The following is a 71,791-nucleotide window of genomic DNA, read 5'->3' as shown; positions in this document are numbered from 1 at the left end:
AGTGGTCTTAGTCGAAAGAAGAGGGTGTGAAATATGAGGAGAGGAAGGAAGGAAGAAGGATGGACGGACTAGGCAGTCCACGGGTCTGAAGCCAAACAATAACTTCATGTTTATTGGGAACCTGCTATTAATCCTTCAGTTAACACAGTGTCCAGTTCTGTGCTCAGAGAGCTAGGGAGGGGACCACAAAAGTGATTAGGGCCAGGTGCAGTGGCTCATACCGGTAATCCCAGCACCTTGGGAGGCTGAGGCAGGAAAATCACTTGAGCCCAGGAGTTTGAGACCAGGCTGGGCAACATAGCAAGATCCCCATGTCTACCAAAAGAAAAAAAACTAGAAATATTAGCCACTCAGGAAGTTGAGCTACAGGACCACTTAAGCTCAGGAATTTGAGGTTGCAGTGAGCTATGATGACACCACTACACTCTAGCCTGGGTGACAGAGTAAGACACGTCTCTCAAAAAAAAAAAGTGAGTAAGACATGGTCTCTGTCATTAGTATACTTTCCACCTCATTAGAGAGACAACAATAACATATTAAGCAGCTGGGAAAAAAAACACATAGTGTAATGCAAGATTGGAAAGTAACAAGAAAAAAAAAAGTATATGATATGTGAAAAGAGAGAAATTAATGAATGTCGGTGCAGTCAAGGAAGGCTCCTGGGAAAAGGTGCCAATTAGCCTGGGTTTTAAACTACAGCTATGATTTAGATTACTGCATTCAAAAACAGGAACAGAGGCCGGGAGCGGTGGCTCACGCCTGTAATCCTAGCTCTCTGGGAGGCCAAGGCGGGCGGATTGTTTGAGCTAAGGAGTTCGAAACCAGCCTGAGCAAGAGCGAGACCCCATCTCTACTAAAAATAGAAAGAAATTAATTGGACAACTAAAAATACATAGAAAAAATTAGCCGAGCATGGTGGCGCATGCCTGTAGTCCCAGCTACTCGGGAGGCTGATTTGAGGTTGCTGTGAGCTAGGATGACGCCACGGTACTCTAGCCCGGGCAACACAGTGAGACTCTGTCTCAAAAAAAAAAAAAAAAAAGGAACAGAGAGACAGTGAGCAAAGGGATCCAGGGCAGTGAGTCCTGCACACTTTGGGTGGGATGGGTGGAGCAGAGGGGACACGAAGCTGGCCCCAGTGGGGAGGAGGCGGCGGGTCCTGGAGGGCATCTGAGTCAGGTGCTCAAGAGCTCAGGTTCAGCTGAGTAGGAGAAAGGGAGGAATTGCAGGATTTTGAGAAGCTGAAAGCCAGAAAAAGGGTGTTATTTGGGGAAGACTGATTGCAGTCATGGGTTTGGGGGACAGGGGTGCCGACTGGGGTAGGGAGAAGCAGCCAGGAGAAATCCACAGAAGTGCGGCTGGGGGGAGAGTGGAAGAGGACAGGGCCTTCAGGGCTGTCAAGAGGATGGAGAGGAGAGGACAGAGATGGGAAACCACAAAGAAAAATTAATCAATCTCTTCTCATCGTATCTGACCCAGAGAACATGCTGAGGGTGTAAAATGGAGCGATTGAGTTTCCGGGCTCTGCCATTTACTGCCTCCATGGCCTTGGGTAAGTCACCGCGTCTCGGTCTCTGTTTCCCTATATGCAAAATTAGAATCTTTCCTTCAAAAGGATGCCTGAGAAAGCAAACAAAATGCTTGCAAAATGTAAAGTATTAGGCAGATATTTGCTGTTATTATATATAAGAATTCCCGGGCTCTGCTACAAGATAGGGTTGCTCTCAGATGAGGTAAGCCTTTCTGCCCTTATCTAAAATGGTCTCAAATTGCCATTGTTTCGAGCCTCTCTTACAGCTTTAAAACCGTCCTGCACTCTCAGGGTATTATCTTGTGGCTGCTGCTAACCTTGGTGGGTTTCCTTCTTCCTCTGACTTGTGTGCTGCTGCCATGGGGTTGTAAACCACACAACCAGGTTCGTTAGGACTGAATGTAAAATAAGAATAAATGTACTGAATGTTTGGGACTGACTTCTGGGCTCTCAGATGTGCTCCAGGCCGTGGAGATCGTTGGGTGAGTGATGGCTGAGCAGGTGACGCGTCTCAGACATCGATGCTACTGGAACTCTTGCCACTCGTGGTGGAGACTGACCACAGCACGCGAGACTCAGCGTATTGAAATTCAATGAAATAAACACTTCACTTAAAATTTGAATTTTTGTAAAAAGACTGTATGATTGGGTGAACTGTGACATATTCGACAAAAGCGACAGGGAGGATCAGAGCACCAAGGGTCGAGTCCTGGGCAAAGCCAGACGTAGCGGGGCAGGAGACGGAAAATGTGAAATGTGCTCCTGACCTGCAGGAACTTGCCGTCCTGTTGGAGACGCTAAACGTGCACATTATGCACGATCGAAGAGTGACGCGTGCCTGTAAAAATGACCGTGTAATAATCTGGGCTCTCGCCGCCGTAAGTGCGGGGGCGGTCAGGAAGAGCGAGGTGTCCTGAGATGGAGCAGCTACCGGAGGCTTCCCGGGAAGCAGAGAAGCCCAGCCTGGGATGGTGGCCCTGGGGCTCTGGGCTGGCCTCTGTGCATCTGGGGAGCCCGTTAGCCCAGCGACATACGTGCAGAAATGTGGCGGCCTCATCAACCCCATGGAAGGGCTCCCCTCCCTACCCCAGCGGCCTGCGCCATCGCCCCAGCATTGCCCCCCATTCTTCTTCCCCCAGCTCCTGCGCACTAATCCGGCCTCTGACACATGGGCTGCCCCTCCCTGCCTTCCTCTCCTGCTGTCAGACTGTCTGGAAGCCTCACAGGGCCACCCTCATTGACCTTTCCTTCCTCACGACTCTAGTAACTTAGTTTTATTGACCATGTGTTTGGAACTTTAGATATATATCTTTGTATTGTCATTCCCCATTTATATGTTTGGCCTTGTGTATCATCTGCCTTAACAGATTGTTTTGAGATCACACAGTGGACATCAGGCAGCAGCACAGAGTTAGCCGTGGTGTCACGATGCCCCGTGAGCTCAGCGGCCACGTCGCATGCCCTCTCCACGCCTAGGGAATGGCAGGCATCTTCTGCATCTCTCTCTGCCTGGGAGAGCAATTTTGTTCAACAACAGAGACTGGGAGAGCTCATTTCTGGGACGTCTTAAGAAGATATTTACCCGTTTCATTTTTTTAAGAAACACACTGGAGCAAAGCCAACTCTTCTCTTTTCTTGATGAAGGACAAGTTGCTTTTGTTAAAAATAACATCTCAAAATGTCTTAGATGGACATTAATGCTGATGACAGACTCAACCTCGGCAAACTGCAGACAAATGGGGAATTATTGGCTCAGGAAGAGAACTCGCGCAGAGAGCTTTAAATCCCTGGCTGCCTCTGGGTCTTCGCTCCATTAGCGGAGTGGGTAATGCTGTTAGTCCCTCTTCTAGCTGTGGATTTTTGCCTCACATTTCAGAGCGCCTGCAGAATGAGAGGGGGAGGATGATGGAGGGGGCAGGAGGAAGAAGAGGAAGAGGAGCAGGAGGGGGAGGAGGAGAGGAGAATGAACTGGTTTTCTTTTTCTAAGTGACATGCCTGTGGCCCAGCCTGGATGATTTCCGTGATATTATTTTTTTGAAACAGCCATTTTTAGAGTCTGACGTGGTTTCAAGTCAGATCAGCTCTATTGTCTCTGATGATGGTGGAGAAAGGAGCTGGAAGCGTTCGCGTCCCTGGGGAGTGTTTAGGTTTCCTCCTAATGGCACCAGTCATGGTTTGGCCTGTCGTAGCATTTGCTGGGAGAGGGACGGAGACGCAGCCATTGGAATTTCTGGGTCACGTCTCTTTTGCACACTGACCTTCACACTTTGCCTATTAGGAAAAAAAAAAAAAAGATGTCTCCGGAATCAGAACAAAAAGTCCTGCTTATGTGCTACTTATGAGTGTTTCACATCCCCGTAGTGAATGTCCGCAAGTGGCAAAGGGAAGACGCAATTCTGAGTTTCCTGTCTGCCTTCTGCAAACAGTCTGGAGACATTTCCATGTTGTGTAGATCAAGCTCAAATTGAACTCTGAGATAGGTGTTTTGTCCTTACGACGTGCCGCCTGTCCCCATGGTCAGCAGTGCCTTTCCAAGTGACCGCACTTCTCCGCACCAGATAGGCCTGGCCTCAGCCTCCTTCTGAGGAAACAGCTGGCTCACCTGGTGTTCCTCAGCTGGGCCCCAGGACCCCACGAGAAAGCCCCCTGCTCTCCACAGTCCCACCCTCAACCCCCAAACATCTGGACTTGGGGAGGACGATTGACTCCAATCTGTGCTGCCAGCTGGGAGGTGGCTGGTCTCTAAAGCTTTACCCACGTGGGGCAAAGTGATTAAAGTCCCCCTGTCCCGGGAATCTGCATCGGAGAACCAGGTGGAAGTCACATGGCTGGTGGATTGGCTGAGAGACCTGCAGACGGCACAGGAGCTGGGAGGGAGCTGCAGCGAGCAGAGGAGAGACACCCGGTGTGGGTAAGGGTGACAGCACTTTGCTGCTGCCAGGGACAGGAGGAGAGGACACGGAGGGCTGGCTCCTCATCAGGGGGTCCCCACACTCTGGCCACCTGGTCACTAGGGTGGCTGAGAATTGGAAGCTCCCTCCAGTCCCCGCACTAGGTGGGTTCTGCGCTCCGGGAGGCAGCGCCCAGAGGCTCTGGCTCGTCCCCGTGGCCAGCTGCCTGATGGCTCAGCTTTTCCTCGATTCCCACGGCCCAGACGAGATCCTGTCTTCCTCACTCCCATGCAGATCCTGAGGAGCAAGTCCTCGTCCCTTGAACCCAGAGTGAGTCTGACTCCCGTGGGGTGGCGGGCCATCCTGTCCCCCTCCCACCCGGAATCTCCGTGTTTGCTACACATGTTTTTGGTTTTAAGAAAAGAAGACACCAAGACGCTGTGGGATGAATAACGCATTTCAGTGATGCTGAGACTTGACAGTTATCTCACTTTAAAGAGCTCGGGGCTCCTCCTGCTGAGCTCAAGGCGACAGAGCTGCCTTAGCTTCTCCGGTGGAAACCAAGTGACCAAGAGCCGCACAGGGACCCCGGGGGATCCGAGGGCTAAAACAAGAAAGGCTGAGGGGGCCTGGAGGAGGAAAACAGGGAGGGGGACCAAAGAGAGAAGCGACTCCATGAAGCCCAGCCAGTGGTGGACTCCGAATGGCTTTGTGGGTGACGATGTTTGTCAACCTATTAATTCATTTTTTCAATCATTCAACAAGGATGATCGAGCACCTGTGATGTGCTAGGCACTATTCCTAATTCCTATTATGTACTGCATAAAGAATAAGGAATGTTGGATGAGGTTAATGCCTAGAGGAAGAGTAAAGTGTTGGTAGAGGCTGGGGAGACTGTGCACATGTTTGCAGTTTTAGGTAGCTGGTTATAAATAGAAACTCCAGTGATTTCATAAGATAATTACAGGAAGTAGCTCCCAAGACATTGTCTCTTTTTCTTCTTTTTTGCTTTCAGAATCAGGGCACTGACTGGGGGAGTGCTGGACTCTTGGGGACCCAATCAGGAATCAAAATGCAGAAAAAAGGGAGCACCCAGAGAGTTCTTACCATCCTAGAATAACCATCTATCGACCTTCGAAGAAGGTCCACGCAGTGTCGTCTCGGTGCTTTTGCCCTTCAGGTGGACCACGTCTGCCTTCCAGGTCTGGGTTCAGAAGCAGGTCGCGGAGGGTCTCCACTGACTTCACTGGGCCCTACCCTCTCCCCGTCACAGGTGACCTGGCCACATCCGTCACCGAGGCCTGCTGTTGGCCAGCTGTGCCCCCAGGTTTCCTGGGCTTTACCGGAAGAACAGTGACAGGTGTGAGGCAGGTGGTGGAGACCCCACAGTGGGAGAGGAGTCCGGCTGAGCAGGCGGGTGGGGCCCTCGGAGCCCCTGGCCTCAAGCCATTGACGCAGTGAAACTGACGGGCTGTCCACGCCAGTTCTGGGAAACCAAACCACTGGCTTGTCCGAGTTGCTTTCCGAATAAAGCCTCTGAGAAATAAATGACTCCATAGCGTAGGCAAATTAAAGATGTGAATATCATAGATGTCTGAGTTACAAAAATGTTCTGACTTTACCCACGATTGTTTTCATTTTTCCTGACATGGGCCATCTCCTGTTGATAGGGGTGTCATTCAGACTTGGCTTATGTCGGGGGATATTTAGGAATCATTCGTTGTTGAGCAGCCTGTCACTGCCTGGCAGGCAGGAGAGCAGAACAGTTGCAGAGGGTGGGGGGGCCTTCACCATGACAGGCCCCGCCCCAGTGGCCTCTTGTTCCCTAAATTCTCCCAGCTGGAAACTTGACCTCTAGAAACTCCGCCTTTGTAGGCTGGACAAAAGTGACGTCTGTCTCCACCCCTGCTTGTGTATGGCCAGTACCCACCTGGTGCCTGAGGAGTTTCTCCTTTCTGGGGACCCTCCAGAAGTGTCTGGCTACTGAACCGCTCAGATCTTCTTGCCGCAGGTTGAGGAAGTTTCCAGATCTTCCCACCCAAATGTCTTCCCTGTCACCTCTGGTAGGGGATGATGCAATGAGTAGCAAACAGCAGGGACTGACAGTGACCACGTGAGTGTCCACTTTTGAGCTCCTGTGGTGGGGACGACTCTGGATTCAGCCACCGTCTTGGTGGGGACACTTTAGACTCTGCCTTGGGGCTAGAAACGAAGATTGGATGCAAGCCTGGGACTCCGGGAGTGTGCCGACTGCAGAGCACTGACAAAGTTGAGCACACAGCGAGGGATGGCTGTGTGACATCTGGCGGCCTACAGTGGAAAACTGTCTCTCAGCTTAGCTCCAGAGAGCAACGGAGCCACCTGGGGCTTTCACGTGTCCAAGCAGCATTTAAGCTCTCAAGGCTTTTGGCCTTTCAGTCCCGCTTCCTCTAGGCTGGGGAAATCACACGAGCTGGAGGCAGAGGTGGGGGCTGTTACCCGGGCCGCCGCCACAGCAAGCAGGGCTCTGTAGTCCAGTGGCAGGACAGCCTAGTGGTTAGGCACACAGATGCTGGCTCCTAGCTGTGGGCAAGTCACTTTAACTCTCTGTGCCTCAGTTTCCTCCCGGGGATAATAACGTTGCCTATCTCCTAGGATTGTCACACAGACTGAGTTTCCCACAGAGGGATGTTAGAACAACGCCTGACACGAAGCAAGTATTTAATATGGAAAATAGCTAAAAACACTGGAGGCAAATAAGTAGGACATTTTCTATAAGGCTGTTGGGACTATAAGAATTCACGTTTCATTCTATCAAGTGCTCTGATTTTCCACCCACGGCAAGTGAAAGTGACACCCTGTACACAGACCGGCTGTGTATTGACTGCCACTGTCACCCAGAGACCACCGCCTGGAAAGTCTGATTACGGGTGGTCTGGAGAGTGATTTGCTCCCAGGGCTGAGTTTCTGAGTGTCTAGGACAAGTTGCCTTAGCAAGACCCCTTCAAGTGGCCACTGCTTTCTGTCTACCTGGCACATGCCTGTCTCATAATAGGAAATCACTAGATGTCCACTGAGTAAAGGGAGAGATGGAGTAGGTCTATTTTGAACTTGAGTGGAGTTTTGATTTCTTCAAGGCCTCTCTGTGGATGTGGGGTCCTTGCTAGTGTCCCTTTGGAGGTCATGCCTTCTCAAAAGAGGTCTATCCTCGCACTTCATAAGATTCAGTTAGTTACATGTATGGGCAAAATCTAGTTTTATTAACATAGTGTGTTAATCAAATTAGACTCAAAATACAGCTTCCAGGCAAATGACCCCAGTATCATTTAGGACAAGAATTGAGGAGTATGGTCTAATTACAGCAGCAGAGGAGGCTGAATGTAGCAGTGTGTCCAGGCAGCTGACCAAGCCACGCATGCACTAAACGTACACTCCCTGTATCCATCAGCTGAGCCCAAGCCCAGATACGGTTTCAGCCTGGCTGGCAGTGGCTTCCCCATGTCCTCTCAGCTGATCCTGGTGCGGAGCACATAGAGCTTGGAGGCTTATGCAAGATAAAAGAGCACTCAGGGGTTGCGGTGTATTTTATTACCACCCACGCACTTGCAAAGGTGCTGATTTTCTAGGACTAGGGGCCACATGGGGGCTCTTTCTGGAATGCAAAATTGGCATAGACACAAAATTAAAAGCAACTTATGTTCTGAGAATTGGTGCCCACAAAAAGCCTGTGCAGTACTGTTTACTACGACTAAAGTCAGTACAGGCGTAAAAAAGAGTTGACCAACTTCAATATTAATGTTTCATGCTCACAGAATTTCAGAGCTCTTCTACTTAGTCCATTTTTTAAATTAAAATATATTTGAGGGTACGGTGCAGTTTTGTTACATAGATATATCGAATAGTGGTGAGGTCTGGGCTTTTAGTGTACCCATCACCCAAAAAGTGTACATTGTACCCAGTAGGTAATTTTTCATCCCTCACCTTGCTCCTACCCTTTCACCTTTGGAGTCTTTAATGTCTGTTATTCCACTCTATATGACAATGCATATTTACATTTTATCTCCCACTTATAAGTGAGAACATGCAGCATTTGATTTTCCATTCCTGATTTACTTCACTTAGGATAATGGTCTCCAGTTTCATACAAATTGCTGCAAAAGACATGATTTCATTCTTTTTTACAGCTGAGTAGTATTCCATGGTATATACCATATTTTCTTTATCCATTCATCATTTGGTGGACACTTAGGTTGATTCCATAGGTTTGCTATTGTGAATTGTGCTGCAATCAATATACTAGTGCAGATATCTTTTTGATATAATGACTTCTTTTCCTTTGGGTAGATACCCAGTAGCGGGATTGTTGGACTGAATAGTAGATCTACTTTTAGTTCTTTGAGGAATCTCCGTACCGAGCTCCATGGAGGTTGTACTAGTTTACATTCCCACCAACGGTGTAAAAGCATTCCCTTTTCACCACATCCATGCTAACATCTATTATTTTTTGACTTTTCTTTTCTTTTCTTTTTTGAGACAGGTCTTGCTGTATTGACTGAGTTAGACTGCAGTGGTGTCATTAAAGCTCACTGCAGCCTCGAACTTCTGGGCTGGGCTCCAGCGATCCTTCTGCCTTAGCCTCCCAAATAGCTGGGACTACAGGCTCGTGTGCCACCACGTCCAGCTGATTTTTTTTCTTTTTCTTTCTTTCTTTTTTTTTTTTTTGTGGAGACAGGGTCTTGCTATGTTGCCCAGGCTGGTTGGCATTTTGATAATGACCATTCTGACTAGGGTAAGGTGGTATCTCATTGTGGTTTTAATTTGCATTTCTCTGATGATTAGTGACATTGAACATTTTTTCATATGTTTGTTGGCCGTTTTCATATCTTCTTTTTTTAAATTTCAGAATACTAGGTTATATGTTCTTTCGTAAAATGTCTGTTCATGTCATTTGCCACATTTTAATGAGGTTATTTGTTTTTTCCTTGCTGAGTTGAGTTCCTTATAGTCTCCTGATATTAATTCTTTGTTGGATACATAGTTTGTGAATATTTTCTCCCATTCTGTAGGTTTTCCATTTACTCTGTTGATTATTTCTTTTGCTATGCAGAAGCTTTTTAGTATGATTAAGTTCCATTTGTTTATTTTTGTTTTTGTTGCATTTGCTTTTGGGGTCTTAGTCATGAATTTTTTGCCTAGGGCAATATCTGGAAGAGTTTTTCCTAGGTTTTTTCTAGATTTTTACAGTTTCAAGTCCTACATTTAAGTTCTTAGTCCATCTTGAGTTAATTGTTATATATGGTGAGAGATAGGGATCCAGTTACATTCTTCTGCATATGGCTGCCCAATTTTTCCAGCACCATTTATTAAATAGGGTGTACTTTCTCCAGTGTAGGTTTTTGTCTGCTTTGTCAAAGATCAGTTGGTTATAGGTATATGGCTTTATTTCTGGGTTTAGTCCCTTCTTTTTGCAGATGAGAAAACTGAGGCTCTGAGGGAATTGAGTTCATCATCCAAGGTCACATAATTCATAGGAAAACCTTGATTAGAACACGAATTTTCTAACTTTAGTTCAATTCCTGGACTAAAATCTACTCTTTTTTGTTCCAAATATTACTAATGATACATTGTTCCCAAGATATTTATTTAGGTTTTTTATTTTGAAGTGACAGCCCGTTGGAATCTTTTTTCCCGAGGATTTTTTTTTTCAGAAGAAAATCCCAAAAGCCTATAGAATACCAACACCATCGACCCAATTGCTTAAGCCAAAAACTTCTGAGTTAGCCTTGATTCCTCCTCCTCCCTCCCCCATGAACATCTAATCTGTTACGATGTCTTGTTTGTTCTATTTTTAAAATACATTTCAAATTCGTCTCCCTCTGTGGAACTTCTGTTCCAACTGTTTCTTGCCCCTCTGCTGCAAAAGCCTCCCACCCATCCTCCACACTGAGCCCAAATGATCTTTCTTTAAATTTTAACCTTTTTATCTTGAAACCATTATAGATGCTAGAAAGTTGAAAAAAAAAATCCCAACAAAAAACAATGTACAGGGAGATCTCATGTACCCTTCACCCAGTTTTTCCTCAATGGCAATATGGTAGTGTCTTGCATGACTATATAACAACGTGGAAACCAGGACATGGACATGGTGCAATCCACAGGCTTCATCAAATTCCACGTGCTTGTGCATACGTATGTCTATGCAATTATATCACGTGGGTAGATCTGTGTAACCACCACCACAGTAAAGAAAACGATCTTTCCAAATTGCAAACCAGCCATGTTACTTCCTTGCTTAAATCTTTCAGTGCCTTCTCATCCTTCTTCGAAAGCACTCACGCTCCGGCCCGAGCAGCTTCTCAGCTTCCTCCCAGACCAGAGTGCTCTCTCCTGTTCACTGGCTGGGACCCCATAAGCCCTCCGAGCTTTAGATCCTGCTGTTTCTCTGTCTGGTAGGCTTTGTTCTTGGCTGGTCTCCTGGCTGGCTCATCTTATCCTCGGGTCCCAGTCCTCAGGCCACCTTGGCTGACCACATGCAGCCTGGGAAGCGGGTCCCCAGTGCCCAGTGAACACATTGAATGATGAAGGTCAGAGACCAACCTACGTCCTGATGCTCTTGTCAGCAAGGGCAACTTTGGGGCTGAATTTATTTAATAAGAAAAGTACTGCATATTTAGATATATAGAGAAAACCTCATATTTAAAAAAGAATACACTTGTTTCATATTTTTAAAAAGTATATACTTTATATACTATACTGAATATCAATAATACTTCAAGAATGCAAAGGCATAAACCTTTCTAATTTTTTCTTTTTTTAAAGTCTGCTTCCAGTACTTTTTGAGGTGCTGAAAGGAAAATTGTACTTGCTGTTCTTTATCAAATCACTTTTTTGGTAAATGTTGAAGATAGTTCTGTTTCCTTTTCTGTGTTCTATTTTGTATCCCTGAGAAGGATTTCAAACCCGCCTCTCTTTATATACTAAATGTCCCGAATAATGCGATGTTGCAGTGATGGCAAAAGTAGGTGCTTACACAACAGTTTGTCCCATGAGTATTTACTTATGTTTTCTCAACCACTTCCATGCAGGAGGACTTCGTGACTGGTGACAATTTTTAGGTTTAGTCCCAGATGGCCCCTTGGTTAAGCAGAGACACCGAAGATTTTGTGCCAGCTGGGCATGAACATGAGATGCCCCATATTTGTCTGATACTTTAGCAATTTTCCTCTTCATCACAACCCCTTGGGATGCATTTATACCAGTTTAAAAGAGGGAGGTCAATTTAAAAAAGAAAATGTAGGTACCACAGAAACTCTCATTTTCCTGTGTAGCCTGAATAGGCCCCTGGAGTTTGCTCTGTACCCCAGATGGCGGGGTGGGAGGGTCTTGGTTGCCTGGATTGGGTGGGGGGCTTTCTCTTTGCACTTTGAATTGAGGGTGTAGCTGAGGTGACATGGGCCACTGGAAACACCGGCCATTCTGTGAAGGGTCAGTGGCCACGCCGCATGGATGGGCACCTCCTGTGTGGGAACTGCCCTGGGCCAGAGTGAGAATTGGAAGGCGTTTGCCTTTCCGTGTCACACGCGGTTCCCTCTTGAATTCACACAGCTTTCTCCAGCCGCATCTCTCTGAGAAGCTGTGAGGAGGACGGGCTCTGTTAATTTGCTCCACATTTCCTCGGGCAACCTAGACTTTAGTGTTAATCTATTATTCCATTAAACACCCATTAATTGGCACCACTGTGGGTCAGGCATAGTGTTAGAGACTGGAGATACCAGGACGTGGAAATTTCGGCCATTTAGAAACCCCAGGCCCAGCAGGGAGTGCAGAGAGATGGATGGGCACCCAAAGGATGACATGAAGGCTGGCGTTCGTTATGTGTGTCATGCAACCAAGGCTCATAGATTTTGGTCCCAGTAAAGCCAGCTGAGAAGGGAATAGGGAAAGAGTCGTGATCCCTGAGGGGGCAGCTTCCTTGAGTTGTTCTTTGAGCAAAAATCAAAGCTGCGATTAACAGCTGCCGACAAGCTCTGGAGCAAACTGTCCCAGGAGGGCTGACATCTCCCCCGCTCCCCCACCCCCCGCAGCAGCAGCCGCCGGTGTGACCAGGAGGTAATGGGTGATTCCTCTCCCAAATCTCAGCCACCCTGCACTGGGTTTTTCTCTTGCACCTGCTGTCTCCTTGATTAAAGTACAGATGTGGCCACAAGGGCTGGAAGCTCAGGCAGTCCCCACGTGGGGCCCTAGCATTGCCCACCGTGGCCAGAGGACACCCTGGCAGAGGCCCCAGCGGAGGCTTCTCGTGCACCATCCTCTCCACTTGAACTTGTTCTACCTGATGAGGGAGCCTCTCTTTCCAATGTGAGGGTCATCCCTAGGTTTATTAGGATAAACTTCATACTTTGCTGATTTTTCTTTCCATTTAAAAACATTTTCTTAATTGGAATTTAAAAATTAGTAAAATAGAAACTATTTGTTCTCCCTTTACAGTGAAAGAAAACTGTTGGTAAAGAGCTTATGTTCCTTCCAGACACTGCAATCGCGCCTTCCTCACCCGGTCTGTGGTTCTCCCGAAGGTGAGAATCTCGTAACTGGAAGCAAATCTGCTCAGGGGCTGGAGCTGCCTCTTTTTCTCTGTTTCAGGTCACTGTGTGTTGCAGGTATATCCAGGGGCCGCTCAGGACTCAGGCGTATGTTTATTTTCCTTCAAGCATTTCAGGAGGATTGGAAGACACCTGGTGCCAAGGAAGAAATGAAAGTGTGGAGGGAGGTGGGGGGAAGGTTTCAGGTACTGCGTCTGCCCCAGGTGACCCTGGCCCTGTTTCTTGACTTCTCCAAGCGTCAGTTTCCTCATTTGCCAAATGGAGGTGATCAGAGTGCCCTTTTCACGGGGTGATTTGGACTACGCCTGCGTGGCACTTAGCCTGGAATCTGGCACAGGAAATCCCTTCAGAACCGTCAGCTACGATAATTATTACTCAACGTATTGATCTCAAATGTGACCAAAGCATAAACTGGAGGTGAAGACATGCTAAGACCTTATGTAATGCTTCCTATGATCACCTCTAAATCTAAAACAAGCAACAAGCATGGACCATGGAGAGGCCGCCAAAGCCGTTCCATGGCGGCTCGCAGAGCTCCGTGTTCTACTTATGCCTAGTCATTGGTGTCCCTCCCCATGAAATCATCTCCAAAGCTGGTGTGCAGCCTCCCAGCCAGGGGCTACCCACAGGTGGCAGCAGTTCCTGCAGATGGAGCGCCAGGTGGCTGGCTAAAGAGGAAGTACACGCACTGCATGGTAAACTGTTAGCCAGAGCCTGTGGATCCCCTCTGCACCTCGGGTTCCTTCCAATGCAGCTCCTCTTTATCTAGCCCTTGGGGACCCTCTGAAAGTAAATGCTGAGCAGAGCTGCTCCTTGTGTTCGTAGCGGTATGTGAGTCATATTCCTATCGTGAAGCAATCTGTACCATATAACCAAGAAAATTCAAAACGAAAGAGGCTTGAGGCAGACTGGAGACAGGCCTGGGGCTGGCCAGGGGGAGGGCAGGATGGGAGGGGCTGGGGGAGAAGGGAGGGGAGCAGGTGGCCTGGGCCTCCCGTAGCACGCAGACCCCCAGCCCTGCTCCAGCTGCGGGCACAGCCTCCCAGCAGCCTCGTGTTTCCTGTGCTGGGAGGACTGTCCCAGGGATGGCCAGCCTTAGGCATTCCCATGGGAACTTGCCCTGTTTTATTCGTCAGCTTTTCTCTGAGGTTGCAAAGAATGGAAACACCCTGCCATGCTCAGCCTCTGTTTCCTGTGTCCTCATTGCTAAATTATTTGTTTGCACATTTGAAGGGTCCAGAGGGGGCTAGGCACAGTGGTTTACGTCTGTAATCCTAGTACTTTGGGAGGCTGAGGTGGGAGGATCACTGGAGCCCAGGAGTTTGAGGTTGCATTGAACTATGATGAAACCACTGCACTCCAGCCTGGGTGACAGAGCAAGACACTGTCTCAAAATATATATATGTAGTGATAAATGAAGTGTCCAGAGGAACAAAGCTGAAGTCCCCATTTCTCTTTCCTGCCCACTGCTTGCTGCAGCTGGGGGCGTTAGGGTGGGAGGGCACACCCTGGCAGCTCAGTGGGAAAGCAGGCCAGGGAGCGATATGTGTGTTGTCATAATCTCGAAAATGTAGCCACCTTGCCCCATCTGTACCTTCAGGTTCCAAAGAACCAGGAACTCTTCCAAGTGCCACAAATAAAAAAAAGCCAACAGAGTGGAAAAACCTTCCCTGCTCTCGTGTAGCTTACATCCTGGTGGAAGATACCAACAATAAATATACGCTGTCAAATGACGGTGAGAGCTAGGAATGAAAAGAAAGCAGGGGAAGAGGTGAAGATTTGGAAGGGTTTCGGGTTGCAGCTTCAAGTAGGGTGGCCAGGCAAGGTCCCAGTGAACAGGTGCACTCATGCAAAGGACCCAGGGAGGCGAGGGGGCATGCCTGCATGTAGATAGGCAGGTGGTAGGGAGGCATACACTCGCAGCGACAGGGGACAGCTAGTGCAAAGGGGCCTAGCATTTTCAGGGAAAAGCCGAGAGGGCTCAGGTGGCTGGAGCAGAGTGAATGAGGACAGAGGAGGAGAGGATGAGGTTCGGGAGGTAAACTGGAGATGAACAGTGTAGGGACCTGCGGGATTTGGGCTTTTACCCTGGGTAAAATGGAAAGCCATCCGAGAGTTTTGACAGTGTTGTGATGTAAATTATGTTTAAAAGAATCACACTGGCTGGGGTACTGAGAATACCTCAGAGGGGCAAGAACAGAAAAAGGAAGACTAGGAAGGGATTACCTGGGGATGATGACTTGGACCAAGGATGGGGCAGGGGAGGGGGTGAAAATGGGATGTAAGGTATGAGAGAGGGGGAAGGTGCTATATTTCTGTGATGGTGAAAACTACAGGAAAAGCAGGTTTGGGGAGAAAACTAGGAGTTCAGCATGGTCGAGTCTGAGTAGAGTACTAGACCCCCACGTGGTGAGGTTGAGCAGACCGCACCTAGACAAGTCTGGAATTTGGGCAGATGCTGAGAGTGGCCAGTGTGGGATGCAGTTAAAGCCATTGACTACATGATCGTCTCCTCCCAATTTGAAATGTAACCGGGGGATCATGTTTTTAAAGGACAGAAAGAAAATACCAGAGTAAAAATGTACAGAACCTGAGGTCTAGGGGAGACTCCTGTATTAGGGCTGTTTGCTTGTTTGTTCACTTTTCCTTCCTGTTTTTGAATCCTTGCCCATTTTTCTATGCCTGTTGTCCCTCACTGTAGTGTTTAGAATTTTCTTCCTCCTGTTCCACTAGGAATTGGAGGGAAGAGGATTCAAAGACAGTCAGAATGAGCATGAAATTTTCACGAGCAAGCTGCTTTTCTTTGCATGGATTGTATGATATACACCGTCAGCCTGTATTTTCCTGGGGAAGTCCAAGAGGAAACAGAAAAATGGTGTCTGAGGCTTCTCTGATGTATCTTGACCTACCACATATTGAATTCAGATGACTCAGAAGTTCCTTTCTTGGACACTCGGATCAGGAGTTTGGGTTACTCTTGGGTTCCACAGCTGGCCTGTGGGCGGGCCCTGGTGGCCGGAGGACGAGGAGGGACGTGTGGCTGGAGAAACCGCAGCTGGACCAAAAGGCTTGGCTCAAGCCCTAGTCTTGCCACTCACTTGTGACATGACCTGGGACAACTCATTTAACATTTAATTTTTTTATTACTATGACATGAGGCTAGCAGGCCTGCATTATTCATGGACTCTGTCTTTATGAACTCACTTGCTTGCTAATATTTATTTGTAACCCCCAGATCAATACTCCAGGTGCTTTCGCAGTCACTCACGGGCAGGGGCAGAGTAGCAAAACCCTGGAGTTGCCCGTGTGTGTTCTCAGCTGGGCCAGGCTCTTTGAGAGCGGCGCTCTGCCGCCTGGTTCCTGCTCTCATAGTGTAGACAAGAGGGTTTTTGTTCACAGTATTTATTTAGTGCCATAAAGTTTGATTTTTTTTTGTTTGTTTTTTGTTTTTTTGGTGGTTTTACTGTTTAAAATGGGCCCCCAAGCATAGGGCTGAGGTGCTGTCTGGTGTCCCCAAGCACGAGAAGGCTGGGATGTGCCTTATCGAGAAAACACATGTCTTGGATAAGCTCTGTCCAGGCATCAGCTATAGTGCTGTTGGCTGTGAGTTCCATGTTAATGAATCAAAACTATGTATTAAAGAAAGTGTGTTTAAACAGAAACACACATAAAACAAGGTTAAGTGTTGATAGGTTGAAAAAAATACTGTGACCAGAGGCTCTCAGGAACCTAACCCAGAGGCAAGGGTTCAGGATGTGCTAATTCAGGGTTTGCAGCGACTTCACAGAGCATAACTACCACGAATCATGAAAATCAGCTGTACTTGTTCTACTCAGCTCAAAAGATTGTTGTAAAGGTCAAATGAGACAGTAAATGCAAAATTGCTTTCTAAACTAGAAGCACCAGGACGTGAGAGAAGCCACACTTGCGTGGCAGTCTGCAGCACACAGAGTACTTTGTCATCATCTCAGCTGATCTCCACCACGCCCCTGTGACACCGGGTTTGTTGTTGGTATTGTTCTTAAATATTTCAAATATAAGAAAATCAGAACCAAGGGAAGCGAAGGGCCAACTCAGCAGTGGGTAGTGAGTCTGCTCTGCATGAGGCTCTGTGCAGTTGCAATGAAATGACGAATGTTCTGGGCTCTTCCTGAACACCTGAGCTCAGCCCCATCTTCCCAAGGCATCCACCTGCCCGGAGGTTGGAGGATTCGAGATGGAAACAGGAGAGCGAAGAGGAAGCTTTCTGCTGAGTGGCGCCTGACCCCTCCTCTCCGGGCTTTGGCTGTGGGGAAGATATTCTAGGTAAGCGAAGGCCACATGGAAATCAGTTGATCCAGCCCTTGAACCAATCTGGGGACACGTGAGAGGCTGGCTTGCAAGCTGCCCCCACACTAGGCTGGGAGATGCCACAGTTGAGTCAGGCAGAGCCCCCAGTAGTCAGGTGGATGGAGGTCTCAGAAACAGTTTTACCCAGCTGCCTGAGGTCCTGAAGCGGCCTGGGCAGGGCCTGGAAGTAGCTGGGAGTCAGGCTGTGGGCCCTGCTTGAGGAGGGCCCCATCTCTGGATGCCAAAGGCCTGCATTAGGGCTGCTGAGTGACCACGACTAGGCCAAGCGGGAGTCTTGCCAGGCCTGTGAGGTTTCTGCCACCGGGTTGTGGGCTGAGGCTGAGTAGGCCGGAAACACTCTAGTAACAGTCTTCAGCCCTGAAGGCCCATTGGCCACAGTGCCCCAGGACAAAAGAGAGAGGCAGGGGAGGAGAAGGCTGCCTAAGAGACAGCATTTTTGTCAGAGATACTGAACACCATCTCAAAGGGCCTGTCTCAGTGCCTCTCAAAAGTTCATTCTCATGCAGGTCATCTGAGGATCTTACAAAATGTAAAGAACTTTATTTCTCACACAGGGTTGCAGCCTACAGGCTGGCCATCTCACGGGCTGGGAAGCAGAGCCTCTGGCCAGAAGCCAAGAGTAAGCACTCCAATGGAGGGGCAGAGGGAACAGGAATTTATGCTGAGCAGGGTGTCTGAATATATGTATTTAATAAGCTATAAGAAGGGTCATGACTATTTATGAAAAGAGAAACACACGCACATGCAACTGAGCTTCATGCCCCTTCATAGGTCACAAGTACAAAAAATGGTGGCATTAGCATGATCCGACGGTGGCATTTTTGGCCCCCTGACATTGGAAGGTGAAGCAGAGGATGCAAAAACCCTCACTGCACATCCTCCGTAGACTGGCCAGAACCACTCCGTAGTCGGTGATTTCTAATCAGGAAAGAGTGCTGGTCAGTTGTGTTGAAACCACAAAAGTGAGAGCGGCATTAGGTGGTTGGTTGAAAGCAGGTGTGGAGCACGTCTCCCCAGAGGGCTGGTCCTGTTTAACCCTGAGGGAAGAAAGCCTAATGCAGTTAGCGACGGAGGGAGTGTGATAAGGCGTGTCCCACCTCCCATGCATCATGGCCGGGATTTCAGTTTTTAAGATTTCTCTGGGGTCCCTTTGACCAAGAGGGAGGCCATTCAGTTGGTTGGGGGGCCTTAGGATTTTATTTTTATTTCTCACAAGGTTCTTTGTTATTGTATCAGATCACACTTGAACTGGACTGGAATATTAGCGATTTCTTCTTTCTACTGAGTGATGGAGACTCAGGAAGAAAACAAGGGAGTCATAGACTCAACACAGAAAAAAAATGTATTTGTCAGAGTTCTCTAGAGAAACAAAAACAACAGGACGTTATATAGATATAGATATATAAGATCAGATTTTTTATGAGAATTGGCTCATGCAATCATGGAGGCTGGGAAGGCCCATGGTGTGCAGTCTGCAAATTGGAGAACCAGAAATCCAACAGTGTAACTCAGACAGAGTGGAATCAGGACGAAGGTGATAGAAAATGGATGTTCTAGCTCAAGGAGAGAGAGAAAATTTGCCCTTCTTCTGCCTTTTTATTCTATTCAGGCTCTCAATGGATAGGACATTGGTAAGGATGGATCTTCTCAGTCTACTGATGCAAATGCTAATCTCTTTCAGAAACACCCTCACAGACACACCCGGAAATAATGCCTTGCCAGTTTTCCAGACATCCCTTAGCCCAATCAAGTTGACACATAAATGAATACAAGCCCACCTGTTAGCAACTTGGCACCCACATGCATCTCCTTAAAACATACTTAATCTCCAAGTAAAGACAATAACAAGGGCATAATTGCTCCTACCATGATACAACTATCCTGCCTACAACTGAAACTCACTAATCCCTTCCCTAGAAGAGAAGGTAAAGTCCTTAAGTGATGTTTACTCTTCTGATATCCCATAACTTAAATACTATGAAGTAAAATTAACACAACTTAAATCCTGATATAAAGTCAATACGTCTTATGTTACATGATAAGGAAATAAGAGAGGAAAGAGAACAAAGATACTTGCTTAATGTGGGTATATACACACACACAAACATATTCATAACAGAATAAGGAGGAAATACTCATGACAGTTACAATCCTCCTTTCGGTAACTGGTCACGTGGCCATAGCTGGTGTTTATAATGACTTTCTTTTACCGATCATTCTGTATTCCCTTTTACCTTCAGCAAATAGCTCAGCTGGTCATGGTTCTTTACCTGGTGGAGTGGCCCAAACATTCAGTCTTGGAGGATCTGGGCCATCCGTTGTCCTGCCTGGACTGGATTGCTGTAGCTTCCACTGGCCTTAATCACAGGTCACAGTAGTATTAAGAGATGCCCTAAGGGATCACCTCTATTCCAGGCACACTCTTCCTTATGCCGTTGTAGAGGAGCAGTCCAGTTTCTCCTTGGTAGTCCAGATCAATCACGCAGCCAACATCACTGCTCCCCTTTTCGCCTGCTGACTCAGGGGCATGAGGGGCCCAAAGTGGCCGGGTGGCAGTCCTGCCTTCCAGTTCAGTGGAATCATTGCTGTGTCTCCTGGTGGAAGCATTCCCTCCTCTGGAACTGAGAATTCCAAGCCAGCAAAGCATAAAGCCTTAGGAATGGGAAGCAAAACACATTGCTAGTGGGTCACTATGGGTAACAGTGAGGGGCGCCATCCCCATTTCCACCCCTTCATTCCGGGGCCCATGAATCCTGGCTATGGGAGAAACAGCACCATATATTAGATGATGATTCAGAGCATATACAGCCCTCTGGAGAAGCTTGCCCCAGCCCAGCAAGGTATTATATTAACACCTACCTGGTGCTATAACTGAGTTTTTAAAAGGCCATTCCACCATTCTGTCAAGCCATCTGCTTCGGGGTGGTGGGGAATATGGTAAGCTCTATGCCGCACCTCTCTCCATGTGTGGTGAATTCCTTGGCACTGTGTGGACACGATGGTGGATAAGCCCACTGTAAGTCCACTGATGGTAGTTTTGGGGGAAGCATTGCATGCAGGGAAGGCAAATCTGTATCGAGAGAAGCTGTCTATTCCAGTAAGAGCAAAATGTTGCCTCTTCCATGATGGAAGCAGACTAGTGTAACCAATCTGCCACCAGGTAGCTGGCGGATCACCCTGGGGAATGGTGCCATACTGGGGCCTCAGTGTTGGTCCTTCTGCTGGCAGATTGGGCACACAGCAGTGGCCACAGCTAGGTTAGCGTTGGTGAGTGGAAGTCCATGTTTCTGAACCCATATGTAACCTCCATCCCTGCCACCATGGCCACTTTGTTCATGAGCCAATTGGGTGATGACATGGGTGGCTGGGGAACGAGGCTGGCTGGTATCCATAGAATGGGTCATTCTATCTGCTTGATTACTAACGTCCTCCTCTGCTGAGGTCACCTTTTGGTGAGCATCTTCATGAGACACAAATATCATCACTGTTTTGCCCATTCAGAGAGGTCTAGTCATATATTTCTTTCCCAAATTTCTTGGTCACCAATTTTCCTTTCATGTGCCTTCCAAATCCCTGATTATCCAGCCAAACCATTGGCTGCAGCCCATGATTCTATATAGAATCACACTTCTGGCCATTTCTCCTTCCAAGCAAAGTGTACAACCATGTGCACTGCCTAGAGTTCTGCCCATGGCGAGGACCTTCTTCACCACAGTCCTTTGTGGATGTCCCAGAAAGGGGCTGTCCTGCTGCAGCTGTGTATCATACAGAGCCTTCTGTAAACCAGGCCCAAGTCCTCTTCCTCTGTGCCTGATCTCGTGTCACTTCCATTGGGTGATGGAGTGCTGCTGTGTACTCCCCACCTTATGGCTTGCTGGGTCATCAGTTCGTGATGGGAAGTTCAGGTCACAGGGTAACTTGGTGGCCTGTGGTCAAGTGTTCAGTTTTTACTTTGGCCCAGTGGCAGGCCAAGAGCTGTCTTTCAAAAGGAGAGTAGTTACCTGTGGATGATGGCAGGGCCTTGGTCCAAAATTCTAAAGTTCTCTGTTGCAATTCACCTATAGGGGCCTGCCAGAGGCTCCAAACAACATCCCTGTCTGCCACTGACACCTCCAGCGCCATTGGATCTGCTGGATCTGTTGGCCCGAGTGGCAGAGCAGCTTGCACAGCAGCCTGGACCTGTTGCAGAGCCTTCTGCTACTCTGGGCCTCACTCAAAATTATCAGTTTTTTTGGTTCACTTGGTAAATAGGCTGGAGTAACACACCCAAATGTGGAATATGTCATCTCTGAAATCCAAATATGCCCACTATTCATGTGCCTCTTTCTGGGTTGTAGGAGGGCCTGGATACAAAAACTTCTTCACATTAGAAGGGATAGCTCCACATGCTCATACCACTGGACTCCTAGAAATTTCAGTGAGGTAGAAAGCCCCTATATTTTAGTTGGATTTATTCCCCACCCTCTGACATGCAAATGTGTTACAAATAAGTCTAGTGTAGTTGCTACTTCTTACTCACTAGGTCCAATCAGCATAATGGCATCAACGTAACAGACCAGTGTGACATCTTGTTGAAGGGAAATGCAATCAAGGTCCCTGCTGGCTAAGTTTATGACACAGGGCTGGAGAGTCGATACACACCTAAAGTAGGACAGTGAAGGCACATTGCTGGCCTTGCCAGCTAAAAGGAAACTGCTTCTCCAGCCCTCATGGACCGGGCTGGAGAAAGGGCATTTGCCAAAGCAATGGCTGCATACCAGGTACCAGGGGATGTATTAATTTGCTCAAGCAATGAAAGCACATCTGGTACAGCATCTGCAATTGGAGTCATTAGTTGGTTAAGCTTATGGTAATCTACTGTCATTCTAGAAGATCCATCAGTCTTCTACACAGACCAGCTAGAAAATTGAAGGGGGATATGGGGGGAGTCACCACCTCTGCATCTGTCAAGTCCTCAATGGTGGTGCTGATCTCTACAGTTCCTCCAAGATTGCAGTATTGCTTTTTGTTTACTATTTTCCTCAGTAGAGATGGTTCTAATGGCTTCCACTTGGCCTTTCACCATGATAGCCCTCACTCCACATGTCAGGGGTCCACTGGGGGCTTCTGCCAGCTGCTGTCTATTCCAAATATGCATTCCGGAGCTGGGGAAATAGACCCAGGATATGTTCAGGGACCCATTGAGTCCACTGTGAGATGGACCTGAGATAAAACTCCATAATCTACATACACAGAAAATACATCTATAAACAAAACAAAACAAAACAAAATAAAACAAAATCTCCACTGATCACCTGACTTCCATAAGCACCTACTCTGACTTGGCGGCCACAGTGACATTCTAGGTCTACCGGAATCAATGTCAGCTCAGAGGCAGGGTCCAGTAGACCCTAAAAGGTCTAATTATTTCCTTTTCCCCAGTGCATAGTTATCCTGGTAAAGGCCACAGGTTTCTTTGGGGAAGGCTGGGAGAAAGATTAACCGTATACATTTTCAGTTGTATACCAGGGTCCCTTCCTCGAGGGGACCTGGCCTCCCTTCAAAGGGTTCTGGGTCTGTAAACTGACTCAAGTCTGGGAATTGACTGAGGGGCTCTGACTCTGTTTTTATAATTCACGTTAGGCTTTTGTTCACTTGACCTGGAACTTTCCTGCTTATACAGACCAAGTAAGAATTTGGTAGGCTCCCTACCTGTTTCACGTCTAGGAACACCATGATTAACCAGCTACCTCCAATAGTTGGAATGAGTCAGACTATTCCAATTCCTGCTTTGGCTCTACCATCCATTGCGGCAGCCACACCTGCCTTTGGTGGTTGAGTGCCGCCATTTGCCCTGACACCCCGAGATTCAATTACTCCCACTGCATTTCGGTTTTCCAGGTGTCTGGCTGCGGTCTGACTGTAAGGTCTGCTTCACAGAGAAGAGCAACCACAGAGCTCTTCAAGGATGCTGGGCTCCCCTCACAAATCTATTTCTCAAAGTATTGGTGACAGGTATGGCTTCAGGACTGTCCCACTGTGGGTGAGTAGGTCTTTAATGACAAATCCACTCTAACATTCTGGTCCCTCTAAGCCTTTGAATCCCTTCCCCTACCTTAAACTGAGGGTGATCGGGCATTTTCACTTTGGTCATCGTGGGCCACTTTTGGACCCATGTTTCTGTCTACCAGCCCAGCAAACTGTTAGAGCCTTTCTCACTGCCCGAGCTGCAACATTAAATGCAGAGTCTCTGCTCAGTGGGCCCCCACCAATAAACTCAGCCCTATCCAATTTTATGCTCCTTCCACCATTATCCCACCCCCTTAATATCCTTCCCCACACATTCCCTGGACTTCTGTCTATATAAATTGGAAAAATAAAGCATTTCTTTTGGAGGGTTGTGCACCTCCCCACGGGTCACTCTTCGCCCTCACCTTTCGGGGCCGGCTGGAACCTGAGTCTAGTTACAAGTCCAGCAGCAAAGAGGGGTGGTGGGGGAGGGTCCTGGGCAGGATCAGCAGTGTCTTGCTTGGCACCTGCCTCAGGGGAGGTCATTACCATTGCAACACAGGATTAATCCCCTCAGAAGGATGTGGGAAGGTCCCTACCACTGGGGACAGGGAGGTCACAATCTTTGCGGTTGGGGCCTTTCTCTGCTGGGGGTGGAGAAGCCTCTTTTGCTGGGGGTGGGGACACCTCCACTGGCAAAGAAGACTCATCAGAATTTAGGAGGGCCATGTTCCCAGCTCCACTGGGGTCTTGCCGCAATCCCTGTCCTACGGGATCCTATCCTTTCTTAATCAATGCCCTCAATTCACCAGTTGTCACCCTGCAAGGCTGGGAGTTCAACGTGCATTGTAATTCAGCCAAGCGCAGTGGATAGTCTTATATCTGTTTGTTTATTTTTCTGTGTGTCTGGTGCCTGGTGGGTTTTCACACTGAAAGTCAAGGAGGCACAGGCACAGCCTCTGTCCTCAAGCTGCACCCATGTCACTCTGCCAAAGGCCCACAGGACAGGACTCTATTCCAGGTCTTTTGACTGCCAAGTTCATATTCTTTTCATTCTTCTAGGCTGCCAGGGATCCCAGAGCCCAAGGCCTGGAGGAGTGCCCAACTCTAGTCAGTCCAGAAGGACACAGCCCCAAAGGGAAGGAACTCGGGGAGAAGCTAGCCAGGAAGGCTGTGACTGTGTCAGAATTTGATGGTTACGGCGTAGATCCTCTTGGTGACCAAGACCTCAATTACACAGCATTTGCCAAGCACCTTTCAGGGCAGGCAGATTCCTATAGTTCCCTCAATCCACTGGGAAGACAAGGGTGAGAAGAAGCAGTCCTACACCACGGATTTCCTCTCTGGCAGGGAAGAGAGGTGCACAAATAATCACACTTCTAAGGCTCATATTTATTTTCTCTTATGTAAACCTTTGGAATATAAAGTGGTGTTGTTTAGATAGCATCTAATAAGACCATGTAGGGTCAATTGTCTAACAGGGAATCGTGTTGTGGAAAAATAAAATGCATATTTCAACGTTTCATGGAAATGCAGCCTTGAGTTGGTTCTGATTTTCCCACTTGCCCCACCTTGTGGCCATTTTTCTGAATTGCAGGATCAGTTCTTTGCTGGAGCCTCTTGGAAAAGGAACCTGCAAATCCAAATGCATCTTGAAATGTTAGTAAATTCCTCAGATTGCCTCCTCACTGTTGGGTGGGACAGCTTTCTCACTTCGGAGCCCCCGTAACTCATCACTGCCTTTTGTCCTGCTGTTTTGTAAATTGTAAAAAATATCACCTTTTGGCTTTAGGAGGTTTTACTGAGTTGAGTTCTAAAGAGGAGAGGAGAATCTTTTAAATTTTTTTGCAACCATGCTTTGTTGGAACAAAACAACCAAAGAAAGAGAGAGGGGTGAGAGAGAGGAGAAGAAGAGGGGAGTGGTGGGGAGGGAAAAAAGAGAAATTAAACCGAATAAAATACGAACAGTAAAAAACAAAAAAACCCCAACTGTTCCTGAAAGAGCTAAATCCTAAATAGCATAAAAACTAAAATATATTGTTCCAATATGTATGAAAGGGATGTATATGGATACCTCATTTATTAACCACTATGTATTACTATATATTCTCATGATCAAAATGTATTTATTGAGCACCTTTTTCCACCCCCAGTGCTAGGCCAAGTGCAAGGTGAGTTAAACAGACTGTCTTAATTCTGAAGGCTTAAAGTAGCAGTGCCATTATTAAACGTTACCATTATTCCAGGAGGGGGAAAAAAGCCAGAAAAAAATCAGCATTTTGTTTTCAAGAGTAAGTAGAGACAACAAGAACTCAAATCCCAGTTGGTGCCAAGAGGTGGGGACCGGGGGACCCTCTGGCCTTCTCTCTCACAATCTTCATCAGTAGACTTCGGTATTATATGACATTAGCATTTGATATTTTCTACCCAAAAGCAACTTCAAGCCCTGTCTTCCAACCAAATTGCTGCTCCTAATTCTCTCCTATAGAAATTTTAGAGCCATCGCCTATAAATACCAAGCCTAGCACCACTTCTAGAAGTTAGCCAAAGTCTCCTCAATAGTTTAGTGATGTCATTTTGGTCTCTGAAAAGTGTTGACGTTTGCGCATCAGTCATCTGGTTGGAGGCCTGAAGAAATTTCTGGCAGATGGCTACCACTCGGACGACGTGCTCATCAACTGGGTGAGTGAACTCGTTAATTACACCAGTGTGACTCACAGGCCTGCCAGTCATTAAACAAAGCGGTTCATTCATTGTGTTTAACTGCGTGATCTGCCAGACACAACTCAAAAGTTGGTTTCCTTTGGCTGAAAACTGCGTGCCATGCAAATTTCTTATTCCCGTAACCCTGAGACTGCAGGCTGAAGCTAGGTCAAAAAGCATTAAAAAAAAAAAAAAAAAAAAAAAAAAAAAAAAAAAGATTCAAGATTTCAAGTGGGAATGCATAATTCATATCTAAAACAAATGCCTACTTAAAAGAAAAGAAGAAAATGATTTGGAAGGGGTTGGCTAACTGTAGCACCACAAATGAATTAAATGGTAAGCCACAAATTTGGCAATAAGCCCCTGAGGGCGGCCACCTACAAGTAGCTAAGATGGGAGGTTTAAAGAGATGTAATATGGAACGTTATTTTAATACCTGGTAGAAAATATATATCTCATTGATAGTAGATACAAAAATTAAATCAGACGGGTTCACAGAGAGAGAGCGAGTTGAGGAGAAAATAGTAGTGCCGCACATTCATTCATTCAGCATTTATTTATTGAGTGTCAAATCTATTCATTCATTTATTCATTCAGTTCATCATTTATTTGAGTGCCAGGTACTCTATTAGGCAAGAGTGATATCAAGGCCAAATAGTCTCTATTTATGGAGCTTCAGCTCAGACGGGGAGGCAGGCACATGAATATTAAGTATCAACTGAGACAGTGGCTACCAAGAGGAGTATATTGTGCCTTATAATATTTTTAAAAGGGACAAATAGGCCCAGAAAGGACAAAGAGCATAGCGAAGAATGAGTTTATCTCCCTTGTCAAATGTCCCCTCCCCCAACGGTTTTTGCCTGTCCTTCCAGAGGTATCCTATGCTTATATAAGCACAAAAGTATACGAAGGTCCCCTGACCCCTGCCTTCTCTCCTTTCTATGTTATTTTGGTAGCATTTGCAGGAACCAGATCCCAGTTAATTTGGAGATTTCACATGCCCCACTCTGCCTTCCCTAGGTCTGGGTCTAGAGTCCAGGACCCTCCCTCAGTGCATGTGGGGACGGGCGCAGACATATGCCCAGACTGCCATTGTTCCTGAAACAGCCCTGGCCTTGCCCAATTGGGACCACATGGTCTGCCAGGCCCGGTGGCTCTTCCTGCCAGTCGTGGGTACCTGGACGTCCTGGGGCCATTCCCTCACTGGCCCTGGCCCCCGTCCCATCCAGGCTCTGTAGGGAAAGCAGAGTCAGGATCCCTCTTGGTGGAATCCTCACCAACCACCATCCTGTCCCTTTTCCTCATCTTTCTCTTCCTTCCTCAGCCCCAAGGATATCTCTGTGATAGAATCCCTTTGCTTTTTGGTTTTTCTCATATTTACTTTCACTAAATAGCTCAACTAGGTGGAAGAGCTTCAAGGGATGTTAAATAGAAGATACAATTTGTGTGTAATTACATGGTAATTATTGGGGAATTTAGATTCTAATTTGATGCAAATGTGTGAGGTATAAACAAAATAATATTCTTTAAACAAACCCAATTGACAATTTTTTTCTAAAAATAGATGTCTCAGTATAAAGTAAAGGCAAAAATATAAGAATAAAATATTAATGCTTTTATTAGGTTTTACAGCTGCTGTTTTCTATCTGTTCTTGGGACCTAACAAGGTGCCTCAGGGGTCTTTGTAGGGAAATGAGGGGGACTGAGTGGCTGTGCAAGATATTGGGTTTCCAAGTAAAATTTTAAAAAATGCATAGTTTCATTGCTAAGTATTTTCAGTCATGAATATTCTCGATTCATTCATTTATTCCATCAAAAAATATTTATTGAGTGCCTATTAAGGTAGGCACTGTGGCACCATGCTAGATGACTAACCCCTCCTTTAAGTATATTTAATCTCAGACTTGGCATTGGAATAAAAGATGATGCAAGAATAATGCTTCTTTGTTATTTTACATGTTTTGAAAATGGAAACTACTACTGGAACTATTTCGCAGAGAGGAAACTGAAATCGGAGATAACTGATACCTTACAGTAAATGTCCTTTCTCTTACATTTTAGGTTAAGATACAAGTCTGGCTAGAAGGATAAGCAATGGGAACAACGGCAGAGGAGATGCCCTTAGGTGTCCCCCACACCTTCTCTTTTGCCCTTTGGCAGCTGTTAGTGAGGAGTAAGGGCTGACCGGAAGTGGCAAAAGGGAGGTGGCACCTTCTTTTCAGGAGGTTTGATAGCAAATCTGATGGAACCATTTCTGAGGTATGTACTGTGCCAACCTGACATTCCTAACCCATGTCAAACTCTGCACACTAAAGTGTTAAAAAAAGAAAAGCCCAAAGTTTGTGTACTTTTCACTATCCCTTCCGGATAGTGGCCCTGGCGCCTGCCATCTTGTCATTCATCGTCAGAGGAGGGAGGTCCCGCCCACAGAGCGGAAGTCCCGCCCACAGAGCGGAAGTCCGAATAATATCTCCCCTTTGTAAAGGTATCTGCCAATTTCTGAGGACTGACTTTATTTATCACTCTCGAGGTTCACAACCACTCTGTAAGGCAGAAAGAGAGAAAAGGTGTTGTCGGCTTCCTTTTATGGATAAGAAAAAGAAGACTGGAGAGGTTGTGACTTGCCCGAAGTCAAACAGCCTGTAGGTAGTTGAGCAGGAATTTAATGTCAGGTCATCTGACTCCGGGGCTTAGTGGGGAGAACATTGACCTGGGAATCAGAAGATCTGGTTAATGTTTCAGATCTGCAGGTAACTATTCTGCAACCCATGATAGCCACTTATAAAATGGGAGGTAGGAAGTTGGGGTCACGTGAGGGATCCCTAAGCTTCTGTGATTCTCTTTGCTGGTGGGAAGTGTGGCCACCCAATTTCCCCTCTGGCTGATCCCCAGTAAGTAATTCTCAAAGTGTGGTAATTAAGAATATAAGTTAACGATTTACCGTGAGTTTTGGGGGTTTTTTGTTTGTTTTTGTTTTGAGACAGGGTCTCACTCTGTTACCCAGGCTGGAGTGCAGTGGCGCCATCATAGCTCACTACAACCTCCAACTCTTGGGCTCAAGTGATCCTCCTCCCTCAGCCTCCCAAGTAGCTGGGACTACAGGCACACGCCACAACACCCGGCTAATTTTTTTTAAAGTTTTGTGTAGAGATAAGTTTCTCGCTATGTTGCCCAGGCTGGTCTTGAACACTGGGCCTCAAGTGATCCTCCGTCCTTGGCCTCCCAAAATTCTGGGATTACAGGCATGAGCCACTGCGCCCAGCCTCTGGTGAGAATTCATTTCTCTCTTATAAGTATAGATACACTGAAAAATCACTGGGGAATTAGCTAAATCCCTCAGTACTCATAAACCTCCTTAAGTAATTTGTGGCTGCCTAAATCTAAAGTTAAGCTCTGGCTTTTTCCTAAGCTGTTGGCAAGCTGCCTGTATAATTACAATATGGCAGGAATCTCAGTTATGTCTTGTAGAACAACAATTAGCTTTACCTGTAGTTCTGTCTTAGGAAAGCGGCCATTTTAGAGTGTGAGCTATGAGAGGGTGTTACAGAGTCTGAATTCTGGGTGTTGTGGTTACTTTGGACTTGATGTCACCTCTACATTTCCTTCAGTAACCTTCCTGTCAGTGTTTCTGACCTTTTGCCCATCAGTAATGAGATTCAGCTATTCAAATGTTGCTTTGATTTCTACGGTAACCCCCTAAAAGGGAGAAACAAATAAGAAATAAGTTCACGTCACATAAACTCCATGTCAAATCCATGTGAGGAAATGGGTTTGTTTGGATGAGGCTGCGCCAGCATCAACTCCCCGGAGTCCATGGTACTCCGCCTCTACTCCACAACAACCTCCTCTCCTGGGACAGCCCTGCTTTCAGCAATGCTCTGTTATTGCTGTTTTACCGCAGAGTCGTGTAAATTGGTGTTAATGCTCTATTAAACAGACAGAGGCATGAGCCAGAGCATCTTAGTTAATAGACAGTTCAATTCCATCAGGCTTGTTGAAACAATTTACCCTCCGATTTAATTTTATTTGCTGGCATGGTGACGATTCCTGGTTCTCACTCATCGTCATTCACATGGCCACACTCTCTAGCAAGGAAGTAAGACCTCTCTCCTGCCCCTCTTCCCACACAGGTTAAGGTGAAGGCACAAACGGCATCCTTGGAGGGGCCTTTCTTGGGAGCTCTGCTGCCAACAGACAAATGGGGTGGGCAGCATCGCTGGCCAACAACAAGGGGGAAGGGGAAGGGAAGAAATCATTGCTGCCCAGTGACCCTTGAAACTACGCAGAAGCTTGGTCTGACACGGTGAATCCAAACCCCCGATCTTTACAGGGTTTCCTCTGCAACATGATCTAAGTGTTTAACCTCTTCCTTTGTGGTTGAACACTTGAATGTAGCATGATGTAAGTAGCACACGAAAGTATCCGGATTGAAAAGAAGATAAAGATTGGCATTAAAACATATTTTTCTTAGGATAATTTCTTTTAAGTAACATTCTAGGCCAATGTGTCTTAAACCCTGGGCTTCTTAATACTTCGGGATGCTTTATGCAAATTGTGAGTCTTGAGAGCGTATTTGTTTCCCGGGACAGCCGTAAGAGAGTACCACAGACTGGGTGGTTTAAAACAACAGTTACTTTTCCAGTTCTGGAGACGAGAAGTCTGACAGCAAGGTGTTGGCAGGGCTATGCTCCCTCTGAAATGTGTAAGAGAGGACCCTTCCTTGCCTCTTCTGGCTTCTGGTGGCAGCCAGCAATCCCTGGGTGTTGCTTGGCTTATATTTGCCTCACTCCAGTGTCTGCTCCATTGTCACCTGGCTGTTTCCCTGTGTACTTGCGTCTCTGTACCTCTTCCCGTCTTGGATGGACTCCAGTCGTACTGGATTTGGGGCCCACCCCACTCCAGTATGACCTCATCTTAATTTACTTAATTCCATCTGCCATGACACTATTTTAAAATAAGGTCACATTCTGAGGTACTGGGCGTTAGGACTTCAGTGTATTTTTGGGGGGAGCACGATTTAACCCATAACAAGAGAGGTACAGAACCCAAGGTTTCCTGGACTTAGGCTCACAGCGAGTGCTCTGGAACTGCTGACCTGTGGAACGTGTGTGAAGCGAGCCCTGCGCCCTCTGAGTGCTGGCCCATCAACTTCTCCAGTTCACCTTGAACGTCACCGTCAACATCACGTTCCTATCTTTCAGGTATGCTTACATTTCAATTTCCTGGAGAAACATGGAACTTGCCACCCACGGGAGGAACTCCAGCATTCTGAGTGAGACAGCACAGCCACACTGTCCCTGCCAAGCCCCTGTACTTGCTCATCCAAACGGAAACTGGGACCCTCTCTAAGTGTGTGCCTGCTGCCATCTGGTGGTGGGGTCTGGGTTTTTTGTTTGTTTGGTTTGGTTTTTTTTTTTTTTTTTTAAGAAAAACAGAGAATTCGCCTCTGCCAAGATTAATGCTGCTTCAAAGTGCAAACCGTTGGAGGCAGCTGCTCACTGTAGCCCCTCTACCCTCCTGCACCACCTAGCAACGCCCAAACAGTGGGGCTCAGAGAAGGGCATGGAACAGATTCTCCCCTCGGGTCTTTACAGGGAGGATGGCTCAGCTTGAAGTTGGACTTCAGCCTCCAGAACTGTGAGAGAATACATTTCTGTTGTTTTAAACTATCCAGTTTGTGACACTGTTACAGCAGCCCTAGGAAACTAATACAATCAGGCATCTCCTTAAATACTAAGCAACCAATGCTTTTTAGCAAGAGCCATCTTGTTTTGTGAAAATTATGTCTCAATAATTTATTCTTAGAGGAGAAATAAGATTGGGAAATAATCTACTAGCTCAGATGATTTTTTCATTTGCAGAAAAACAATTATGAATTTCTACAGAAAATAAATATAATACTGATAAATGTTATCTAATATTACTCTAGAACATGACTTTTTTCTATGAAAGCATTTGTGACCAATAATCACCACAGAGTTTCTGTCCTCTTGTCTAGAATTCGTGTGGCTAAGCTCTTTCAGATAAAGGCATTGATTTCAAATGATAATATAACACAATGGTTGCATAATTACTATGATTTTTCTTTTGTGAGCCCCAATCTGTGACCTGAATAGCACTGTTTGGATATTGCTTGGGTGACGAAAATAAACAGGAAATCCCCCAATGTCAAAGTTAATGTTTTGACAGAGGCAGAAACAGTCTCACTTGATGAAGCATGTTCTTGAACCGGCCCCAACTTTCTGAGACCCATATTTTCTTTCAAGCATCTTTTCCTGAGAACTCTTTGAAGAGCCTCTCCCCGAACCCTTCATAGCTCCACTTAAATGTTCATTGGGTTAGATAATGCACAAAGCCTGTGAAATCCCAGACTTTTTCCCCAGGGAAAGGAAGGAGTGAGGCAAAGTTAGGATTGGAATATGTGATTTGCTGGGAGAAGCAGGAATATAACCTGTGGTTCCCACTCTGTAATGCCCCCTGTCTGGACCATATCATTTCCACCGTCCCCAAATTCTATGCAAACAACTCTTCCCAGTCCCATAATTTTCTTCCCAGATAAGGCCCCTGGGCTCTCACCTGAACTGCCACATGCCTCCCTGGCCACAGCCTCTATTGGCACCTGATTTTGTGACCAGATTAATCTTCCTTAATATAGTTTTAAAAACATCACTTCCATTCTTAAAACTTTGAATTTGTATTTACTGGGAGTTTATTATGCGCAAGATACTGTGCTGTAAGATAGCATGTAAAAAAATTTTCAATGAACGTTTGATGTTTAGAGTACTTTGCTCTTCTGGCTGGTGTAGGGGCTTGGTTTGCGTTTCTATGAAGTTCCCGGGTGCTGCTGCTGCTGCTGCTGCTCCAGGACCACACTGTGAGGACTCCTGCTCTAATTCGTTCACTCTGCCTTGGCTGTGGAGGTAGCTCTTCATTTTCTTTTCTTTTCGGGGCAGTGGAGTTTCTTACAAGGTGCCTCATCCTGAAAATTCAGTGGGGTAATGTAGATAAAGGGTTAACACGGTGCGCCCATAGTAATACATGATGGAAGTGGACATCAGACAACCCTTCCGTGGGTTGCTATTAGTGAGTGTGTGTTGTGTATAGGGGAGGCCAATTAGGTTTAAAAAGATTTATGAATTCCTTCTGTCTTTTTCCAACCTCACATCTGAACTGAGATAAGACGATGTAGTACCATATAGGCACGTCCTATTTCAAGCTTTGAACTTGACCACTTAATACAGCACTTGACAGAAATGTTTGATAACAGTTTGCTTGTGTGACCTGTTAGGACTGTTATAGCTCACTCAATGCCCCAAGAAGTCTCTTTCCCGAAAACTCTTTCAATTCCTCTGGCTACTGCTGCAAATACACAAGTATGATGTTAGGAAAGCAGGAAGGAAAGTGGACGCAGGGATCATCAGATTTAACATCAATTGAGAGTTAAAAATCGTCCGTGAGGCTGGGCGTGGTGGCTCATGCCTGTAATCCTAGCACTCTGGGAGGCTGAGGCAGGTGGATCGCTCAAGGTCAGGAGTTCAAGACCAGCCTGAGCAAGAGCGAGACCCTGTCTCTACTAAAAAATAGAAAGAAATGATCTGGACAACTAAAAACATATATATATATATATATATATATAGAAAAAATTAGCTGGGCATGGTGGCGCATGCCCGTAGTCCCAGCTACTTGGGAGGCTGAGGCAGAAGGATTGCTTGAGCCCAGGAGTTTGAGGTTGCTGTGAGCTAGGCTGATGCCACGGCACTCACTCTAGCCAGGGCAACAGAGTGAGACTCTGTCTCAAAAAAAAAAAAAAAAATCGTCCGTGAGTCCTGGGAACATGTGTCTTCTGGAGTAGTGCTATTCACAATGTAGTTGCCACCGGTTAGTTCCAAAGCGAGACCAGGAGCATGCAGTAGGACGTGCAGATTCAGGGCAACCAGCCCTGTCACTGCACTGCTTACTTCAGCTCATGTTTTTTTGTGGAGGGGAAGGGAAGGGGAACAAACCTTTCTTGAGGAGGGCAACAGTGTGTCCATTACACTGTGGCAAGAGCTCCTTTCAGACTGTCGCATTGAGCATCATTGTCTCAGGAGACAATAAGTTCGTCAACACCCAGTAAAAGCTTCATTTCCTCGATGGGCCCTGTGCCATCTCAGACTGAATCATGGACCCTGTGTGTGCACATTTATTAATAACCTAAGTGACAAACAGAGAGACGCTGCCTGAAAGAACACGATGTTTATTGGGGGATAGGGCAGTGCGGTGGGAATACGCATGCCACAGAAACTACGTCCGTATTCAGGGAGCTAGAGGAAGACAAAGGTTTTTTAAGGCAAAATGAGGACGATGACATAATTGTTCTGAGAGAATGATCCTTGGCTATAGGATCGGTAACAAGGGTGATGCCAGTCTGAGGTTGGACTGGCAGTTGGTGGGCCGATGTCCTCCCAGAAGTACTTTTGTGGAGGTTTTGACGGCCTTTGTGCAAGGTTGTGCTTTTTGCAGAGTCCTTTGTGCGAGTCCTTGTCATCAGGCATGTGTGCATGAGAGCTCTCCCTGCAGGCCTTTCCCCGGCTCTGTCTGCAGGGATTTTTTTTCTTTTAACACAAGTGACTCCATTTTGATTCTGACAACTTTCACATTATCATAGCTCTCATCACATTGTTTTGTAATGCTTTTTAAAAACACTGCAGAGTATTTATTTGGTATCTGTGGTTTTAATTTAAAAAATAGCACATTCTGAGTCATAACCAAATAGAGTTATGACACAGGCTACAACGTGGGTTAACCGTGAGTATATCATGCTAAGGTAAATAAGCCAGTCACAAAAGGACAAATACTGTACAAATACTTAGAGTCATCAAACTCATAGGGACAGAAACTAGTTCAGAGGTTACCTGGGGAATGGGAACTGGGGAGTTATTTGTTTAATGGGTACAGAGTTTGTTTGGCATAGTGGTAGTGGAAAAGGTTTGGAAATAGTGTTGATGGTTGCACAGCATTGTGATTGTAATTAATGCCATCAAACTGTATACTGAAAATGGTTAATACGGTAAGTTTTGTATGTATTTTACCACAATAAAAAATACAAAAGAAGTGCATACTAGTTGAAAAAAATCCAAATAACAGAGACACATATAAGGCAAAAAGTGAAAGAGAAGACTAAGAGAGGCAATACCCACCAACTTCCCCAGTCTCCAAAACCACTGGAGAATAAATACCCCAAGAGACTTCAGAATGGAGGGCATGCAGCTCAGTTGAGGATGGGCCAAGCAGCAGGGCCCTGTGGTCTGGGGTCGGAGAATACAGAGGGGTGGGAGGCCTAGGATGTTTCAGTGTGAGTGTAGCCTGCATGGTGCCTGTTGCTTAAGACCGTACCCCTCAGTGGGACCCGCCAAGACAGGCCCACAGCCATCCCTCCCATGCCTCTCCCCCCGCACCAGGACACTCTGTGGGCGCCCAGGGAAGGGCAAGAGAGAGAATTCTGACTGTCTCTGCATTAAATTGGAAGGGGTAGAACTGTCTCGAGAGTAAAATGAAATTTTCTGCCTTCAGTGGAAATTACATGATTAAAACAGAGAGTGAATCTGAAATGAGTAATGAAATGAGAAGACTTTATGGTCAGGCTTGGTAGTGACCGTGAAGAATTTGCTGTCTTGATTTGACTGAGAATTTGCTCTTCCGACTTGACTGAGAGTGGTGACCTGGCCGTGGAGACAGCGTTGGGTATAGAGAAGTGTGAAGACTCACTGGGCCCAGCTAAGGTGAGCATTGCAGGAATCCACATGGAGAGGAAGAGGACCTGTCTCAAATCCAAGGGCAAGGGCCCTGGGAAGGCGACCCTCACTGACGCCTGCAGGTTCTTGGGGATAAAAGGCAGCTGGGGCAGAAAGCCCTGGAGCTTGTGCATCTCCCTTCCCAGTGTCACCATTTCCCGCCCCGGCTCCTCTCCACCGCCTGCTCCGGCCACCTTTCACTAGTAGTAGCTGCCGAGTCCTTTTCCTGTGCTGTACATATTTAAGCCTCTTTTCTGTATTCCTCCTAAGCCAAGCATGAGCTGTGAGAAGTCTGAACCTCCGATCCAGGCAGAGACCTGCACCTCCGCTGCCCGCTCCTCAGCCGGGCCGGTTTGGCACCGACAGGCTCTGGCCAAGGGCTCCGCCTGCTGTGCAGAAGTGTCAAGGGGGCCGTTTCAGGGGAACACACAGGGGCTATTTGTGGCCCATTTCTCTAACACTGACCTGGGGCACATTCCTTAACCTATTTGTGCTTCCTGTTCTTCCTTTGAGAAATGATGATGACAGCGGGATCTATGGCGTGGGTTGTTGTGAGGCACATATGAGTGAACGTGTGTAAAGTGCTAAGGAGAGAACCTGGAACCACAGAGTAAGCACTCCATCAGCGTCCCCAGTTCTTGACCTGTCACCGTCCCCTCTCCAGATTACGTTTACCGGAAAGGAAAGAAACTATTCGCATGACCTACAGAGACCTGCGTCATCTAGCACTTTCCTTCGGCTCTGGCTCTCTGAAAGCCCTGCTCATGCCCTCCAGACATGCTGAGCCCCTGCCAGTCTCCCTGGGTCCCAGCTCCTTCCAATGCACAGGCCTTTGTCCACACTGTGCCCTCTGCCTAGAAGGCTCTTTCTTCCTCTCTGACTCCCACTCACAGCTCCAACCTCGGCTCAGCTCAGCTCAACTCCTTCCTCTGGAGAGCCCCGTTTCACCAGCAAGGCCAAGTCACACTCTTTTCCGCTCCCAGCAGTTCTTATGGAAGTTGAAATGTGGTGTTAATTCGTGAGATTCGATTCTGTTTGTCTCCCCTTTGGCTTGTGGCTCCGTGAAGGCACGCGCCGTTGGTTCTGCCCCATTTTGTTTCTAGCCCCTAATGCAAGGCTTTTCACACCACACCTCAAAAATGTATGTTGAATGAATGAGGGAGGGAACAAATGATCACCTTCCTTTTCCTCTTTGCCTTGAACCAGCCAAGCAATCCAGAGCAAGAGTCATTTCCTTTCCTTACTGCAAGTTGCCAAGCATGATGGAAAGCATCTGTCCAGGGTGGTTGTCTCGCGTTTCTTATCTTCTGGGGTTATTGATGGTTTCAGAATCCCCTAGAGACTCATTTTGCTGGACACATGGTCTGAAACCCAAAAGATCCAAGCAGTACCCCAATTAGCCAAGCAGCCACCACACACCACCACTGTCGGTGTCACCTGAGATGGGGGTGCGTCCCACGCCCCTCACCCACCACTGTGCTGTAACCAGCTCCCGACGCTCCGTTTCCTCTGAGTCCAGTCCTGCCACTGGCACTGCTATGAGTTGGGCTCTTGTGGTTACAGCAACGGAGGCTCCCTCTGATCCTTTGAGGGTAAGGAGACATGGGCTGGGACTGAGCCAACCTGGGACTTACCAGGGACCGAAGCACTTGCAGCCCATGGCCCCCCACCCCGTCTCTCCCGGCTGTGCGTTGTTGCTGCCTTGCAGGTCTTGCTGCTCTCTGCACACTTGCTCTGCTTCTCTCTTGTTACCGAGTAGCTTATTCGTTCGGTTTTTTTTTTTTTTAAGTGTAATGAAAAGATAAACTGGCCCCAGCATGGGCTGCTGTCTGTCATATGGGCCAGCTGCGTGGGTCAGGTGTGGGGTTGGATCCCATGGACTAGAGGTGCACCTCTGGCGCCCTTTTGGCAGTAGCCTGGGCGAGCGCTTCCCTGCACCAGGGCTGCGGGCACAGCAGGCGGCACCACCTGAGGAGGCCAGTTCCTCCCTAACAAACTGAGTCTACATCTTCCACACAGGTCTCTGGAGTTAGAAGCAGTATGACATACGTTTAAAAAATAGTTGTCTGTCACAAAAAAGAATATTATAATATATAATATAATAAAACCTTCAAAATGACCATTGAAATAAATAACATGTGTTTAATTTTTTGAATAGGTAATATATTCATAACAATAAAAACTCTTTCTCCCACCCCCGCCTCACCTATCTAGTTACCACACCCCCTCCAAAACAAGTAACCAGTTTTCTTTTTAATTCTTTATTTTGAAATAAATAAGCGATTGCAAAACTAGTAGGGAGAAGTCCTGATATAACTACTGTTTAAAACTTATATTCTTCCAGAAAATCTTATGAATATATAAGCACATATAAATGTATAGTATTCTCCACTTTGTTTTACTCGAATGGCATCGTATTATACATACTTGGTCCCTTGCTGTTATAAACTAAATGTTTATGTCCCCCTCAAATTCTCATGTTGCAACCCTAACCGCCAGCGTGATGGTATTTTGAGGTCTGAAGGTGGGGCCTTTAGGAGGTGATTAGGTGATGAGGGTGGAGCCCTCATAAATGAGATTAGTGGCCTTACAAGAGAGAAGCGAGTGATGAACTCTTTCTCCAGCATCTGCCACGTGAGGTTACAGCAAGAAGGGGCCAGTCTGCAAACTAGGAAGAGAGCTCTCGCCAGAAGTCAAATTGGCGAGCACCTGGATCTTTAACTTCCCAGCCTCCAGAACTGCAAGAAATAAATTTTTGTTGTTTAAGCCACCCAGTCTATGGTATTTTTGTGATAGCATCCCAAACTGACTGAGATGTTTGGGGGAAAAAAAAAAAGCCCTACTTAAGTTGTTATACAATTAATCAAACTATCATGTTAATGCTTCCGTATCACTTTTTTCTGGATCAAAGTTTTCTCTACTGTAAATTCTGATTTTATTTTTTTTTTTACTGCATATGTTGGCTCAGGCATCATTGAAAAAACAAGTAGAACCTCAGGGCAGAGTTTCACAAACATGCCATTTACAGTGCAGTTTACACCTCTTTCCTGGAAATTTTCTTTCAGCAGATCTGAGTTGGTACCTGGAAATCTGCTCTTGCAAAAACAAGCTCTCCAGGAGACTCCTAGCTTCACACAAGTTGAAGACACGCTGCTGCCTGAGAAAATCGATACAGCAGGAGGATTCAATGCCTGTTAGCCCTGTGGGCAAGATCTGGCACATAGTGTTTACTCAGATCTAGCGACTGTTGCCTGAGAATATACTGATCACGTACACAGTTTTAAAAAGTGCGCGGTGCATGACCAAACCCACAACACAGATCACGTGACTGTGATCTTTGCTCCTTGCAGTGTCCTGCACTTTGTTCCCTGCCCAGCACACCTCTCTCTCCCTTTCTTCCGCGTCCCTGCACTTCCCACCCCTGTCTCTGTTTAAACGCCGGTGTGGGGAGCGCTTTGGGATCAGACTCCTAACCATGTTTTTCCTGACTCCAGTCTTGGTAGCGGTTCTCTGCATTTTGGTTGTGTGGATCTTTAAAAATACTGATAGAAACATCCAGAGGAAGAAGGGGGAGCCTGGAGCCAGGACCGAGTCTCGCCCCTGGGTGGACGAAGACTTAAGAGACGGCACTGACCTCCACCAAGCAGAGGAAGGTAAAGGTTCCAGCAGCAAAGCTCGGCCATTGCGGTGTTGATGCTGCTTGTGAGGTGACGGCTGGGCTAACGGAGAGGAGGCCAGTTTCATCATTGACCTCTAGTGTGCCAACTAACCAGCAGGTGACAGAGACAGATCATCTCCTCAGGTGATTAGTCTGTCACCTGCTGGCACCAGCACCCCTGATTTTGAATGCACAGTGAAAACCCACTGAGGGGCCGAAGTTTCCCTGGTTCTTATCCGGTTCTGCCTGTTGGAATCCTCCCAAAGGGTCTCCTCTCAGGCCGGCCGTGGGCAGGGGTGAGTGGGCAGGCTTTGGTCAAGAACTCTGAAATCTGCAAGGTGGCATCTACCTAGGGGTTTGCCATTTTTCACTGTGCCAGGTCCTGGGGGAGAGAGACAAGGGTGGCCTCTGTCCTCAACAAGTGGAGTGTCCAATTCTGTTGACAATATGAGACACGGGAAAGAGACAGAGAAACACACAGGCAAACCCAGTGGACCCGATTCTAAGGGGTTTGCAGCAGGCCTGGGGGTGGAGACGGCAGTTAGGAAAAGGTCAAACCAGGCCGGGGAGGATGAATGGGATAGCGGGGTAGGGGGGCTGCAGGGGGGAGGCGCAGGAAGAGTGGGGCGTGGGGAGGCCTCTGGAGGGCCGAGAACGGTGTGTCCAGGGCAGGCAGGGCAGGGCTGGCCTTGGAAAGAAGGGGCGATGGGGTGCCGGTAGGAAGGGGGGACTGTGTAGGAGTCTCGGGTAATCCGTGTTTGCGCAGCTTTGTCCAGGATGGGTTTGTGGGATGGATTCGAGTGGAAGAGCCTCTGTGATTCTCAGCTGGGCCAGTGATACCCACCCCCAGCAGAGGTCCCTGGAAATGTAAGTGGGTCTGTGTGAGTGTGTGAGTGCGAATGTGTGAATGTGTGTGTTAGAGTGTGTGAGGAGTGTGTGAATGTATGTGAGAGTGTGTGTAAGTGTGTGAATATGAGTGTGTGAGAGAGTGTGTGAGTGTGAATGTGTGATGAAGCCGTGTAGTGCTTTGCTCTGGGATGGCCCAGATGGCGGTGGGGATGCTGGGCACAGGGTGGATCAGAGTGAAGATCAAGGAAGAACAACAGGGTTCGGTCCTGAACTGGACATTAGGGGAAGTAGGAGGGAAGAGTTGGAGGCTAGAAGAGTCTCAGGATGGGCGCAGGGAAGAGGGTTCAGCTTCAGGGGAAGACGAGTCCCATGGGGGATGTTTGATTTGAGATGATAGTGACACATCTAAGCAGGAAGGGGAAGGAGGAGTCCAGGCCACAGACACTGATGGGAGGGTCACCAGCAGAGGGAAAGTGTTTGGAACTTGGAGAACTGATGAAGTCCCTAAGTGGGAAGTGGGCGTTGGTAGAGAGAAGGCTGAGCACAGCGACCAGGGACCCGGCGGGTAAGAGGAACTGCGGCGGGTGGCAGAGGAAGGTAGGAGGACAAAGGGGAAGGCGTGGGAAAGGCTCCAATAACAAGCCCTTACGTGGCACTTACTGTATCCAGTGTCACATTTTATGTGTAGTAAATCATTTAATCTTCATGACAATACCATGAAGTAGGCACTATTATAACTCCCACATTACAGGTAAGGAAACTGAGGCTCAAGCAGAGTAAGTCACCTTCTCGAGAAGGCAGTGGCAGGGACAGGACCAGGCAGTCTGGCTGCAGGGGCCAGGCAGGTAGCTGTTTGCTGGGCTGCCTCTCCCCTCGGAGAATGACCCAGAACAGAGGGGGCAGGAGGTGACCAGCAACGGCAGGCATTCCGGAGAGATCAGAGAGTACGCAATGAGGGAAGCCCATGGATCTGAAGACCCGAGAGGTGTGAGGGTGCAAGAGAGCCTGGGGCTGGACCTGAGGGTTGGGAACCGGAGCAAAGCTCTGGCTCGTGCCTGATTATTCATTTCTGCAAAACTCTTTGCTTCTTCGTTCTCTGTTCCCTTCCATCCTCCTCCTTCTCTTACCTCATAGGGGCATGAATGGGACAGTCTCAGTGTTCTCCTTAGCGTCTGGGGCAAATCTGGCCTGAGTGTAGCATGCACAGATCTCTTGCTGGAGTTGCTGTTCACGGAAGCCAAGTGACGCACACTAAGCTTGCACAGCTGGTGAGTGAGAATCAGCTTAAACCCGGGGGGGCTGCTCTGCCACCCAAGCCCCTACTCTCAGCTGCAGGGTGGGTGGACACAGTTTAAGTGGGGAATCTTACTCCAGGTGCAAAGGATTGGGCAGGGGGAGAACTGGAGGAGAGAAAGGAGCCCAGCGCTGAAGAAACTCGGAGATGGTGTTGATGCCTGCACATAGGTACGAGATGCCGACCATTTTGAGTCCAGCTCTCAGTCACAAAGAACTCCTACTCCGTGCTCCTAGATCAGGGAAGCAGCAGACCGTGCGGGCAGGGGGCGTTGGGGTGGGCGTGGGGGGAGAGTGGCGTGGGAGAGCATGGGGCTTATTAGATGCAAGATGCAAACTTTTTTCCGGTTTTCAAACCAGCCAAGTTTGGTGTCCTGTTAATACTTTCAGTTCCTTGTTTATGTACAGCCAGTTCTAAGAAGTTGCTAATGTTTATCTCGAAGAGAAAACCTCAGATTGTCACACTAAATGGGACTAGCCTCTGGAAACTAAAAAGAGCCAACTGTTAAATATGCCGGAGTTTCATGGGCCACATGTTAAATGTCAGTAGCTTGAAGTCGGGCCATGATGGGAACGTTCACATCAGGGCTACTGGCAAGTGCTGTAGATCAGGGCTCCCCGCGCCCCCAAAGCACGCCGCTGCCCCAAGTCCCATATGAAGCCGGCATTCTACTCTGCTCAGAGCGATCGAGGAGGGCAGCACAGTTCTTGCCCGTGGGAAGCAACACATTCGGCTTTGTCTTTGACACCCCCACCCATAATATCTGCGCGGGGATAATTTAGAAGCTTGGTTTGCTAAGACCCCTGGAAGACCTCAAGATCTTAGGACAAAGAACAGGTCAGTTCAGATGAGAGAGGAGATTAGGAAAGGGAAAGGACTTGAATGAAGACGGAGTCCTGTCCTGAGATCCAGCCTGGTGGGGGCTGCTGGGGACGATCCCGGTCAGCACTGGACGCTGAACACCGAGACCAGGAGGCTCAGAGAGCAAATTCCGCCAGCTTCACTCCACTGCTTGGAGGGGAGGCTAAATAGCTTTTTCTCTACCCAATCTGGGGTCACGGCTGAGGCCTCTGTAACAAGAGACAGATCGACCACAGGAAAGTGTGCAAACTTATTAAACATAAGCTCTGGTTGATACGGGAGCTTTCATAAGGCAACACCCCCTCGAGGATTTCTGAGAATTCCCAGGGAACTTGTGTTCTTTTTTTTTTTTTTTTGAGAAAGAGTCTCCCTTTTTTCTGTTGGCTGGGCTAGAGTGCCGTGGCGTGAGCCTCGCTCACAGCAACCTCAAACTCCTGGGCTCAAGCAATCCTCTTGCCTCACCCTTCCAAGTAGCTGGGATTACAGGCATGTGCCACCATGCCCGGCTAACTTTTTCTATATATTTTTAGCTGTCCGATTAATTTCTTTCTATTTTTGGTAGAGACGTGGTCTCACTCTTGCTCAGGCTGGTCTCTAACTGCTGAGCTCAAACGATTCACCCGCCTCGGCCTCCCAGAGTGCTGGGATTACAGGCGTGAGCCACCATGCCCGGCCCAGAACTTGTGCTCTTGAGGCCACCTCTGGCTCTGGGGTTCCTGCCCCTTGGACTTCTGATTTCTTCCACGTGTTTTCTTTCTCCACCTCACACCAGTTTACGTGTGGAAATCAGCCCTTGTCTGGTTTTTTTCTTTCAGGGATTTTCCCACTTCCCAGCCACTGGCGTAGCATATTAGCATTTGGGGTAGCCCCTTCTTCCTGCTAACGGACCTCTGAGTCACTGTTTTACAGTCCTGTCCTGCCTGTGGGCTCTTCTCCCCAAACCCTCATGGCCTTACTGTGTCGTGCACGGGAGCTCAGCCTGTCCTGTCCTAAGACTCATGCCTATGTTCTGAAAAACACTGGGCCGTGGGACCCAGGGACACAGGGAATCATTAGAGGTTCAACATTTTACACTATCCTCCCTCATCAGCCTTGTGTAGGAGGGTGACAACAGGGAGATTTATTTTCCACGGACACAAATTATGCTGCTTTGCTCAGAAGGCCGGAGTATCTATGGCCAGTTTTGTTTACACTTTTGAGTTCTCATTCATTGTTTTAAACTCTAAATGTTCCTTGAAAGCATTGATATTTTAACTATGAAACAGGAATTTAAAAGTACTGGTTTTGTTCTCGTGCTTTGAAAAATGGTAACATGGCAAGAAATTCATCTCTGAGGATCTAAGTTCCCACTTTATCTAGATTTTACCTACTTTCACTGAACTTGAACTTTCACTGCATTGAGAAAGTGTGAGGCACCTTTTCTCCTTTTTCTAAAGTCTTATCTGACAGTTCTGGCCAGTTGATCTACCCTTGATTCCTTTGGTAATTAATCGCTGTGACCTTCTAATCACTGGAAAAATTCTTAATTGTGAAATGCAGTATACATACTGAAAAAGTATATAAAACATAGAACAAATAATTTTTAAGCAAAAATTCATATAATTATCACCTAGGCCAAGAAATATAAATTTCCATCTCTCCTAAACCCCCTTGTGTTCCTTCTCAGTTACAAACCTTTTTCCTATGCTGTAGAAGTAACTACTATTTTGAATTTTGTGGGGATTATTTCTTTGCTTTTCTTCATAGTCTTGAAAGAAATAAAGAAACACTCAATATTCAGAGAAAAAGCTATGAAATTTTGGATATATTAAATATAAGCAACAGTTCTGAGAATATTGGAATGATGTATCTGAGGATTTGATGATAAGCCTACCAGGAACTTCGCAATGTTACTTACTGGAAAATATCCTTCTAAAATAAGATAATCGGGTCTGCCCTTGGTGAGGCTCGTAGTGCACCAGACACAGCTTCCTTTTTATCTGCTTTCATGGCTGTGGGTTCATCTTCTTCCTCCTCAGTTTTACCATTTTTAGCTTCAACGATTGAATCTTCTCTTGCATCTTCATCTTCTCTAAGATCTTGAGCTACTGATAATGAGCTTCCAGAACTCTCTGAATAGGAGAATAATAGGGAAAACCAGAAGTGGCAAAAGCGGGCAAGTGTAATGGTAAATTTTATATAGCTAAATTTAACCGTCTTTTTCTTATGGTTAGTATTTTTGTTTGTTAAGAAATCCTTCTCCACTCTAAGGTCATAAAGATACTCTTCTATATTCTTTTCTAAAAGATTTTAAAAATAATCTTTTATATGTAGAATTGTAGTGAGCATTAACATCCTTCTGTTCTCAACATCTGATGGAAAGGTTTCAAAGTTTTACCATTAAGTATTAATATATAGCTAGATGTGGATATTTTTTCCCCATAGTTAGACTTTATCAGATTAAGAAAGTTTTTTCCAACTCCAAATTTACTGAGAGATAAATGTCAAATTGTATCAAATGCTTTTTCTGCATTGGAATGATTTTATGGTTTATGTCCCTCAGTTTGTTAATGTGACAAAAAAAGTGGATTGTTTTTCTAATGTTAAATTAACTTTGTATTTCTGAGATAATTCAAACTTGGTCAAGATATATTGTTTTTTATATATTGCTGAATTCTGTTGCTAACATTTTATTTAGGATTTTTGTAATCTGTGTTTATGAGGAAACTGAGGCTATAGTTTTTCTTTCTTTTAATGTCATAGTTATGTTTTGGTATCAAGGTTGTGATAGTTTCATAAATGAGTTGGAGAGTGTTCCTTCTTTTCCTGTTGTTGTGAAGAGTTTCAAAAAGTTTAGCAATATTTTCCCTGTGAATGTTTGATAGAACTCCTTCATGAAACTATCTGGACCTGGAGTTTCCTTCTCTTTTAGGAAGATCTTTGCCTACTGCTTCAACTTATTTAATGGTTAGAGGACCGTTCAGTTTTTATATTTTGAAGTCAGTTTGGGCAGGTTACATTTTCTATTAATAGACATTTGTCTTTTTATATAAATTTTCTAATATATTGGCATGCTAATATTCTCATGCTATTGGTTAAATGACAGTAACATCTGTAGTGATGTCCCCTTTTCCATTTCTGATATTTGTTATTTGTGCTTTCGTTTTCTTGATCAATCTTGCCAGAAGCTTGTCAGTTTAATCAGTCTTTACAGAGAACCAACTTTGATTTTGATATTTCTCCCTCTTGGAGGTTTCTTGTCATTTTCCTTAATATGTCATATTTAATATTTACTTCTTTCTACTATCTTTGGTTTTATTTATTTGTTCTTTTCCTAATTGCTTGAAATGGAATTTTAGCCCATTAATTTTTAGGGTTTCTTCCCATCTAATGTATGCATTTAAGTATTTAAATCTCCCTGTAAATAGAATACTTCAGTGTTATTGCATAGATTTTCAATATGTTATAATTTCATATTTTAATTTTGAAATGTTTTCTAATTTCCATTAAGGTATCTTTTTTTTTTTTTCAGTCATCTTTTTATTACTGATTTATAGCCTAATTACATTGCAGTCAGAGATCAATATCTATTAAACCTTTAAAATGTGTTGAGAGTTATTTTCTGGTCCAATGCATGGTTAATTTTTATGAATGTTTTGAGTCTGCTTAAAAAGAAAGTGTTTTCTGCAGTTGTTTGATAAAGTGTTGTATATATGGCCATTTGGTCATCTCTGTCAACTGCTTTATTCAGATCTTCTGTATTCTTACTGATTTTTTTCATCTGCTTGTTCTATCATTACGAGAAAGATGTGTTAAGATCTTTCACTGTGATTGTGGATTTTAACATTTATTCTTGAAAGTCTATCTTGAGGTCCTGTAATACAAATGCATATAAAATTGTGTTTTCCCAGCAAATTAAATTATATTATTATAAAGTGACCCTTTTTATTACCAACAATGCTTTTCACCTCAATTTTTCTTTCATCTAATATTAATATAGTTACATGATTCATATAATAACTTTTCCACCATGATGCATGGTATAACTGTCAACCTTTCTGTAGTCTTATGTTTTAGTTGTGTCTCCTATAAACAACATCTTTGGACTTAAAAAAATCATTGATCTTTATCAGGAGCATTTATACTCAATGCAATGATTCTTGTTGCTACTAAAAATGCAGTTATTCTTGTTCTTCTGGAAGTAATCTTTTTTTCCTTTGATTGCTTTTAAGATTTTATTATTTGATTGTAAAATGTGTGGGTCTCTTGTTTTAATAATGTTTATAGTTTACTGGGTCTCAGAGTAAAAATGTACTATTTATATAGTTTACCTGTAAGTAAGGAGCCTGAAATAACCTGTAGTTTTGAATCTAATGTGATTCCTGGATTACTTGCATTGTTATTAGGGTCAATTACGGAACTAAAATTTGGTGCCTCCTCCTTACAATATTTTTCCCCCCTTGCAGCAGTTGTGTTTAATGTCATTACAAAATAAATAAAAGTTCTTGTCCAAAAAAAAAAAAAAATAGAATTTACTGGGCTTCTGGAATCTGCAGATTTGATATTTTTCATCAGTTCTGGGAAAATCTCAGACACTACCTTTTCAAATGCTGCCTCTGCCACATTCTCTTTGAATCAAATGATTAAATGTATGTTGGACATTCTCACTCTGCTCTGTTTTTTCTTGCTCTTCTATGCTTTCCATCTTTTGGCCTCTTCTTGCCCTGTTCCAGTACCTTCCTCTAACCTATCTCCCAGTTCATTAATTTTTCTTTAGTTAGTCTTGCCTCCTAGTAAATCCATCCATTAAGTTCTTAATTCTATTATTTTTCAGTTCTAGAAGTTCTATTTTTCATATTTTCTGTGTTAATTTTTATCCTTTCCTATACCCTACAGATTTATGTTTGTTTTTTTTTCTGTAAACATAGTAATTATAGTTGTTTTATCTTCTGAGTCTGATAATTCTAATATTTGAAGTCTCTAGTCATCTGACTTTATTTTTAAAAATTGATTCTGCTATTTCTTGTTTAAGGTGGTTCTTTATGTGCCTGATTGCATTTGGTGGGTTGCTGGTGATTGTATTAAAAATGATCTGTATATTGGTATTTGCTTCTGCTAGGCAACTGGAGTACTTCCAGGCAGGACAACCTTATTCCAAGTTCAAGTTTGAGGCAAGACCCATCAAAATGATATAAGCCCTTGAGGGGTGATTTATTTATCATTCACAGTTTCCCTAAGGATATAGTCTTGGGGCTCCAGCTTATTAGACTTCCCATTGTGTGTGGGCCTGGGCTTTGATTTCTGTCACCCCTGATCCCTGAAGATATAAAAATGGAAATTCAAATATGTAGGGACTGGCAAATACAATCAGGGAAAATGTAGCTTCTGTGTTTATTTACCTGTGTAGGTTTGTATTTTCCTTTCAGGTTGGCCTGGAAATTTCTTACTATGATTTTAAAAATATCTAATTTAGTGATCTGAGTGGTTTTCCACTGATGAGAAATTGTTTCAAATAACTTGGTCTACCATTAACAGAAATTTGAATTTCTCATCTTTCTGTAGGTAAAAATTTTCTTTTTCTTGATTTACAATAAATGTAACAAATCTGGAGTTCAAAGGATAGTCAAGATCAGTGATCAGAATTCTATAAATCTATTCTTTTTAATATTTATTGTTTTTATGCAATTTTTGTGTTGGTCTTTTGGTTGGGGGGGTTTGGGTTTTTTAAATTAATTAATTATTTATTTTTTTAGCTCATAACCCTACAGACATTTTTGAGAACTTTATCTTCTTCTCTCCACTGGCCATCTTTTGACCAAGAGAGATCATTTAATTTGCTACCTTTCTTATTCTTATTTGCAGATGCTGATGAGTGGCAAGAATCAGAGGAAAATGTTGAACACATTCCATTCTCCCACACCCGCTATCCTGAGAAGGAAATGACTAAGAGATCCCAGGAATTTTATGAACTTCTCAATAAGAGACGGTCAGTCCGGTTCATATGTAATGAGCAAATCCCAATGGAAGTCATTGATAATGTCATCAAGGCAGCAGGTTTGTAGTTGCACATTGGGTCTTTGAGAATGTCAGCTGGCCTGCTGGTGTGACTCCAACACTGGAGCAATGTTGAAGTTCAAACAGTGAATAAAGCCTAGAGTGACATGTTTTCCTATAAAGTCTTACCCAAGTGTTGAGTGACTGCCAGAAACATAACGATTTCTACTTTCTACATTTTGACTATTATAAACATCTTGGAAGCAGATGTGATAATAGTTCAAAACTTCTGAAATTATTCAGTATTATGAGCTTTTACTGAAAACTAAAATTTCTAAACACATCATCATATATTCAAAGAGAAACATCCTCTTTCTTTCCCCTCCCGTTAAAACATACTACAAACACACACTCTCACACACTCACATTTACACATTTGTCTTTTTGGAAGAAAATTTCTTATATTACACACCATGGTGCTCTATAGTATTTTAATGCACTAGCAAAATTTACTTGTATGAATTTACAAAGTAAACCAAAGCAAGATAAACACGTTGCCAATGTAAATAATATCTCCACAGAGGGAAAAAAAATAAATAACTACAGAAAAAGGGGAGGAGATATAAGAGAAAGCCCCCTACTTGAAAGTCTCTTTTGAATGTAAACCATATTTAAGTTTATTTTCAGGAATTATTGCATTCTCATTATGAATCCATTGTCAAACTTAAAAGAAAGCAAGAATAAAATATTTCATTTCCATTAAGGATATAAATGGACTGGATTTTTGAGTCCTTTATCTAACTAACAGCAGTTACTAAATTTCCCATTTATCTATATCTGTGTATATCTGTGTACATATATGATGTTAAGGTAAATTTGGCACAATTTAAAACATTAGGGAGAAATTTATTTCTTGTATTTAGAGACACAAATATTTAGTAGACAAATAAAATGGATACAAAATTAACCAGAATTACTCTGTGCAGAAATCTGGGCCTCATGTTTAGCTTTTGCCTTATATTTTCCAAGCTAATCATGACTTCTAGTGTTGGCAGTGGTGTCTGGCCAACAAGAACCCTGTCAAGAGCCTGCAGGCCTTACTCCCTCCAGAGGTAGAATTTGTTACATTACAAAGGAATAAGGAAAGAAGGAATAGGCCTTTCTGACATATCCCACCTATGGTCACTGTGGTCTGCCCTTGGGAATAGCAGGCCATCTCTAGCACCAGGTGGTGACACCCAGGTCAGAAGCTGGTCCAAGCCCTCTCTGGAATCTCAAGGGAACTTAAGCTCCTTGGACAAAGATGACACACCATGGAACTTTGTCCTGGGACACTGGGACTGATTGAGCTGTGGGCCAAGAATTGCTGAAGCCCCCAGGAGTAGAAGACACATAGCTGTGCATATTGAGTGCTCAAGACCAAGGGTTCCCCAACTTTCGTGTGTCCCCAATGAGACCACAAACCTTACAGTGTCATGCTCAGAGTTTTGATATAGGCATGAAACCATTTTAGTTGCCTTTTCAGGAATGTTTTTAAAACCATTTTACCATGTACATTTTACCTTTTCCAATAAGCTTCCTGACGTTATCCTTTTTCAGGAATATCAAAACAAATGACAGTCTAGAGAATTCTGGCTGTCAGAATTTGCCCTCCTAGTTTTTCTCCTTAGTGGTTGTGGTGCAGTTAGGCAGGGACGTTTTTTCCCACATAACTAGAGAAGCAGGGATAGGTTGCCACAGCCCCAGAACTACTGGTCTTGACCTTGACAAGTTGGCTGGGAGACACCCAGAGGATACTGAACAAAACAGAGTCCGCAGCGCCCACCAGAGCCCACAGCCGAGCACTTCATTTTGAGCAAGCATTAATTATATTTATTATTAACTAACAGTCTCATACTTCCCTGCAGCTTTAATTTCTCATTTTGACTTGATGGGTGACAGGAACAGCCCCAAGTGGGGCCCACACGGAGCCCTGGACCTTCGTGGTTGTTAAGGACCCAGACGTGAAACACGAGATTCGCAAGATCGTAGAGGAGGAAGAAGAAATAAACTACATGAAGAGAATGGGGCACCGATGGGTTACGGACCTGAAGAAACTGAGGTACAAAAGTTGGTGACATTAGGGATGTCTGGTTTGGCCTCTTAAGGTGAAGGAACTACCACTGCCATTTCCTGGTTCCATTGTAAGTGATGAAAGTTTGACTCTGGCTCCGTGAGGAATTATGGGTGCTAAATCAGGCCCTGCCCCTGTATTGCCATGTGATTCTGTGGTGAATAAGTAAGCTCTGACCCAAATAGTTGCTTAGTAAATAAAACTTTGAGAAATCACTTCACTTTTCACCCATGTTGGAACATAAGATTGTGAAATACTTCTCAAGATCTTGAGCAAAGCAGATAATGTTTTGCTAACATGATCAGGTGTTCCAGATGACGTTACTAAGCAGGCTATAGCTTTAGGACAAGTTTGGCACAAGTGTGATATCTGTGAGGTGTTAGTAACTTTGTGGGCTTCCTCCACTCCAGGAGAGAAGTGGCAGGGAACTCAGTGCACCTAGTTTCGCTGCGATGCCTCCAAGACGATGTCCTTCCCTGCCCGCTCTCTTCCTAGGCTGAGCATGAGGGGGCATTGTGGGTGGTGACAGTGACCCTGACCTCTCCAGGGGCCCTGCGGGACCAGCTTGAGTCCTTGGCACTGAGAATGCTCGGAAGAGATACTTAATGCCTCTGGCTGTCAGCTGTGGGCCTTCAGTGGCTAGTGTGACACCAGCCACCCCACACTCCACAGTGGCACAAGCCTAAGAAAGGATGGTGGGACTGCCGATTTAGGGCCTTGGGGGCACTTCTCACTGGACGGGTGGAGTGGATGTGATGAGAAGGTGGCCTCTTGGCCCTGCTCCTTTTTTAGTTCTTTGGACCAGAAGACAATTTTCTCCAAAGACATTTAAACTTTATCAAGATTGATGTCTTATGGAGTTGTAACTTATCTCTGTGCTCTGGAGCAAGTGTGGGGGAAGTAACAGTGAGTATATAAATCTTACTGCGTATTCCTGGGATGAACCAGGATAGGTAAAAGTCGAGTCTCTATACTTAGAGAGATGCTATATGCTAGATGTGCACAGTACCTACAAAATACTATTGTCCCTCACACACTTTCCTCAGCTGTGGCAGAATTAATTGCTCTCTCACCTTTGTGCCGGGTCTGCTGATTAGCTGGGTTCGGGGTGGAATCACAGGGGTGTAGAAATTGTCTTATTGTGCTGAGTCAGTTCCTGGGTGGGGATTGCAAGACCAGTTGAGTCTGTTCCTAGGGATGGGTCACCGGTCAGCCATCGAATACAGAGCCTGGAAGATACCTCAAAAACGACCCTTAGGTTTAGAAAAGCTGATGTCATCTATGGAGAAAGTTAAAAATCTTTATGACCATCAGCAATGTGACTCCTGAATAGCAATTATAGGAAAGCAAGCTAGGGGACAGTGGCTGGTTATCATTATTTTTAGCTATGCCTGTGCCTCTGCAGAGTGTAGACCCTCGCCACAGTTCTCCCCTGGCACCCCTTTATTAATTTGTAAAGAGCAGTTTCAAGAGGATGGCAGTGCTTCTGTCCCTCACTTCTCAGGCTCAGTTCTCCTTTTAGGCCTAATGAGTTTTGGGGAGTCCTGAGATTCATATATTTTCCTTTACAATACAGACATCAGAATTTTAAATTATGGACATATCTGTGCAGAACACAGGTTTATCTAATAGAACCCAGTTTGGGGAACACACACAACAGTCTCTTGACAACATTCGACTCAACTGGGGGCTACAGAATTGCTGGGCGCCCTGGAGAGCAGCTCCAGGCACTGAAGGCACAGTCTGTGTGCCCCAGAGGGAGTGGAGGGTGATCACTCATCCGGTGAGTCAGGAAGGTGGGTTAAAAGGGGTTCTTCTGGACTGATATTTCCATGATTTAGCAGTGACCACAGGGATGGGCGCACAACAGCACATTCGACACGAGACATTTGACGTGGGAAGAAACTGAGCCGTGGGAGGTTAAGTGGCTTGCCCAGCATGGCCAAGCTTGTTTGGCTCAAGTGGATCTTCTAAACCAGGAACATTTCTCCCTCTTTGTCAGGAGAAGAGAATCAATAGCAGTCAAACGTGACTAAGCTGGCCGAAGTATGGTAAAGTAGCTTTGAAAGTGTAACCTGTAAATGTCACTAGTCTAAGAGGAACCATGGAAAAATACACAGTGAGTTTATTGTACTTCAAAAACAGCGAAGCCATAACTAGGCCAGAGAGGAAGCGAATGGTGACCATCTCTTGCTAATTAATGAAATGATATATCCTAAGGAAAATTACGATATATGGCATTGCATGACTATCTCTCTTTTGAATATCTGTGCTAGAATGAAACCTCTGCCAAAATGTATGGGACAGGGTAATGGAATCAAGAAAGAGAGATTTTAAGCTGGAAAATGAAAATTTCCACTCCATATTTATGCGTCACACGAATGACCTCCCACTCCCACAGAAGTTCCCTTCCTTTTTTCTACAGCTGGGCACACTGCACTGCCATCTGCCCACCCGCGATTTCAGTTTAGCCTCCTGTGCTCCAGCTCATCCCTTGGCTCTGCCTGGGGCGCCTTCCCCAATCCCCCTTTCCTGCCCTGGCCTTCAGTGCCTTGAGGCCATTTCTGGGAATTTTCTTCCAATCTTCTTATTCAGAATTAACATTTCAGTTTTGAGGGGCTCCCAATGCACTTGGTTTATACTTCTTTGATAGCACTTACCAGGTTTCATTTTACTGAATATTGTCTTAGTGCATTCTAAGTTACAGGATTTGCCGTTGTATCTTTCAGCATTTCATATGTCTTGCTGTACTAGGCCCTTATTAATACATGTTTATTGAATTGAATGATCTTGGACAGTGTGGGGGTGAGGGGAAACTGCCCCTTTCCGCCAAAGGTTCACTAAAAGGTCAACTCGCAAATAAGGCAGATTAATAAGAGAAAGAAGTTTATTTACTGCACTCCTGGGAAGAATCACAGAGTGATTACCCAATATCCCAGTGGGGTCCAGAAATTTTTATACCCTCCTTTTAGAGGAGAGGGGAGATGAGGAACATAGGTAATTCTGTTTAGGGGCAATACATGGTTGCTAGGGAGGATGAATGGATGGGGAAACAGATTGGCTTGTAAATTAACCTGAGAGACAGCTGTTATGTTTAAATGGTTTGGGCCAGGTCTGGTTTCCTTTTTGATCTTCTTTCCTGTGATGTATTGAAATAACACAAAAGGGGAAGGGAAAGTCAACAGTTTTTTTGATGGGTCCGTCTGGTTCTGCCGATACAGAGAAAGCCCCTTCCAAGGGCCTGTTGATCTCTAAGGGTCTTTAATTCAAAATATACTTTATACCAAGGACTCAGATTTTGGGGTGAAATTTCCTAAGCTCTTTCAACAGAAAAAGATGAACAAGGCGCAAACAAAAATTCTGCACTTTTTCAATTTAGTAAAAAAGACAAGTAAGCATGTTTTTATTTTTATCATAAATAAGCTAAGGTAGTAAAAACAGAACGAAAAATAAGAACAAATATTCTCCTGGATCTCTCTTCTGTCCCCAGAACCAACTGGATTAAAGAGTACTTGGACACCGCTCCTGTTTTGATTCTCGTTTTCAAACAAGTACATGGTTTTGCTGCAAATGGCAAGAAAAAGGTCCATTACTACAATGAGATCAGTGTTTCCATCGCTTGTGGCATCCTGTTAGCCGCCCTGCAGGTACGTTGCTCTCCCGCCAGGCCCAAAAAAGAGAAGTGAGACTTGAGGACCAAAGGGTGACCTTATTAGAACATTGCAGCTAAGTTTTAAATTCAGGGACATTTGGAGATTGTTTTATCTAAAGCTGAATTCCTAAGTAAGGTAACTCCAGTGTGGAAACTGACTTCTGGAAACCTGGCTGGTGAGCACCATGGTTCAACAAGCTGGAATTCTTCCTGGAAATGCACTTGTAATGTCGTTTCAGGGTTAGAAAAATTGTTGTTGCGGTTGGCTACATCTGTTACAACAAGTTCCAAGGGTTTGGGCAGACACACATGAGAAATTTCCAAGCCTGAAAGTCACGGAGACTAACTCCCTGGATGTGTTTGCTGTTGCTGTCTGAGCTGAAGGGATGATTAAAAAGCCACAAGGAGGACTCTTTCCTAGAGCTCCTGTGCTGAGAAGTTTGCATGGTATTGTGTTAGAAAGATGACAGTGGGCTTAAAAAAAATTCCATCTACAAGTCAGCTAGGGAGCTAACAAGAAACAGAGCAGGATTGAATTCTGTACCTTTCAAACTACTCAATTCATTCACTCAACAAATATTTTCTGAACGCCTCCTACGTGGGAGTTCCTGAGAGGCACTGGGGTAGTTGGTCTCGTGAACCGTACATTCTGGTGGGGGCTGGGGGCTGGGTAGGGGGTGAGAGAGATGGTAAACACATAACACAAATACGGCAAACAAGATTATAAGAGGGAGTGATCATACCTTCAAGGGACAATTGATTAAAAAATCAATGAGCTTATTCACTATCTCAAAGAAAAATGCGTGTGCTGAGTAACACCTTGCAAAAAATACAGTCGTCGTTACACAACAGAAGTGTTTTCAGATTGTATGAAAAATTGTCTTGAAGGAGCTGGCATTTGATTTCCCTACTGAGTCTGCAATCAGATAAAGGAGTCACTGCGCAGCATCAGACCTCAGGACACCCCATCTGTTTGAGGGTCACGGAAGAAGCAGTTTAAGCCCAGAATGAGCTCGGCGCACCACGTGGCTCTGTACGGTGAAGCCGCAGGCTCAGTCCGTTTCGCTTTACTGTTGAGTTTGCTGCCCTCTAGCTTCCCACAAGGCACAGTTCTGTGGGCAGCTCGTGATTTGTGAGGGAGGAGAGAGAAATCTTCATGGAGCCCCCATCTCGAGCTTGGTGACTGGTGAGGCACACATGACAGGTAGAGGCGACTTCCAGAACTTCTTCTCAGCCTTAGTGGGTGGTGATTTCATTGGAAAAGCTGGAGAGGGGCAGCTGGGGAAGTGTCTGGAAGCCATGCATGTTTTTACTTAGATGTTCACTGCTTGGAGGCTTGAAGAGAGGTGGATGGGGCACCCCTTGGCCACTGGGTCCCCCATCATTGGGCCTTGGCATTTTCACTGGGCATCAGGCTCTGCTTCCATGTCGATTCTGTAGTTGTAGGAACTCCCTGTGGTTGTAGTTGTTGAAAATAAAATAGGCAAGACTTTTTAATACATTAATTACCAAGATCTAGCTGCAGCAAGATCTAGAAAAATCTAGCAAGATCTAATTACCAAGATCTAGGCCTATTATTTTAAGTAGTGATGAATGTAATGATATTTTAAGATCTATAACAACTATGAACTGATGTGAAAATATCTGTGAATTTTATTGGTGACAAAGTCATAGATATTGCTAACACTACTGTGATTTGTTGCCTACCTTTATAATGGAAGAAACTGCTAAATTTTAGTTAGATGTTTGTGGATATAAAGATGCCTTTTTTTTTTCCCATCCAAGTTCACACACCTGCTGAATTCAATCCTTGGTCCTCTGTGGGTCTGAGGATTTCAGGTAAAAAACTCCCGACCTGTAATGAGACCAAGGCACTCAAATCAAGGGAGATTGAAAGATAAAATACTAATAGAAATCAGCTTAATATTACTAAGAGAAACTGCTTAATATGTTCTATGTATTCAGAAATGTCTACTACCAAACATATATAAAATTCAGGGTGGGGTAAAAGCTATGTCTAAAAAAAGGACCAAAATATAAAATGACACCAAATTAAGATGTAAATATTTTCTCAGTGGAAAGTTCAAGATTTATCCATTCCAAATTTAAATACCATGTGAATATATAATAAAGGAAGAGAAATGTCATAATAAAGGAGAGACAAAAGCTGATGACAGAAAGAAGAAATCAATAGATTTTTCAATGCATGTGTTCCTGAGAATAGAGACTTGGCATTATAAAATCTCTGGGAATCAAGGCATAGAATGATGTAGCATGAGAGACCTTCAGCAAGAGACCATATTAAGTCACTCCAGATCCATATATATATAGTCATGCACTACATAATGACATTTCAGTCAACGACAGACCGCATATATGATGGTGGTCCCATAAGATTTTAATGGACCTGAAAATTCCTATTACCCAGTGATGTTGTAGCAGTCCTAACGTTGTAGTACAAGGCATTACTCACGTGTGTGTGGGGACGCTGGTGTAAACAAACCTACTGGGCTGCCAGTTTGTATAAAAGTATAGCTCATACAATTATGTACAGTATATAATACTTGATCATGATGATAAACAACTATATTACTGGTTTATGTATTTACTATACTGTACTTTTTATCATTATTTAGCATGTACTCCTTCTACTTATTAAAAGACAGTTAACCATAAAACAGCCTCAGGCAGGAGATAGGTCCTTCCGGAGGTATTTCAGAAGGAGGCATTGTTATCATGCAGGAGACGACAGCTCCAAGAGTGTTGTTGCTTCTGAAGACCTTCCGGTGGGACGAGATGTGGAGGTGGAAGACAGCGATATCTATGATCCTGACCCTGTGCAGGCCTAGACTAATGTGTATGTTTGTGTCTTAGTTTTTAGCAAAAAAAGTTTAAGAGGTAAAAGATTAAATAAATAAATAAATTATCAAATTGGCAAAAGATACATTAACTCTATAAACAAATGGGTGAAAACATGAACAAATAGAAAAGAAATAGAGCTATGATCCTGACCCTGTGCAGGCCTAGACTAATGTGTATGTTTGTGTCTTAGTTTTTAGCAAAAAAAGGTAAAAGTCAAAAAAAAGTAAAATTTTCAAAATAGAAAAAAGCTTATAGAATAAGGATGTAAAGCTGTGCAGTGTTTTATTTTTAGCTAAGTGTTATTACAAAAGAGTCAAACAGTTAAAAAAAAATTAAAAGTTTATAAAGTGAAAAGTTACAGTAAGCTAAGGTTAATGTATTATATTAATAGAATAAAGAATAATATAATAGAATAAAGAAAAAAGTTTTCAATAAATTTAGTGTAGCCTAAGCGTACAGTGTTTATAGGCTGTCGTAGAGCACGGGAATGTCCTAGGCCTTCACATTCACTCACCCCTCACTCACTGACTCACCCAGAGCAACTTCCAGTCCTGCAAGCTCCATTCATAGTAAGTGCCCTATACAGTTGGGCCATTTTTAATCTTTTATGCAGTATTTTTACTGTACCCTTTCCATGTTTAGATACACAAAAATACCATTGTATTTATAATTGCCTACAGTATTCAGTACAATTACATGTGTACAGGTGTGTAGCCTAGGAGCAACAGGCTACACCATATAGGTGTGTAATAGGCTGTACCCTCTGAGTTTGTACACTCTATTGTGTTCACACAATGGAGAAATCACCTAATGTATTTCTTAGAACGTATTCCCATTGTTAACTGACACAAGACTATATATGTACACACACGTATATATAGTTTCAAATGCCAATATTATAGATACTGATTACAACCCATAGATTCCTGGCAGATAACCAGAATTCAGGAAAGAATATTTAGTAAGAAAATTATAGTAGAACTTGGGCTGGAACCCTGCTTCGGTGGACTGCTCTTATCATGTGGGTCTTGTACCAGGAAACAGGCTGACCCCTTAGCTAAGAGGAACTGCCTGTTGTTTTTGCCATTGCTTTGGTATAGTTGGATTCCCCCAATTTCTTTCCATAAAATAACCATTCCTATTTCTTAAGCATCAGTGAAAAATAAGACTAGCATTTTTCTGCTTCCAGAAGATTCCCACTGCTTGGTTAAAAGAAGTCAGTGGCTGGAGAAGTTGGGGGCGCAGGTGAGGTTCATGGTACCCATCACCTGAGCCGGCAGCCTCTTTGCTGCCCAACTTTGGGGAAATGATTAGCTGATCAGGTGTGCTAAGGATGAAGGTCCCCAGGCTGGAGGCAGAGCTGTGATGTTGCCAGCTGGCTTTACAACACATCCTTTCCTCTCCTGTTTTAGAATGCGGGGCTGGTGACTGTCACTACCACTCCTCTCAACTGTGGCCCTCGTCTGAGAGTGCTCCTGGGCCGCCCTGCACATGAAAAACTGCTGATGCTGCTCCCCGTGGGGTACCCCAGCAAAGAGGCCACAGTGCCTGACCTCAAACGGAAACCTCTGGACCAGATCATGGTGACAGTGTAGGCAGGAGCCCTTCAGGGAGCTGTGCAAGGACGGTGCCCAGGCTCCTCCCGGCGGCTCTGCCTGCCCCTCTCGGGTCCCTCAGTTGCTCTCCCTGGGCGTGGGGTCTCCTGCACTCCACTCCATGGGGGGGCCACTCTACCTGTCAATCGGATAAGTCCTGTTTCTCTCTTACCCACTTTGGAAATGCATTAACACTTTACAGAGAACATGACCTGGTCTTAAAAACCATTCTAGAAAATCACTGCTGACTTTTTCTTTTATTTTTTCAAAACTCTTATAGAAGAAGAAGTCATCAGAAAATGTAGTATAGTCCCAAGAATTCAGCTATGTGAGGACTCTTGAATTTAAATTCAGACTAACCAAATGGCCTCCTGCCCTCTGATTTATGGCAGCTTTTAGAGAAAGGGTGCGCTTTTGAGATACAATTTTTAACTGAACTTCAGGGATATTCTGCCAGTTTTGAATAAGTAACCATCAAAGTAACTAAAATGTCACCCTCACAGCACAGGACAGGGTGTGCTTGGGTAGCAGGGGTCCGGCTGGTGTCATCTGAGCACAGGAACGGGCAGCCGCACTGCCCAGTGGTGTGCTGGAGCTGGCTGGTAGCAGTTCGTGGAAGCTGTTAAATATCTGAGAATTTTGCCAGCCAGTTAGTTTAAGTGTTAAACATTTGTAGCCTGAAATCGCCTGTGGTGCGTGAGCTTACGCCACAGCAATCGGAAAACACTACAACTAGCGTTTGCTTCCTTTTTCTTAAAGACTGCTGTTTACCCAATGGCTGACTGTGTCTCCCTTCTTTTCTACCCTACCCACGAAACACACTTTTGGCTTTTCTCCACATGATGGTACAGCTGTTTGGGACTGATGGGTCACAGGTGCCATCGTACCTCTGCCTCCTGGGGGCGTCGTACCCATGGGCACACTGACAGCTCGGGTAATTTCCGTAAAGCAGCTCTTCTCACCCCTTCATCCCCTTCCACTGTCTCTTTCTCCTTCTATTTTTTATTTCCTCATTTCCCTTGAGAAAAATTTCTCTTGCCTTTTTTCATTCCATCTGTGAGTCACACAATGCAAGAAAAGCCTTTGGTGTCATTGATAAGAGCAAGAGCTGGTGACAGCCCTGTTTCAGAGAAAGAGAAGGCCTTTCTTTGCCTTAAAGTTGATTAGACGTTACAAGAACTGATGTCTTCGGCCTCTGAAGTCCACTGAAATACCCAGAAGTCTCTTTTGGAATCTCCAAAATCTTCCATCTCTGTCTTTAGTTTTCTCTAAACATTCTTTTCTCCAAATCAACACATTTTAATAAATACAAACTTTCTTACTTACATTTTCTTTCTATTCTTTTTTTTTTTAAAAAAATGAGTATTGGGAAAGGTATTTGTCCCCAACCTTTCCTTGTAAATGAGTGTTGTTTTAGCTGCACTGTGGATTTGTTATTTACGTGGGCTGGAATGGGAACCTGCCCGCTATGCATCATATGGTTTCGTAGGAAAAAGATGCTCTGAGTTCCAAGTATCAGAATAATAAACACACTTCGGCATTGCAGCGGAAGGAAATTGAATCTATATTTATAAACTTCTCTATTTCTTAAGTCTAAAAACTGAGCTCAGGGAATTCTTTGCTCATCTTTCACTCTGCCCTGCTGGGGAGGGTTGGGGTGGAGAAGAGATCCTTGCCGCCTCCTTAGGACCCCCGGGGAGAGGAGTTGGGCCTGGGGCAGAGAGGGGTTCAGGCCAGTGGTAAGGGTCCCGGTACAGTCACCAGCTGCAGAGCCTCTTGAGAAGAAAGAGAGAGTCAAGGCTGCCGTGTGAGTTAGGGGCCCTCAGTCAACATATTGCAAAGATCTGGTCACTTTTAGATCACGGCACCCAGAAACACAGCCCTGACTGTTCACAGGCGCTGAGCGAAGATGTCCAGGCACAGGTGTGGTGAGGGGACAGCCGGCTTTCTCACTGGGGGATGGAATCGATACTAATTCTGAATTGAGATAACAGGCCACAGACAGACCTGGATTGAGGTTGCTTTCTTGGTACTCGCCAGCTGGGCGGCCGTGGACAGTTTTATCTTTCTAAGCCTCATTTTCTTCATCTGCAAAATGAGCATAAACGTAGAGCTCACCTCAGAGGGGTTGTGGTGACAGAATGTGATGAGCCACATACAGTTTAGAGTATATGGTAGTTAACATTTGGTGTTAGCTTTTATTGTTGGTTCTGTCAGTAGTAGTGGCAGCATTACCATTATTACTGATGCTATATGCTGTGCACATTTGCCCCCCGAAAAAGACACCCTTTAAGAGTCTTGCCCTTAATGCACTAAACAGTTTCAAAATGTAAACGAAATGTATCTGTTGTCTCTCTTGCGCCTGAGCTGCGTTTCAGATGCATCGGATTGTGTCCTGGGAGCCTCTACATGGGCCCTCTACAGAAGTTCCTTTAGTTAGAATAACAATGTAAAAAGCTCATTGAAGCCAGCATGGTGGCTCATACCTGTAATTCTAGCACTTTGGGAGGCTCAGGCAGGAGGATCAGTTGAGGCCAGAGTTCGAGACCAGCCCGAGCAACATGGCAAGACCCAGTCTCTACAAAAAATAGAAAAATTAGCCGGGTGTGGTGGCGCGTGCCTGTAGTCCCAGCTACTCGGAAGGCTGAGACAGGAGGATCGCTTGAGCCCAGGAGTTTGAGGTTGCAGTAAGCTATGATGATATTGCACTCTAGCCCGGGCAAGAGAGCGAGACCCCGTCTCAAAAAATAAAACTCGTTGAAAGACATACATAAGGACATAAAGTAAGATCCAGTGACAACAGATCAATGTTAGAAAAAGGGGCAAATCTGATTGCGGTCAAGACTCTGCCTCTCACACATCAGGTCCATGGCCTCTCACTAAAGTTCCCGGAAAGAGGGGGCTGGGACCAAACAAAATAGCTGCTCCCCGAAGATCTCTCCAGATCTCTCTAAAGCTCAGCCATTTATCCGGTCTATGGTACAGGGTTGCATTCAAAGAGACATCGGACAGTTTTGCGTATCCAATCACAACTGATAAGCAACTAATATCTTTGCTGCTTTCTTTTGAGAATGCAGCCAAGGAAGGTCACAAAACTCCAAACCCTCTTTCCATCTTTCTCTCTCTCAATACGTATCTACCAATGCACTGCAGCTGCTTGCAAAGCGTACGCCGTCCCCATTCGTTAATCATCTCAAAATTCTGCCACAGACGTCCCACCGGCCCCCTTGTATCCTGAGCTCCTTTCTACTTTCTGTATCCTTTTTTCCTCTCTTGCCTTCCCCATCATGAACCCAGCTGCGCTTTCTCGCTTCAGGCCTCCTCCGTACGTGATTCTGACCTGGTGATAAAGGCCTCATCACAGCAGGCGGGGGAGACCTTTCCTTGCAGCAGGTCAGGGAGAGAAGAGGTGGCGAAGCCTCAGCTGTCAGTATTACCTTCCCCAGGTGCGGCCGTGAGACACGGGGGGTGGCGGAGTGGCCCAGCACATGAGCTTTGGAGTCACACAGCCTGGTTTTTATTCCTGCTCTGCCAGGCACCTACAGGGAAAAATCCTTACGCCATGGCGACCTTGAGCTAGTGGCTTAATTGATGTATAAAATACGGCTAATCATACTCACTGTCTTACTCGGGCTGCCAAAACAAATGTCCATTAGCCGAGCGGCTTGTGTCAATCCAAGTAAATGACTGAGGCAAAAATGTCAATCAATGGAAGTTTATTAAGCCGAAGTTGAGGACGTGCCCAGGAAAAACACGAACTGCAGACGAGCTATGGCTGTTTTTCTAAAGGGGAGGTTGGAAACGTCAGCATTTCAAAGGCAACAGACAGAAGGAAAAAGGTGTGTGTGTGTGTGTGTGTGTGTGTGGACGGGGGCGCTGATCGGGCAAAGTGGTAACATTCCTGTGAGGCCCAAGAAATCTACATTTTACAGAAAATAAGGGAAATGTTAGAAGAGAAAAGGGGAGTGAAGGAAGCATCGGTTATGCAGATGTCCCTGGGTGGGTGGAAGAATGTCTGGTTCTGTCTTGTCTCTGGTTGTTACCTGTAAAGTAAACGTGTATTTCATTATTAGTGTAGCATTGAGTAGGCTTTAGTTTCAGCTGCTAGACATAGTTATAATTTATATGTCCTTGTTTATGGGAGGTCGGCAAGGAGTTTTCTTAATGAATGATCTGTGGGGCCCATTCTTCACAGGTGCCTGAGGCTTTACCTTCTCTTTTGCATGAAGAGTTGGGGGGCAGGGTGGCCTTGAGACTTTAGTTTCCTTTTTACACTTATAAACAACAGAAATATATTTTTCACAGTTCTGGTGGCTGAAAGTTCAAGATCAGGGTGCCAGCCTGGTTGGGTTCTGGTGAAGGCCTTCATGTGGGTTGCAGACTGCTGCCTTATTGTGTCCTCATGCAGCGGGAAAAGGGTTAGAGAGCTTTCTGGGGCCCCTTTCATAAGGGCACTAATCCCATTCATGAGGGCTCCACCCTCATGACCTAATTACCTTCCAAAGACCCCACCTCCTAACATCATCACATTAGGGGTTAGGGTTTCAATATATGAATTTTGAGGGACACAAACATTCCTTCCATTGCTCTTACCTTAGAGTGTTTGTCACGCTGCCTGGTGCACAGTTAGCATTCAGAAACGGAATGTGCCTTACTGTGGCGGTTGGTGTAGACACCGTTGTCACTGTAAGGCAGCCCTGCTTTGGGATCTAGGTGAGCAAAGGTAACAGGGGCAGGCGAGAGATGCCCTCCTCTTAAGAGCAGCCGGACCGTGGCTCAGGGGAGGTGGCCCAGAGGGAGTTGGCCTCACCCTGTCAGAGAACTCGAAATCATTTTTTTCTCTGTGTCGTTAATGTTATCCATTTGATACGCAGTTAGGTTATTTATTTCTATTTAAAAAATTACAATGGAAAGATCTGGCCATCACCTTAACCAGGTGGTACAGCCTTAGCACAGCCTTGGTAGGATAACCAGCATCTGGCACCTCCTGCTGGGATGCACGGTGAAGTACATGTGCCAAAAATGCCTTAACGGAAACTAAGCAAGTCTCTACGCCTAATTTCCAGTGCACGGTAAATACAGAGGAGAGAGAAAAGTCAAGGGCATGGTGGAATAAGGAGAATGTGGGTCATTCTACAAGAAACAGTCCTGGACTCTCTAAGGAGTCAGTGTCATGAGGGGGAAAAAATAGGACGGAGACTGTCTGTTCTAGCCTTGCTGCTGGAAGTGTGGTCCTGCACCAGGAGCATCACTGCCATCACCTGGAAGTTTGTTAGAATCAAGACTCTTGGGCCCCACTTGAACCTCTGGAATCACAATCCGCATCTTCACAACATCCCCAGGTGATTCGTGTGCACCTTCAAGTTTGAGAAGCTCCACTCCAGGTAACCAGAGACATAACCAAAAGCAAGGTGTGATTCTTGATTGGACTTTGGTTTAGGAAAAAACAGCTATAAAAGATAAGTAAGGGCCTGGCGTGGTGGCTCACGCCTGTAATCCTAGAACTCTGGGAGGCCGAGGTGGGAGGATCCCTTGAGGTCAGGAGTTTGAGACCAGCCTGAGCAAGAGCAAGACCCTTGTCTCTACTAAAAATAGAAAAAATTAACTGGACAACTAAAAATAGAAACAAAAAAATAGCCGGGTGTTGTGGTGAGCGCCTGTAGTCCCAGCTACTTGGGAGGCTGAGGCAGAAGGATTGCTTGAGCCCAGGAGTTCAAGGTTGCTGTGAGCTAGGCTGACGCCACTGCACTCTAGCCTGGGCAACAGAGTGAGACTCTGTCTAAAAAAATACAAGTAGGGGTCGGGCGCGGTGGCTCACGCCTGTAATCCTAGCACTCTGGGAGGCCGAGGCGGGCGGATTGTTTGAGCTCAGGAGTTCGAAACCAGCCTGAGCAAGAGTGAGACCCCGTTTCTACTAAAAATAGAAAGAAATTAATTGGACAACTAAAAATATATAGAAAAAAAAATTAGCCAGGCATGGTGGCACATGCCTGTAGTCCCAGCTACTTGGGAGGCTGAGGCAGAAGGATCGCTTGAGCCCAGGAGTTTGAGGTTGCTGTGAGCTAGGATGACGCCACAGAACTCTAGCCCAGGCAACACAGTGAGACTCTGTCTCAAAAAAAAAAAAAAAAAAATACAAGTAGGGAACTTTGAATGTGGATTTGCTGTTGGGTGATATTATAGTTACGTGAGTGATGCATGCTGCAGTATTTAGGGGAGAAACATGGTATCTACAGCTTCAAAGAAAAAGAAGGCGTGTGTTCAGAGAGAGACAGCACCCTAATATGGGAAAACATCAGGTGGCACATACACAGTTTTCATCATACTCTTATTTTAAATTTGTGTTTGAAATTTTTCAAAGTAAAAAGTGGAGAAGCAAAAGAACACAGTCAAATCTGAATACAAATGCCAAATATAAATAAGCATTTCCTTCAGTTCTAGAAATAATTTGTCTAAAAATGCCCTGTAAGTCCATCATTATGTTTAGAGATTTACTGAAGGCAGCAGATATCACACTTATTTCATTAAATTATCTTCGAATGTCCCCCAAAGAGATAGTTCAAGGTGTGAAAATGGGAACCTTAGGAGAATAAGGCCAGAGCTTATTGTTCTCCAAAGGTTTTTTTTCTCCTGATATATAAAAACTCATTTTTCAGTATCTCCCATAACCAGATGGTAAATTCCAAGACCTCTTATCAACCATGCTCACCTCTGTATTCCTAGTACCCAGAACAGGGGCTGCAACATGAATATTTCTTGAATGGCTGAAGAGATGGAGGCCAAGAGGAGTGCTGTGACTTGTCCAGGGTCACAGAACTAAGTGACCAAGTGGGACTTGAGCCCAGGCTGCTGACTCCCTGAAACCTGACCAAGAGGAAGCAATTATTGTAAAAACGATCCCTTGAGCTATGGTTCCAAAGGTCCAGTCCCTAGGAAGAAAGTCTTGCATGAGTTCACACTGAGTAACCAGTTCTCTTCCCACCCTGTCTGAGCTGGTGTGGGCCAGACACACACTCCCATATGCAGATGGGAGTTGCAGTTCTAGAAGCTTCTTCAGCAGGTGCAGATCGGAACCCAAGAGTGAAGGACTAGAGCTGCTGTGGTGACAGAGCCGTGGTGGCAGGAGAACCCCAGCAGGGTGCGAATGGCAGGGCAAGCGGCCACTCTGCTGACCCGCCAGAGGCTCCCTGTACAAAGCCCTGAGATCACATCAATCTTTAATTTAAAAGGCAAAGAAGGAAGTGCAAAGAGGCCTTTTCCCCAACTCCCTACACATCCTTGTGAGAGCAGCCCTGGAGATTCCTTTGAGCCAAGAAGGGCCACAGTGGGACAGCGCAGACAGGCTTGGAATCTGTTGGTTTGAGGTCTTTAGTTTGTATTTATCCTGGCCTTTCTTTCTAGCTGATTTGCATTTGGTTTTCATCCCACACTGTCTTGGATCCAGCCCGAAATGTACAAATCGTTTAGCCAGCAAGCACACAGCAGGGCCACCAAAGGGATGGAAAGTGAAACCCCCAAAGTGGGGTTGAGGAAGGACGGTTGGAGAAAGGGGAGAGGAGGAAAGAATGGGTGGGTGGGAAGCAGAGAGTAGCTGGGACGTGAACTCAGAGAGGCTGTGATCATGCCTCCTCGTGTCCAAGCACCAGCTCAGCCAGGTTGGATACCTGGAGGGAGAGAGAAGCTAGACTGAGCACGTGGACAGAAAGAATGCAAAAGAGAACAAGCTCACGAATCTAGCCGGGGGTGGGGGTGGGGTTACCCATCACTTGGTTGATCTGCTCCCCCAGGGGGCCCATTCAGTCATGTGCCCTGTGGTTCCCTTACCTGCCCTCCCATTCAGACCCAGCATACCCTCCCATGCCTTTCTCCCAGCTTTATGTTCCCATCCTTTAAGCCCAACTTTATGTCACTTTGTCAAAGAAGTCTCCCCAAATTCTCCAATCAGACTTGAGTAAGGAAGACCAAGGCTGGGCTCATCTTTCTCCTCTGAGCACCCATGGGTCCACTCCTGTGGCACCTGCTACCTTCTGTGGGTCAAGCCTACGAGACTCTCAGCTCTCAGAGAGCAGGGACCAGTCTGACTCAGGTCTGCGTCCTCTGGGCACCTTGCACAGGGCCGGGCACACGATCGGGCCATGGTAAGTATTGGCTGGTGGAAATATCATTGTAGGGGATCCCTGCAATTTGAATGATATTGCTGGATGGTTGCAAGACTTCACCAAAATCTTTTCTGCAATTTTGGTGGGAAACTCTTAGACAAAAAGGATGCCCAAGCCCCTCTGATTTAGTAGCTAGATTAGGGGTGGGGAACATTTTCATGTTGGAAGGACACATTCAAGAAACTTCCATTAGATATACTTAAAAATGTACATTATTTTGTAAAAATCTAACACTATGTACTTAATAATTTCAAAAAATGAAAACTATTTCTTAATTTTAAAGTTAACTAACCTTTTAATGACTTTGTTGTGTCTGCTTTTTGTTGGAAAGCGTTTGAATATTTGCTTGTAGCACAGAGGTCCCCAGTTTCAGTTGATCCTCTAAATGGGTACCAGTCATTTGTGACATTAAGGGTGTGCTGATCTGGGTTAGGTAGGAGAATGTAGATTCACAGCAGTAAGTGGTGGAAAAGCAAGACAGCATTTTTCAGGCATGTTGCCAAATGCATAGGTGTTCTACTGCATTTTTCCATATCTCAATTGGACCTTTCTTAGAGTCAAACAATGACTTTAAAATGTCATCTACTGAGAACTCAATCAATTCCGTCTGTAATTCTTTAGGTGTCTTGGTGATATCAACTAGGTGAGGCTGAAATACTAATTTGAGTGTGATGTCGTGATTCTCAAAGTTAGCGAACCTTTTATTGTATTCTCCAATTAATAGGTCTATAATAGCTCAGTCTTCTTCAAATGATTTGCATATATCATCCTGCTCATCAATGATCTTTGCTAACTGGGGGAAATATTCATCCAAAATTTCTTTTTGAAGAAGTGTTTTGAAAAAAAGATAGCTTTTTTTTTTCAAAATGCTTGGATTTTTTTTGCCACATATTATATATAGACTTGGTTTTACCTTGCAAAGAAATATTCAAGTCATTTTGATTTGACATGATATCACACAGAAATGCTGCATTCCTATAGAAATCTTCTTTCAATAATTCACATTGCTGATTCTGTTCTTCATAAAATTTAACTATTTGTTCTAGCAGAGATAAAACTTTGGCTAACACCTATCCCTGTGATAGCACTTTAGAATGATACGGCAAATCCACACCGAATACCTCATTGTTCAACTTTAGCATGTTGAAACTGATGATGCCGTGTTGCATTTGCATGAATATAGTTAACAATACTTACAACTTGTTGCAAAATGTCACTTAAAGTAATAGGTTTAGCACAGAGATATTGCTGATGCAAGATACAATGAAAAGAAATGAGAGCATCTGGATCTGTTAATACTTTTTTATCTGCGCAATAAACCCTTCATGTTTTCCTGCCATGGAAGGTGCACCATCTGCACATACACTCACTAAATTTACCAAATTCAATCCAACTTCATGACATTTATCTTGAAAGTTGTTGAAGATATCTATTCCCTGTGTTCTGTTTGCAAGAGTGGCCAAAGTGAGTAACACCTCATAGCAATGACAATCTTCTGTTTTGACCAGAATGAAGAATAAAACTTGAGTCAAGTCAGTAGTATCAGTTGACTCATCCAAAGCAATTGAACAATATATGTTAATATTTTCCTTCCGAAGTATTGCATGAAGTTGTTCTGTTGAGTTGAAGGCTAATTCATGCTGCCAATCAGATATGGTTCTCCTTGAAAGAGGCAGTTGTTTGTACTTTGAAATGTTATTGGAGTCTAAACATCCTACAACTTTGACAATGCATTTTTTCACAATTTCTACATCATTGAATGGCTTCCCTTTTCTCCCTGAGTATATAAGCTACTTTATAAATTGCTTCGGTGGCATTATATCCAGATCTTATTGCTGCTTGAAAGAATTGTCTTTGCTTTTGCTTTTCATCTTTTCCTTTTTTCAATGCAACCTTTCATGCCTCTCCCTCTAATTTAAAATATTTGTGGTGCTTATGAATGTTATAATGCTAATGAACACCGAATTTCTTTAATGTTGATATTGCAGTATAACAAAGCAAGCAAGTCATCTTATCCTTAGCAGAAAGAAGATAATATTGCAATTCCCAATCCTCATTTAAAAATGTTTTCTTCCATCAGTGTTCTCTTAGTTTTCTTTGACATGATGGGCTGTTAAGCAGACAGAATTAAAAACTACTGTCGAGCTGTGCAACTATGCACAAATTCCACTTCAAACAGAAACACAGTGCACCATTGTCAAAAGCTAATAACAGACTGGCATACTAGACCCCCATAAATTATCACCAATCAGCCTTTTGCAGCAGTGACACGCATCATGCAGGGGGAGTTAGAACTAAATCATGAGCGTAGCAGCTGTCAATTTAGCTCTTACGGCTTACTAATGTTCTAATGGTGCTGGTCAATCTGGGAGGATTATTTTGTTGAAACTTATTTTAATCTTTGGTATTTTAAATGGATTCATTTTAAAGATAAAATAAAAATATAAAAGATGAACCAAATGTATTAATAAAAATAAAAGGATTTGTTCTATAAAATTTGGATTTAGTGAAAAGGCCACACTTAAGCACCTAGAAGGCCACATGTGGCCTTAAGGCTGCAGGTCCCCCCTCCCCCTGCCCTGAGCTAGATAAACAAGCTACAACACAACCCACATAATTATGGGGAGTGTGGGAGTATGTGTGTGCAAAGTGGGGTGGCAGGAAGGGATGAAACTAAGTACAGCCTCTTCCCTCTTCGGCACTCTGGGCTTATAATTTAATTTCTGGTCACAAACTAGGAGCATTGGGCTGACTAAACATTGTATTTCTGTAAAGTTTTGGACTGAAAAAGGACTTGAAAGGCTATTTCTAAGCCCACACTCTGCTCTTAGAAGGAATACATGCCCCCATGTTGCTGCACTCTAAGAAAAAGATTATAGGGCATATCAGACAAGACCTAGCCAGGTAAAGAGATGCCGTTCTAATTATTTCTAGAAGGATAATTTAAAACAAGAAATTAATTGCATAGGTGATGGGGATACTGAAAAACCAGAGACAGCACAGTGAGGCAAGGGGTGATTGCACGTCCTCCCCCAGTGCTGGAGGGACAGGAGAGGGGGGGCCTCGCCAGAGTCCAAGGTCTGGGAGCTCCTGGAGGAACACAGACAGCTTGCCAGGTGGGGGCTGGCGCTGGGGGGATGCAGCCCAGTCAGGGACACTGCCCAGGGCAGGGAGAGAGGAGGAGGCATACTCCGATTTTTCTCTTCTTCCCACTAATGCTTCCCCTTGGCTGAACCAACCTCCCTCCTTTCCTTCCTCCTTTCTTCCTCCTTCCTTACTTCTTTTTCCATTTTTAAGGTAAACGTCTTTTAAAAGAAGGGAAATCTTTTTCTGAAGCTTACTAGTATATGTAGAAAAGAAAATAGCTCATTTAAAATAAAGATTAAAAAATATAGTGCCCTTGGTAGTCCTGACAGCAACAAGGAATGACACTTTTTTCCTCGGCGATCTCAAAGCACCCGTGTGAACTGCGACAAATGTCCTGTTTCACTCAAGGCGCAGTGGGACGCAGTGGCCGGGGGTAGACAACCCGGCTCTGCTCCTGACCGCGTGATCTTGGGCAAGTGTTTCAAATCTCCACCGAGTATTTTCATCTGTAGAAAAGGAGAGATGATAACAGCAGCGCCTACTTCAGAGGGTCAGTGTGAGGATTGTGGAGTTAACGCATTGAAAAGCCTTAGAACAGCGCCTGGCAAACAGTACGAGAGCTCTGACCCTGAGAAGATTCCTCAGTGGTCCTGGGGACTCAGCCATCTTCCAGTGAAGAAAGCCTGCTTCAGCAATCCTCCTCCTGTGGCAATATTTAGACTCAGAGATCTAATATCATCACTATTTAGCCTTTAATCAAACACACACTATTTCTACCAGTGGGAGTCAAGTGCTGTCTTGGCACCCTGCCAAATGTCATCTGGCCAGGACCCAATTAAACTAGAAGCAGGAAGTAGGAAAGACAAAATAAGCCCCTCTTTTGTCTCAAAATGACATTTCAAAGACTGCCCAGCTCAGCTGCTGCACCAGCACGAATCACGAATCAGGGTTAATGTGCTACACCTGCAGAATCAGGGGGCCTGCCACCGGCTTGGGACGTGGCCACCCAGCACCAGGCCAGAGCGCCTGAAGAGTTCAGAGTGCAGCTGCCTCACCATTTGGTCAGCAGGTTGGACCCGCTCATGCAAAGCCTGCACCTCTGCAGATTGGTTTCTCAAGACAGCTCTTCCTTTGGTTCCTGTATGGTCCTTCTTCTTTACCTTTCAAAATTACAGTATTAATTTCTGAAAAAATAAAAATTGGGCTAGTGATACCACAAGGCTATATGGCCTTGGACTCAACATATTAACCACTAAAATAGAAAAGGACTCTATCAAATATATGGGACCCCCTTCCCCAAGCATTAAGGATTCAGTTCATCAAATTGAAATGGGGCCTCGCAAAACTCAGACTCTTTGTGTACTTAGAAGCTCGGGACTTCTGATTTTCAATTAGGTGTTTAAATGTAATTAAATTAACACTTCTGCAATTCCCTTAATTAAGGACTGAGGGAATGAAGTGATTTAACTTATGCCAGTTTTCATCCATGCATGATTTTTTTTCCATGTTGAAAGCAAAACTCAGAGTTTCCTAGCTCAGAGGCAGAAACTGAACCGGAGCAGGCATGAACTCTGGCAGTGACCTTATAAAGGGAAAAGTGTGGGGGAGAAGCCAGAGAAATACAGCTTAAAGGACGCAGGATGTCCACTAATTAAAACTAATGTAAGACATGAAAATCAAAGTTAATACATGGTGGCTTAATTCCTATCCAAACACTTATTTTAATGGCCAAGTCCATACTTGATGCAATTCGGTAAACACATAAATCTTTCTTATTTTTTTAATATGCCTACTTTCAATAAAGATTTAAGGCAGCAGACACTATTGAAAGTTATTTAAAAGACAAAAAACAGAAAAAACAGGAGAGATAAAG

At 45.0% G+C, this 71,791-nt stretch overlaps 1 protein-coding gene across 1 annotated transcript; it reads left to right on the top strand.

Moving 5' to 3' along the window:
* The first annotated feature begins 39,201 nt into the window (after positions 1 to 39,201).
* Positions 39,202 to 59,939, top strand: IYD (iodotyrosine deiodinase). The gene is made up of 5 exons (XM_012655573.1): positions 39,202 to 39,468; positions 48,319 to 48,510; positions 50,392 to 50,551; positions 54,054 to 54,210; positions 58,490 to 59,939. Exons 1-5 carry the CDS (start codon positions 39,291 to 39,293, stop codon positions 58,670 to 58,672), a joined length of 870 nt encoding a protein of 289 aa, XP_012511027.1. The 5' UTR covers positions 39,202 to 39,290; the 3' UTR covers positions 58,673 to 59,939.
* The last annotated feature ends 11,852 nt before the right edge of the window (positions 59,940 to 71,791 follow it).

This window comes from Propithecus coquereli, unplaced genomic scaffold (genome assembly GCF_000956105.1).
Source record: "Propithecus coquereli isolate 6110/MARCELLA unplaced genomic scaffold, Pcoq_1.0 Scaffold48, whole genome shotgun sequence".
NCBI lineage: Eukaryota > Metazoa > Chordata > Mammalia > Primates > Indriidae > Propithecus > Propithecus coquereli.
The sequence above is the reverse complement of the archived record's forward strand: the minus strand, read 5'-3'. Positions and strand labels throughout refer to the sequence as shown.

Bases quoted from the DNA above. Each gene is read 5' to 3' on its own strand.
- IYD (XM_012655573.1), top strand. From the start codon at position 39,291: ATGTTTTTCCTGACTCCAGTCTTGGTAGCGGTTCTCTGCATTTTGGTT. The intron at 50,552-54,053 runs GTACAAAAGTTG...TTCTGTCCCCAG, and splicing joins ACGGACCTGAAGAAACTGAG to AACCAACTGGATTAAAGAGT. The intron at 54,211-58,489 runs GTACGTTGCTCT...CTCCTGTTTTAG, and splicing joins TCCTGTTAGCCGCCCTGCAG to AATGCGGGGCTGGTGACTGT.